Source organism: Callorhinchus milii, unplaced genomic scaffold (assembly GCF_018977255.1).
Source record: "Callorhinchus milii isolate IMCB2004 unplaced genomic scaffold, IMCB_Cmil_1.0 Scaffold4, whole genome shotgun sequence".
NCBI classification, from domain to species: Eukaryota; Metazoa; Chordata; class Chondrichthyes; order Chimaeriformes; family Callorhinchidae; genus Callorhinchus; species Callorhinchus milii.
Genome location: NW_024704745.1, coordinates 62,215,180 through 62,266,012, shown reverse-complemented (window position 1 = coordinate 62,266,012; position 50,833 = coordinate 62,215,180). Strand labels below are relative to the sequence as shown.

Here is a 50,833-nt window from a genome sequence, read left to right as displayed (position 1 = left end):
ATTTCTTCCCAATCATATTGTAACATTTCACCTTGTTCAAAAAAAAATTACTATATTTGTTCAAAGCTATTTTATACAATCCAGACAAAGTAAAACAAAAAGTCCATCTGGAATCTTTAAGCAGTTTTGAAAGCAGGCAACTAAAACTATTGTAGAATTAATGATCAACTGACATCTATTTAAATGTAAACCTGGCATGAGTAACTTATTAATGTTCTAACCTTTAACGTCCTGATGTAGTATGTTAGTGCAGACTCTTGGATTAAGGTTAGTTACAATACTTTCAAATTTTGTTGTTCAATGTAATAGTTAACCAGTGTGTGTTGCTTATTGTTCTGTTTTACTAGGGTTTTAACCTACAGTAATTCCAGCAGGAAACCTTGTGCTTGTTATGCACATTATTTAATCCTTGCATGTATGCAGGATCACACAACCCTGCAAACAATTAAATCACCCTGAACCACTCTGGGAAGGCAGACCTGCAAGTGTAATGTGAGTAATTCTCCTCCCCTGCTAAGTATTATTGACAAATCCATCAAAGGCAGTGATGCATTGGCTTCCACCTACCCCAGCAGGACACTAGGGCAAGTGTGACATGCTGTCACCCTGGTAACTGTTGCTGAAGTGAGCAGCCTGTTGGGAAGATGACCTCTGTTGGCAACATGCCTGGAGGTGTTTTATTCGTGTGGCAACAATGTCACCAGGGCCCAAAGGAGACACCCAGTGCCCTGAAATTGATCTGTTCAGCTTCAAAGTTATTGATCTCTCCAATTTGCAGGGATTTATTATATTGATACAGGGCTGATTAACATTTCATGCCAGAGCTGTTCGATGTGCGTTGTAACAGCTTTTAATGATTAATTGGCTTTTATGATTCCATCTCAGTGCTGTCAGCTGTGAACTGTAGGCAGACTCATTCCAAAACTGCCTCTCCTGTGACATCGAGAGAATGATTGAATACCTGGGAAACTATTGCTTTTACTGTCTTATTTTATAAAAGATAAACACTCAAGAAAAATTGATATTTCGTTCAGAGTTTAATCCGGAAAAGCAAGCAAATCACAGCACTTCAAATGTGTGTCATAAAAATATGTGTAATATGTCATTGGCTATTTTCTAAGAGTCTACACGAAACTCGTGCAAATCTGGAGCTTTCCTTACAGCACAATATACATGCATTCTGAAATGTAATCTCAGGGAGCTATTAAAACATTTTTTATAAGAACTGCCACTAAATTTCAATTTAAAACATCTGTGGATGAACAAAATAAAACTGCAATTCACAATTTTTTTTTGGTCTTGCGAGGCAATGCCAAATGATTCCTTGAAGTTTGGATGATTTATTCTCATGATACAGCTAGGTAGCTGGCTAGCACGAAAAAAAAGAACAACAACTTGCATTTATATAGCACCCTTCACGTGGGGTAGCATCCTGGAGTGCTGAACAGTGGCATAATTTGATGCCGAGGTGGAGAGAAGGGGAGGTGACTGTAGGCATGGTTGAAGAGACGTCCAGAAGACGCAAAAAGTGCTACATCAAATGCAAGAGAAAAGGCTTCAGGTGTGATCTGAAGATGTGTGAAGAGAGGCCAAGTGGAGGGATTGAAGGAAAGAAAAAAAAGGACATTTTTATAGCATAGTTTTTGTGTTGAAATGTCTCAAAACATTTCACAGATAGTTGCTGCGAAGTGTAGTGACTGTTTTATGGCAAACACAGCAGCCTCTTGCAACCTGAAGGACTGTTGACTTGGAAACCAGGAGAAACTCCCTTAAGACAAGAGGGGTGTGAAGGGCAATTTCAGAACAGGCACCACACAATATTTCTTTATATAGAGTGTCAGCCTAGACTACGAGCTCAAAGATCTGATGTTGGATTTGAACCCCAAATCTTCAAGGTGGATGAGTTCAAAGGGCTTTCGTTATCCAAACCTGTCTTGTGATTGTGTGATCTCTTTTTGAATAGTGTCATGGGATACTGACAGTACCAAACAGATCATCTTAGAATAGTCAGTGGACTGGTCCCATGGAGATCAACAACAACAATTACATTTGTATAACACCTTTCATGTTGGGAGGACATCCCAAGATCAGTAACAAAGTGACCAAAAGTTGGAGATCTTTCTGCAATTTAACTACAATCTCTTGTTGTTGCTTAGGCTTTGGAAGGATGATATGGCAGGAAATAGTATACTGTGAACACGACTGAGGTTATGTTAGAATATAGAACAATAGTAAAAGCTAGAACTATTGGAAGTATGACTTTGGCTAAATTTCCTATTTACCGATTATTAGGGAGAAGGTAACCCATTTTGCGTTGAACATGTAATTAAATAATATATTTTTTAACAAATGTCATTTAAATAAATCCACAATTTTTTCTGATAAAGTTATATCACCTTACCAAGGAATAGTTTAGCAACATAGGGTTTACTCACAGATCATTCTCGAGGCCAAAAACAACTCCTAAATCCTGTTCTCCACTACCCAACATCTCTACCACATCCCCTCTCAAGCACCCTCGATCCTCACTTCTGATGCCAAGTGTGAAGAGGTCTTGGACTTCTTTATCTCTAAGATTGATAACATCCGCCTGGCTGTCTCCTCCTCCTCCCCTCCCATGTCACCTACCATCCCCCCAAACCTCCTTCATCACCCTCTCCTCCACCCATAGCTCCTATCACAGCCCTCACCCTATACTCCTTTGCACCCATATCTCACTCCTCTCTTTCACCCATCATTACCCATATGAAGACCACTACCTGCTGCCTTGACCCTCCTCCCCACCCAGCTTCTGGTCACTCAACTTCCCCTCCTCTGCCCACTGTTGACTGGCACAATCAACCAATGCCCTCCTTGCTGATCTCCCCAGATCCACCATACACAAAATTCAATGAATCCAAAACTCCACCGCCCGAATACTCACCTGCACAAAACTCCATACCCTCATCACACCAGTTGTTGGCAGGCTCCATTGTCTCCCAGTTATTGAACAAATTAATTTCAAGATCCTCTCACTTGTTTTCAAATGCCCTCGCACCTCTCTACCTATCTGATCTGCTTACCCCTCACTTCACTCAACGACAGATTCTGCCACTGTCAAGCACTCCAGGACCCTACTCCACATGAAGGGCGCTATCTAATTGCAAGTTGTTGTTACTTCACACATCCTTTTAATGTTTTTCAGGGGAACTGAACACAGCTTCATATAGAAATTTGAGAAATGTACTTATATTTTGCTATCTGATGTAAATTAATGAGTTCCTTTCTGGACTAATGGTAATGATTGTAATCTTACTAATAAACATATAGGAAAGGTGAAGAATAAGGTGTTCTACACATGGAGGACCACATTGTCAGTAGAGGTGGAGATTATAACACTAAGGAGGAAATTCACCCAGTATTTTTCATTCCGCTTTCTTCTTCCACCTTCCACCCTCTGAAACTCCAGCCTGCAGTCCCTCCACCTCACCCCCTCCTTTGCCTCCTTCAAGATCCATCAAAGCCAATGATACATCATTTTAGAATTTCACAGATTCACAGAATGTTACGGCACAGAAGGAGGCCATTTGGCCCATCGAGTCTGTGCCGGCTCTTTGACAGAGTAAGTCACTTTCACTAACTCCAATCACCAGCTTTCTCCCCATGACCCTGCAAACCCGTCTTCCCCAGATACCTATCCAGTTCTCTCTTAAAAGCTGTTATCGAATTGGCACCAATTTGCACCTACTTCAGCACTATTTGAAAGAGAAGGGACATTCATCATGACATTATTGAGACATTCTTAAAGCATTTCCTGGGATACATATAGCAATGTCCATAAACAGTGATGGAGTGAGTAACCTGTTGTATTTGGGGCATTGGTGGCCAGGACACTGGGAGAAACTCCCATCTCTTTTCAAATATGTAATACTATGGGATCTTTAACATTCACCTGCATATGCAGATGGGACCTCAGTTTAACTTCTCATCTGAAGGACAACATCTCTGAGAGGTCAGCATATCCCCAGCCCTGAATGCAGTGTCAGCCTAGACTATGAGATCAAAGTCCAAACATTGCACTTGAGCACACACCTTCAGACCCAGAATATTATCTCCCTCATTTGAGTTCCAAGATTATAATGAAGCCTCTATTGTTTCACAAGCTGAATAATATATTTACAAAGCTGCTTGATGTTCCATTCTCTCTTCTCCTGAAAGCATGATCTGGGGAGTAATTGTATTTTGTTTGGAATAGTTTCTTACATCCCAAACCTTAAAATTAATGGAGCCTTTGAAATCATATTCCTCTTTGTTTTATTCAAGTAATAACCATAGCTGTGAATTTTGAACAGGCATCCTGCTGTTTAAATTAGGTGATAGTAGTAGGTGCTGATTGACTTGACCATGATGCTTATTGACAAGTATCTGTGGGATGCACTGTATTTAATTATTTGTGGTAATAAAATACATGTGATGATTGGTGCATCTTCACTGGACCATATCCTGTTGGTATGGTATAATTTACAATACATGCGAGGTATACAATTTCTTTTCCCAAGTTCATTAAAAACAAACCAGAGCTCATAGCTATGGATACCTGTATGCTATTATTTGAAACGTCTGTTATTCGTTGGTATTATTGATGCACGTACCTTTCCTTGTTACATACAGGTGAGGATCCCTGGAATCAGAGTCATGTATATTTCATTAATTATCTGATGCCTTGAGCAAACTCATAACCCTTAAGGTACAGTAAATTCCTAATAATTCGATCCTGGCTTAACGTGTTACTACCACTCAAGTCAACTTGCTGTCAATATCCTGGTCACACTTATTTATGTATTTATGCATATGCCTAAGTCGCCACTCCTGATAACTTGACACTGAGCCCTTTTTCTTTGGAGCAACGAGTTATAAGGAGTTTACAGTACCTAACGCACTTAAAAAGTTACATTTGACAACATCCAACACACACTGGCTGTGTGCTTTTCAGCTCTAGTTTCTAGGTTTGGTTATTACTCTCTTTTTAGCCTGGACCAGGCTTGGCATCAAATGCTTATACTTACATTATTTTCAGACAGAATGTAATCTTCTCAGCCATCTAACGTAGATAATTAAAATATACAATGGAGTCTAAGGTGTGGTCTAAATTATGATTGCTTAAGAAGTGAATATATATTATAATAATAATCCTTGCACATTAGAAGGAAGGTCAAAGTGTTTTACTGTAAAGCTGAGTGACTGTATTTTGTAGGTAACTGCAGAAGCCAATTTGCCCACAGCCTTCCTACTCAGAAGGGATCATCCAACTGAGTCAGGCTGACACCTACCTGAACATACAGGAAGTGGACTCCCACTCACCCACCTCGATAGCATTCCCAATCACACTGTCCATGAAGGTGGGACATGTAATAATAATAATAATAGTAATAATAATAATAATAATCCTTGCATTTGATATAACGCCTTATCACGTATTTGTCTTTCAACTGGTTGGCAGGTTCTCAGCTTTACTTTGAATTGTAATAATTCCACAATCTCACTAACAAGCACTCAAAAAATAGAAGATACATTTGTGAACTGGATTCAGAACGAAAACATATGAATAGTGTCAGGGGGTTAGGGGATGTGGAGGGGGGGAATATGTCTCCCACACATCTGGTTATGGAATTCTCAGTTTGGTTTGAATACTCTTAAGCACGGTGATGGGTTTCCGCATGTGTCAGACATCTGGCTGACCAAAAAAAAAATCTGACTCATTCTTGTTTTAAATTTAAGAATGCTTTTAATTTCGATCTTCCTTTGGATGAATTGTTAAACTAAAATCCTGTCTGCATGTTCGGGTGGATGTTAACAATCCATTGGCACTGTTTGGAAAGAGAATTGTGTTTCTACTGATGTCCTGGCCAACTATCCACCAGATTAAAAAAATATGGATATTCCTTTCATTGTTGTTTGTGGAACATTGCTGTTTACAAATTGACTGTCACGTTTATCAACAAAGAAATAGTCACTTTACAGTAAAACTTGTGAAGTATTTTCAGATGTTTTGTTGTAATAAGGTGTTCTAGCAAATGCAACGATATTATATAAGGTAGATTTGATTGTTAAAATGTTACTGTATTTGGAATCTCACAGAGAATTTGGAAAGGCAAAGCACATACATAACATTAATCCTCCCACCTACCCTGAGTCCTAATGCACTTGATGATTCTCTATCATAAATAAAATAAACTATTGTTATTTCATCTGCTTATAAGATACTTTGGCGCATGAGAAGAAAATCTAATCAAAGATATGGGAGGAAAGGGCTTACCGACATCACAGTGAAAAAAGATACTCTGCTGCTTTTAATAAGCATGAGTTCTGTCAGCACTGTTACTAATGATGTCCAAACCATTACAGCAAAGTGGATGCTGGAATCTCTCATTTCAACATGAGGTTTATAGGCCTTCTTCCCTAAAGGAGTAGCCACTGAAATTCCCTTCAAGTTGTTTTCAGTCTTGTACTCTGTAATTCAGCGCTACTACAAAGAATACTCACAGATGGTGATAAACCATTTGAAAGTTTAAGTTTCATTTAGCTAACTTTCAAACTCCTTTGTATTTACTGCAGACGTTGCTTTATGTGATTATTAATGAATAATAATCTTAGTTTTATGATCGTTATAGTTGTATATAAGAAAAAAGTGTTGAATAGAATGCGTGATCTTGTAATCTTGTACAGATCCATGATCTGGATCAAAAGATCAATATAAAGCCGAAATAGTGGAATAATCCTGCCACTGTATAAATTATTGGTGAGACCATACCATACTTAGAGTACTGTTTACAGTTCTGGTCGCCGCAGTACCAAAAGGATATTGGAGAAATCGAGAAGATACTGAGGAGGGCAACCAAAATGATTGAGGGAATGGAAGAACTAGACTATGAGGAGCGACTAAGTAAATTGGGCAGGTTCACCCTGGAAAAGAGAAGATTGAGAGGCAACATGATTTCTGTCTTTAAGATTCTAAAGGGGAAGACAACATAGGCCATGACAGGCTGTTTTAGCTTGTCCAGAATAGTAAAACCAGAGGATATGGCCTGCGATTGAAGGGGTGTAAATTCAGAACAAATCTATGCAAACACATTATTAAGCGAATAGTGAACCTGTGGAATAGGATCCCTAAGGAGATGGTTGAAGCAGGAAGTGTTGATTCTTTCAAACACAGATTAGATAGTTTTCTTTTAGGAAACAACATTATGGGATATAGTACATAGGTAATTTGGGACATTTGTGCATGCGACTGCCAGGAAGATGGAAGGCGAACTAGACAGACCTTGGTCTTTTTTCATCTAGCATTTCTTATATTCTTATGCTCTTAATCTGATCACTGCAAGAAATACATTAAAATACATTATAATATTCAGCACAGAAACAGGCCATTCAGCCCAACTGGTCTATGCCGGTGTTTATGCTCCACATGAGCCTCCTCCTGCCCTTTCTCAGCTAAGCCTTCAAGCATAACCTTCTATTCCTTTCTCCTCATGTACCTATCTAACTTTCCCTTAAATACATCTATGCTATAAATGATCAGTTCTTAACCATATAACAGCAAAAAAATCATGATAAAGTGTCAATGCTAAAACTTACCCCCCAACCCAAATATTTTTGTTAGAGTGCAGATAGGCAGTTTAATATCCTGGGTATTTGAGGGAGTCAGTAAATCCATTGAAAGCACAGAATAGGTGCAGTGGTTGTAGATTAAACGTTTTCTATTTGAACAGTTTCTTGCCTTTGACAAAGAATGATGACTTTGGTGCATTCCCAAGACTAGTCACATTAAGTAGCTTGTACTGAGGTCATCAATGCAGTTTTGTGTAACCATCAACTAAAAGTTGATATTATGTGAAGTTTTATTGATACATCAACTACTTTGTACAAAAATTACATTAATCAAATGTTGAAGATTTGTTTCCATAACCCTACCACTATGTACATGTTGCCTTACTTATCATTTAGAATGTATCCAGCCAAATAATAGTAATAATGTTATAATGTGAATCTGTTAACAACAACTTGCGCTTATATAGCGCCCCTCAAGCAGGATAGAGTCCCATATGTCGGAGCATGACAGCAAGCCAGGGGGAGGGGGGAGGTGACTGTAGGCATTTTTGAAGAGAAAGGCCTTCAGGTGTGACTTGAAGCTGGGAAGGAGGGGGCAAGATGGAGGGATAGAGGAAGAGTGTTGCAGAGTTTTGGGGCGTAGTGGCTGAAAGCCTATCACTAATCTGTCCCGTTGTCTTTATTGACAAAATAAAAACATGGGTATTTTTCAGGGTCTATATTTTCTGTAAAAGAACTGGAGAGGAGAGATTAACATAGTAATAAAAGGATAATTTCGATGACAATTAGATTTATTTTGAAATGTCTATTCAATTCTGGCATCGGGAAATGTGCCTGGTTGCCGGCCCAACAAATATGCTTAAAAGCCGGTTCCAGTATTGTGTAAGGACAATGACGAATACCCAAAAAATTGGTGAATTCAGATTTTAAAAATTAAATTCAGGTGAAAATGCATTGAAGCTGGGAAGGAGGGAGCAACATTTTTTTCACTGAAAAAAAATTTATTGGTGAAAATCGGTTTTAAAATCATGAATGGTTCCTACATTTTTTTTAAGCCTTTTTTTGTTTTATATGGTTAATGGCTAATATTGGAAAACATTTAATTTGAAAATTTCACAACACCTGGAATAAACATGCTGCTAAAATTCCACTGTATAATAAAACCTCAGACAACAAATTATGCTGCAATATGATCTTATGGATATATAGACTTTACATATGTGTTTCCATGTGGAATTAAGAACATCTCTGAAGAAAATATGTTTACACATGAAGTATCAAACGAGATGTAGCATTTTAAGACGTCAAATAGATGGTCAAATAATACATATACAGGAACATACATTTTCTGATCACTGACCTAGTTGCCTATTTAGTGCTAGTTTTGCTCAGTTTCACTGGGTATTATCTAATTTTCAAAAGATGGTGAGTGTTTAAAAGCCCAGTCATGCCCAGTTACAGTGTAATACTGTAGTGAAACAGTACATTGGAGTGCAATGTGTAGTGTTACAATGATGGGGGTGGGTGAGGAGGGGTGGTAGGTTCAGTCACACCGTTTTCGATTTTAGACATAATGTTGGGAAGAAAGAAATCTCAGAGGGGAGCTGCTGCTGAGATTGTCGTATTCACCTCAGCAGCTTGGCAGAGGCTGCTTCACAGCAACAGGAGGTACGTGGTCTGGTTACACTTGTACATAGAGAGAGAAAATAGTGGTTAGAGGAATTTTGCATCCACAAGATAAAACTAATGCAAGCTAATGTGTTACAATATCTAGCGTTTGTGATTTAGGTTTTAATCTAGGAAAATTAAGAATTGGTCATATTGCTGCTGAACAAGTCAATCTGTAATATATCCATATATTACATATTTTTTATTTATGATAAGAGTTTTATAAAATTTTAGCAACATTAAGACTTACTGTGATGATTATTCAAAAACTGCGAGGCTTTCTTCATTGCCTGTCACCATTGAGTTGTAATTGAAATTTGAGACAAATAGAAATTTCTGTTTTGAAAACCGATCGCATTACATTTAATTAGAGGTTAATTAGAGGTCACACAGTATGAAAGTTTACTGCTCCTGCTTTTTTGTTGGTATCCACTTATATGTGCCTCGTAGTATTGTTGTGAAATCACTAAGAGCTCTGTGTTGAAACCAGAGATATCTTGAGCAGAAAATGATTGATTATCCAACAACAGCTCATTGCCCCTCTGGTAAATTATGTGCTATGCCAATTTACATGTGCATAGTAAGAGTTTTATAAAAGTGTGTTTCATGTCCATTTTATGGTTTAAACAAACTGTTAAAGTTATGTTACAATAGCTGTCATTCTGTTGAGTCAACAGGTGAGGGGCCTATTTCTTACATTCCCTAAAAAAATGTTAAAAATAAAATATGTAAATTCAATGCATTTTAATATTAAATAATTTATTGCATTTTTAGCTTTGAACTGGATTGTGCATAGCATTGTACCTTTTGTACTGAAATAAGGATCAAAGAAATCATAAAGCAAAACAGTGTTAGCTTTCTGTCCCCATTAAACATACTGAGCCCTTCATTACAGATATTAACTATAAATTCATGAATGGAACAGTTTTAAAATCTGCTCTTACAAAGTAATGCTGAGTGGGCTTATTAACTCATGCACAGTACTGAATTTGATTTGCAATCTCTTGATGATATTTTTAACTTTTCAAATAATCGAGAATTTACACTTAAACGGAAACAATTAATTGATTCAGTGAATCCATCTAATAATATAATATATACTGAGCCATATAATGTCCCAGTAATCATCTGCAACTTATTGCCAATAAGCCTGCAGCCACTTACGTCATGATTCTCTGTTTGGACATCATTACATATCAACAGCCTGCAATGTACTAACAATTGATGCCCAGAATAATAGCACAAAACCAAAACAAAATTTGCATTTTCCAAATCCAGAAAAACACATGATATAAATCAGCCTGTATTAAAATCAAACAAGAAAGTTACCACTGATGGATTTCAAGGTTATAATCAAATCTTGGGGTTCACATGACAGTTATGAACCATACGAGCTTCGGTCTCCGCGGTTTATGACATCATCTGAACCCCTCGATCAGATTACTGCTTTATAATCACTTCCAGGGACCTATTATTTTTGAAACAAAGTTTAGCTTTGGAACAGTTTGAAAAATGCCTGAAACCAAATTTACTGAAATATGTGACCTTGACATCTGACCCAAATCTTTGACCAACCATGCCCAAACTCTAATGGATTCAAGAACTCTGTTTTGAATGATTGGTCTGAAATTGCAGGCTTTGACTTTTAAAGTTGTTTTGTAAATATGCAAACGTGCATGAAGTCCGTGTAATGCTACTGAATACTAAATAACCTTTGCAGTTTTATAATATCTATGTTTACTGTATTTTACTCTTCAGAATTAAAGCGTAGTACTACTAAAGGTAGTACTAAGGAAAATTGAGAAATGAAACGCATTATATTATTTTCTTGAATTGTTAATAATTTGGTGTTAATTTGGGTAAAGTCCTTAGAAATATTAAGCCAGAATATTTCCTATCAATTTGTTGCAATACTTGGTTATATCAATGGACACAAAGATAGATCAAAAGATAATCTGTTGATTTTTACATGTGATTCTAATGTCACGGCTCAATGATCACCTTCATCACATTTATTCCTGATTTGTCTTGTATATGAAATTCCATCTTTTATACTTTGTTTCGATGATGTTTAAGTGCTGATAAGAAAAATCTCTATTGTTCACTTTCACTGAAATGCCGTACATAATCTTAGCTAGACGTCTGTGAATGTTAAGGAAATGTTGTAAAGCGAATGATGCTGTAAAGGTGCACTCATACAGATTGTAAACTACATAGAATATACACAACACAATGGGAAACACCGAGCAGATCAGTCTTGCAAAACCTTCAACCAATCACATGATCAATAATCTGGACAGCATGTACTCATATGAAAATGCTGAGGTACTAATAATACCTACATTTAATATAGTGCTTTATCACGTCAAAAATTCTCAAAGCGCTTCAGAGAGTTTTTTGTAAACTGTAGTGACTGTATTTGTAAGTCTAAATATCAGCAATTTACAGCTGTTTAAGTCAATATACCACCATTAAACAGCGTGTAGGTGGGATGCATGGAAATCTCATTTTGGTTTGGATACTCTTAAGCACGATAATGGGTTTCCGCACGTGTCAGACACCTGGCTGACCAAATAAAACAGATTGAAGATAATCACAGTATGCTTGTGCAGATATAATGTAACATTCTGATTGTTCTTCACGACTACATTTTGTACTGTGTATATTGTACATAGTATATAAAATAAGGAATGTTAATAAGTGAAAGGCAATTATAGAAACCTGAAGGGTTCAAATAATGTAAATACTCAAAACTGTGCTCTCATGACTTAAGACTTTCAATGAGGATATAGCTCTTGACAATTGTCTAATATTCTTATCTTTCCACTTCCTGCTATTCTGTGTAAAATTCTAACTCTAATGACCGGAAATAACTTGGTTATGATCAGTAATTACTGCTATTGCAAAATGATTATTCACGGGGCCTAACAATGGAGAAGCGTGCAATTGCATCATTTGCTAGCAGAATGAAAAGCAAAAGAGATATCTTGGTAACATAAATTGTTAAAATGCTTCTAAAAGCTACGCAGATACCTTCATTCGTACGATAACTCATTTTGGATCAACCTGTCTATGACTGATACATGTAACAATAGTAATGCAATGCATTGAGTGGTAATTGTAATATTAATTTTCTTAAATTCGCTGACCTATCCAAGTTGTTACAGAATGCTGCCCAACAGCAATTTAATAATGCTAGGTTTTGCAATTTAATAGCACCAAATTGCTTCAACTGAAAGGATCTAAGTTTTCAAAAATATTGGGGTCACATTTTTTGTGAATGTTTGCACTTTCATATTAATTCATATTCATGTCTCTTCATGGCTTTTTGGGAGACATTACATTGTCTCCCAAAAGTATAGTACATTGACTGCTGTGGTCACCTACAAATACACAGTCACTACACTTTACAGTAAACCTTATGAAATGCTTTGAAATGTTACAAAGACTTGATAACAATTACACTATTTATTTTTTTCTAGAACAATATTCTTCTGGCAGATTTACAACAACAACTTGTATTTATATAGCGCCCTTCACGCAGAGAAGCATCTTGAAAAGCTTAAGCAATGTAAAACATATCTCAGTAAAGGTATCATTACGAGCCAGGGCCACAAAGATTCTTACCACTGCATATGTACTATTTATCCCATTTTCTTTACCATAAACAAACCTAGAAAGAGAGAACTTGTAGTTTTGTAGCTTCTCGTCATGTTGAAATGCCTCAAAGCAATTATTGTGAAATGTAGTGACCATTTTGCAAATATGGCAATCATTTGTGACAGCAAGGTTTCACATACATCTGTATAATTAATCTGGGAGATTGTTGACCAGGACACTGGAAGAACCTCCCTTCCTTTTTGAATAATGTCGTGGGATCTTTTATATACTCGTGAACATCATGAACGGTTGTGGATATAATTTAATCTCTGCCAAACATTGTCAGTAGGAATTAAACAATCCTAATGTGTGGGGGTGGGCAGGGAGTGGGGGGAAGTAATGTGTCATAGTGATGCAGTACCTTTGAGTTTCAATACAATGTACCATGAACTGGAAAGATGCAGGACTGTGATATGATTTCCCACATGTTAGGTTTCTGATCCGAACCATTTCATTGTGGGGAGGTGCTGGACAGAAATTAGGACTGTTTCAATGAGGAAGAAGAGAAATCAGTGATGTTCATCTCCCAGATACCAGTTAAAGAGCACTATTGATGTTGGTCTGGGAGCAGGCTACTTTTCCATTTTTCATGTGTTGCTGGATTTCAGGAAAACGGGAGAAGGGAAAATGATGAATATCACAGCAAAATAATAAACTGACATCATTCTAAAATACACATGATATATTAAATACATGATTTTAAAAAATCACAATTTCTTTGTGTGTCAGTTGCTATCTAGTAACATAGATAAAAACACTAATGGAAGGGAGGAACTGTTTCTGTGCTGAATGATGATATACCAACATATCAATTTCTATCTAATCAGTTCTAAGTTTATGTATCAAATATTAGGTTTCTTACATCTGGTCAAATTAGGAACAATCACTCACAGAAGAGGATCAGATGAAGAAAGCCTTTGCCCCATTTGATCTCATTCTTGCAGAATACCAGACCATATTCCCATTATTGAATCAAGACATTTCTTAAATGGCTATCGAAGATTTTATTTAACCATATAGTTCAGAATTAATTTCATATACACTTAAAATGTTTGTTCAGCTTTAAATAGAAGATAAATAAATAACCATTGAGGATGTCTATATATTACAATTGTTCTGCAACTACCTACCAACATTGAATTTATTCCCATCTAATATAGTTTGTATTTTTTATGCCTGTTGTTGTTTAAGACCTGTGTTCCCTCCTTACGTGAAACATCGTCCTCTGCCACACCGCCCGGCTCCCCCACTGCCTCTCACCTCAGGCTGCTGAAACCCTCATCCACACATTTATTACTTCTAGGCTCGACTTACTCCAACTCCCTGCTTGTCAGCCTTCCTAACTGTCCCTCCACAAGTGCAGATCATCCAGAACTCTGCAGCTCATGTCCTCTCCGGCACTAGACTCTGCGATCCTATCAACCCCACCTTTGCTCAGCTCCACTGGCTCCCATCCCCCGAGGATAAAGTTCAAAATCCTCGTCCTTGCCTTCAAGACCATGGCCTTGTTCCTTCCTACCTCTGTGACCTGCTAACCCTATATCAACTTATCCGAGCTCTCCTCTCAGCAGGATCCACTCTGCTCCACATCCCCCACCCAGCCCACCCCACCATCAGCAGTCAGGCCTCTAACTTCTCTGCTCCCACCCTTTGGAACTCCATCCCACAGTCCCTTTGTCTTGCTCCCTCCCTTGCCTCCTTCATAGCATGTCTCAAAACCCTCCTCTTTGACCACCAATTTGGTCACCCTCCTACCCTTCCTGCTGTCAACACCCCCCACCCCCGATCCAAATCCCCACTCGGGTCCAAATCCCTGACTGTCCAGCACCGTAGGAAGTCCTCCCAATGTGAAAGGCGCTATACAAATGTAATTTGTTGTGTTTTCGATTCCTGCCTTCCCTGTGATCTATCAATGCTTTTGCTTAAAATATCATATATCACCTACAATTGCCTGCCTATGATGAACGTTAGCCTTTATTTTATGAAAATCCTTAACAATTTTTACTTGCAAACTTGGGAGAAAACCTATCTCTTGAGGACAATACATAAATTGTTCATATCATGGAACAGGTATGTCAATCCTACTACTGAAGATGTGGCCATCCGAATGGAACATAAATGTCATAAAGGTTAATGGAAACAACACAAACCTTTCCTTTTTGAGCCAGATCAGCAGTTTGAAAGCTTATCGCAATTGTTGTTCAGTAAAACTTAAATGCAGTGAGAGCTACCAACATCACTTGATGCAGAAAAACAAACTTTCCTGTAAGTGCCCAGATTGAACTCTCTTTATGATGGAAATAGCATCAATTTCTGGATAGATCCACAGATGTGAAATTATCATATTCATAATTTTTGGGGTTAAAGAATACTTTTGCCAAACAAAATGTAACAGCAAAAGTATAATAACAGGTTTTTAAATAGAATTATTTTCAAAAAAGACAAAAGAGCTGACAAATCTGTCACAGAAAATTCAAGAGTAAGAAAAAATATTAATCTATTAGCTCTCAGTAAAATAATATATTTTTACGTTTCGATAACATGGAAGCCGATTTAATAGCAACTTTTAAGAGAGGAGTAGATAATTATTTTGGGAGGACAAGTTTGCAGGGCTATGGGGAGAGAGTGGGGGAGTGGGATTGATTTGGATAGTTCTTTTCAAAGAGTCGGAACAAACACGAAGGGCCGAATGGCCTCCTTCTGTGCTGTATAATTCTATGATTCTATGAATTGCAGTGTTAAATTCAAATCTGACAATTTAATACAGGTTTTGTTTGTTTCAAAAATACCTATTTGCTTTTTCTGTTTTTTTGGCGTAGAATTATATCTAATGCTATAGATTGTTCATTAAAAGTCGCACTACACACGTTAAACTAATAATGTACGTTTTGGAGAAAGATATGATACATAATTCACCTCTCTTGTACCGCTGGATTAAACTCAGCAGTTAAACCGGAATATGGAGGACGCCCACATTCAAAGAATCAGGGCATCTCTACAAGGTAGGAAATTTCTCAAGTGTCTTCTTTTTATTCCCTACAATTTGTTTTATTTACAACAACTTCAGAGTCATGAGAAGACCGAAATATTTTAAAAATTGCAATATTCTGAAAATGGTATTTGAAAAATTATTTTAAGTGAACTAACAGTGTGTTTATGTAGATAAGGTAATTTTGAAATTGGCCAGCTAAATATAACTATAATTGGGAAGAATCATTTAGGTACCTGCAAACCACCCCATAATGGAATAGTACTCAAATGTAGGGAAGTTCAAATGTCCTAAACTGTATTTAGATTAAGAAAGAAAGTCATTTTAAACAACTTCAGAATTTGGAATAGTAAACTAACTATTGTACAAAATATTAGCATTTATGTTTTCTATGCTAATAAGTTAAATATCACTTCATTTAAGCAAACATAGTGGTTCTCAGATGTTTATCAAAGTTTCTGTCTGCCTTTACAGGTACAAATCCTGCAATACTATTCAGAAAAAAAGGGAATTTCTCCCAGTGTCTTGGTCAAGAATCCTTCAGAATAATTGGACATATTGTATATTTCATGGCTACTTGTGAGAACTTGATGGCCAAAATGCCTCTGCAATTGCTGACAAACCAGTTACTGCACTTGACTGCGAAGCACGTTGAGATATTTTGGCATGATAAAGGTACAAATCCTTTCTTGTGTGTGAATGTTTTCATTCAAATTGAATGGTATTTACCATATTACATACATAGGAATACGCCATTCAGCCCCTTGAGCCTGTTCCGCCATTCTATTAGATCATGGCTGATCGGTACCTCAACTCCAATTACCTGCCTTTGCCCCTTATCGCTTGATACCCTTAACTAAGAAAAATCTATCCACCTCAGTCTTGAAAATTTGAATCAAGCTTTTTCTTGATTATAATAATTCTATTAAATATATTAATATAGCTATATTAATTATTTCTTAAGAATGGTGTTGGGTTTCCATATGTGTCAGGCATCTGGCTGACCAAAAAAACTGAGCTGTTTTCATAAATGGATCGCTCTCCAAAGGTAAATTTTAATTAGGTTCTCACCTGTATGTCCCAGGCGCATTGTTAAGAACACGTAAAAATAAATATCCACTTAGAGTTTTGTGCGCGTCAGATATAAAACAATAACCTTCTTACTTTCACAAGTTGAGAGTGAGAGGTATTTTTACTATTTGATGGTATGATCGAGACTCTAGAGATTTAATCCGAATCAATTTTATTTAGAAAGTTTCAGAAAAAGAACCATCAAAAGTAACATTTGTGTCAACAGAAATCAGGAAGAAATAATAACTGTAGACAACAGCTAAATGAAGACAACACTGATGTCAGAGTATACAGAGAGGAACAAATCTCTGCTAGTTTCTGAGAGAGAAAGAAGACGCCTTAAGACTTATCTGTTCGTCCATTCTTTTGGTCATTTCCCCTCCCCCCCACCTCCCCACAGCTCAGGCTATTTGAAGTGATTTGAAATATAAATGTAAAATTGTTGTTGTTGTGATGAAACAACCATGCAGTCAGTGTTCAAGCTCATGATAAAATTCTTTTTGAAAGAAGATCCAAATTCAGATTTCATAGATCTATCTGAAACTCAATTGAGTCCTGGTACAGGGCTGCTTCTTTCCTGTAAGAGAAAAAAAAGATGGTGGAGGGGGAAGGGAGTCAGGTGAGGTCTAGAATGTACAGGGCATAAAGTGCAAGCTAAGAAACACAAACTATTACATTTAAAAAACATATTCGTTAATTCTTAATTCACGTAATTTATCTTTATAATAATAATACTTGCATTTGATGTAGTCTCTTGTCATAGTAATAATCCTATAATCCTTGTAATTAATCCTTGCAGTTTGCATCATGCCTTTCACATTGGGTGGATTTCTCAACGCGCTTCACAGGATATACTGAAAAGGTTTTTACAAAGAGTTTCTCCTGATTTTCTGGTAAACAAAGGTACAGAATAATTGACCGCTCACCTCATTGCTCACACTTCAATGTGGCGCTGGGGGAGTGTTGCATTGTTGTAGAAGATGATTTAGGATGAGTCATTAAAAAATGAGGTCCTGCCTGCCTGTTCAGGTGGACTTTAAAGATTCTGTGGCACTATTCAAAAAGACAAAGGAGTTTCTCTTGGAGTTCTGGTCAATAATCCCCAAAATAAAATTGGTCATTCACTTAATTGCTGTTTGTGGGACATTGCTGTGCACCAATTGGCTACTACATTCGCCTACAAAATACACAGTAACTACGTTTTACAGTACATCCTGTGTGGTACTTTGAAATAAACCTCCCAACGTTAAGGGGACTATAACACATGGAAGGATTATTTTTTCATTTTATTCTGCTTTCAAAGTCTAAGAAGCTCACATCATCTTCATCATTCAATATTTATAAGATCCTGATTAGTTCCCCTCTCTTAAATATACGTTTTCCATGGCAAACAAGTTAGTGCTGCAAACTTATCCTCATAACTTAAAGCTTTAAGTCCTGCAATCCTTGTTGCTTTTTAAACCCTCTCCAATGTTTTGCCTGTGGCAAGTTTGAATTTGTCAAGAGTATTATGTGACCAGACAAATAAGTACTTTCTTGTCCACACAAGAAAGATCTCAAATAATTCCTGAGTATTCTATGTGTCTTTGCATTATAAAATATTTCTGAGATTTTCATTTATTTTTCAGGGTTCCCAAAAGGTGATTCCTCTGGAGGGTTGGGACATGCTGTTCTCACAGGACCTTGTAACAAATATGTCACCACTAGATGGTGGTAAAGGCTTTAAAAAAATAATCTTTGAACACCACCTCGAATCTGGCTAATGACAATTTGGAGGAAAATACATTCAAAAATTAAAAAAAAACTTCTTATTACATGAAAAAATAGTGACGTTTGCAGCATCTTGTATTAATGCCCTGCCACATATTAATTAATACCTTTCATCAGAATGCTAAACAAATGCAAAGTGCACTTTGACCACTCAAAACTCAGCTTGATGTAGATTTTGAGGACACACAAAATGTTGACATCTGTTAAGTAGAAAATGAAATATATTATTCATACCTAAATGTGTGAGAAGGGTTCATTCGAGAGCAGAACAGCGCGTGTCCTATAAGATGGTTTATTACTTGCAATAAACACATCGAACCAGCAAATCAGCAAAACTGCAATATTTTCAAAATAACATATTCTCTGCTTTTGCTCTCGTTTGTCCGATCGGTGGTCAAAGTGGGGAGTAGTAGTAGTAATAATAATAATATATATATATTTTTAAAAGAACAGCTGACATGTCGATTGTTCGTTAACGTTGTGTAAATGTATTTCCCCTGAAGAGGAATTTTAGCCCATTTTCCAGCAGATCTCTTTTGTAAGCAGTCACTTCGAACAAGGCGACCCCCCCCCTCTATCCCCCTACCACCCCCCCCCCCCCCTCCCCCATCCGTCTCTAGGGATTGGTTTAGTAAGTGAGACCAGACTAGATCGTTAAGGATGATTGATGGGTCTGAATTTACATTTGTATGTATGGAATCAGACAGAGCAGGGAGCAGGGAGGAATTGGTGTGATCAAGAATAAAAAACAGCCAGAAACATTCATACCCAAACTCCCCATGTTCCTGCAATGTCTGGACATATACAGGCACACCTTTCAAGGTGGAAAAAATCTACAGATTTAAGTCCTGCTCCTTTAAGGATTCCTTCCTTTCCCCCCATGAATATTTAAAGCTACGTTCCCTGTGCAGATGACGTTTGCAAAAAAAAAAAATCCCAACAGATGTGGCGTTATCATCGAAATAATAGTCTCATTTGAGAATATTTATCGATCAAATATTTTTTTCTTCCCCCCCCCCCCCCCCTCTCTGTGTGAAAAAAAATGCTATTGGGTTTGGTTCTGAATCTCGAGTTTATTTAGACGGGATCTTTCTTGTGTGTAATGTCTCCTGTGAGTCTGGGTCTATAACCAGTCTTAGCGTTTCCTTACCTTAACAAAGCTGAAAAGATTTCTCTGTGAAGATCTCACAAGACCTGGTGTAGACTTTGAGACCGGTTTAAATAGAACAAGCGGGAATTTTATCCGGATTTAGTATATATATATATATATGTGTGTGTATATATGTATATGCAAGTGTGGTGAGTCTCTGTGTTTAATGGTAGGAATTGTGAAAGCTTTTAGTTGATGTTTTTTTGAAGACTGCATTGCAAAGTCCTCAGATTTACCTCCGACCTCAGAAACCCAGAGAATCGGTGAGTCCGGAGGAGATCAAAGGTATTATACATGTTTATACATGTTTATATATATATATATATATAATCTATATATCTGGTTGATGTGGGATGGCGGGTGTTTAGCAGAGGCAGTGAGGCAGTGAGAGGTTTGCTGCCCTGTGTCTGCTCTGATGTGAGCGATCACTGTGGGGAGAGCAGCAGCAAAGCCGGGAATGCTCGGCTGCAAAATGCCACTGTTCGATTTCCTGTTAGCGAATGAGCAGCGCAAGGACAGGACTCCTGCCGTTCAACAACAACGACGACCACGACGACTTGCATTCACATAGCGCTCCCCAGGCCGGCGGGCGTCCCCGAGCGCTTAGCAATGCGATGCCGCGCCGGGGGGGAGGGGGGGAGGGGGGAAAGGGGATGGACGGAGAGGAAAGTCTTCGGACGCGACCTGAAAATGGGAAAGAGGGGGACAGGGCGAGGGGACTGGGGAGGGAGTCCCACAACTACATTCAGCTGCGTGTACATGTGTATGATTTAGGTTTAACGGTGAACACTTGTGTTACTGCTGTATTCCTCCCTCTCCCTTTGGTGTTGCACCTGATACCACGGGGTGTGTTGGGATCCGCGGGGTTGGTTTGAATGCTTTTGTGTTTGTTTAGATCCTCAGATCCTCAGTAAGGTTTTCTGTCTGTCTGTCTGTCTGTCTGTCTGTCTGTCTCACAGTGAGCTGCAGGTCTCCCATCTCTTACGCAGTCCAGGCGGCAACGAACGTGTTGAGAAACGTGTCACAAGAAGGTAGGTTTAATGATGGACGAATTAGAAGGACCTCCACATCCCACCCCCCACCCCCTCCACCCCCCACCCAGACACACAGACACCCAGACATATTCACATATACAAGGACAGGCAGTTTACAAAAATCCCATTGCAATCAATCAGATTGATCATGAGATCTGAAATCCATTTTGTTTGTTATTGTTAAGAAACCGGATTGAATTGGACATCTTGTGCACATATCCGTGCACTGTAATTGCTCCGTGTACAGTAAATGCAGCGGATTGTACCGCCAGTGTCTGATTCAAAATAAAGGACATCATCTGAAAAACCTATAAAGCTTCCGGGCTGGGATTTCTGATGTGTTATTGGTCGGTTGCATGAATTCCCTCGTATGTAAGAGTATCTAACTGGGAACTACACATTACAGCGAAACATTAGATTAAATGAGACAAGATGCGTTTGTAACCTTTCTTTAAAAGTCAATTTGCATTTTAGCATTAAAGATTCTGGTTGACCAAGTAGCATTTATAGCTGCATTGCAATGATCAGTGTTTTTTCCCCCATAACTAAATTCGCTTCGATTTGATATAATATACTAAACCGACGTTTATTTAAAATAACTCCAGGTTTAAAATAACTCATATGTGACACATATGTACACATAAAATAATCTATAAAAGAGTTGTTGAGACCCGTTATCTCCACTAAAAACTGAAAGGGGAACTTATATCAGGAATCATATTGCACAATAAAAGGGTTTTCATTTTGAAAAAAATAGATTATTTTGCTCATCGGTCGGTTGATAACGCACACTAAACGAAACTTGTTTTCCTCCCCCCCCAAAGTTTTTTTTCCCCTCTCTCCTCCCCAAATGCTGAATGTGTTGTCTTACAGTACATGTGGAAATGAGAGGGAGTGGAACAGAAACATAGAAACAGGGCCATTCAGCCACTCCAACCGAAACGATTGCGTTCGGTTTCATTTGTTGTCATTTTCTCTTAGTAAAACTACATCAATAAGAATGATAAAACTGCAGCAATGAACGCTCCTGTGCTGTCTGACATCTGGGATTCTGATCGCCCACAGACTGTGACTGGAAGATGTGAGGCTCTGAGGTCCACGGCTGCACCAGACACACAGAGAGACAGAGAGGAGGAGAGAGAGAGAGAGAGAGAAAGAGCAATACTAACAGAGGGGAAAGTCGACAAAACATGGCCTCTTTGCAGTGTAATGTAAGCATTTTCAAGCCACATTGAAGGGGTCGGCTGGAGAAAGACGGTCACCATGGCACCGGATAAACAGGACATCTCTGCTGGAATCCCTCAGGATGACCGATAGGTATGGGATCCGACCCCAGAACACACACGAAATCTACTGAACTATCCGTGTGTTCTTAATGGTCATTAAAAGTTACAGATCTCATGAAACATCCACCAAACTGGGATGGGTCGCTCGCTTGGTTGGGGTACGGAGACCAGGAAATTGTTAGTAGAATGTTATACATTTACTGATGGACCAGAATGGATTTAGCAAACTATTAAAATCTATATTGACCAATAATTTGGCTGCAAACCATTAGAAGTGTAACGGTCAAGGATCATTCCAAAAATTCTGCCTTTCCCCTGATTTGCCAAGGCAGACAAAATCACGTTTTTTTTGTTGCATGTGTATTAATATCACCAAAAGTAATATATATTGGATTAATATCACCAAATCTAATATATTACACTGAATCTTTAAACATAAAACTCTAAAGTTGCAATGTTTTGCACGTTTGACTTACAACCCGGTGTTCTGCACTCCCAATTTTTAGAAAGTGCAAAACTCTAGCAATTTAATTCCCGAAATTAGTCAAAAGTCTGACAAAGAACGACTTTCAAACATATTTTTTTTTCTCTAGCCTGATGAGGGATGTTTTATATTTCTGGCCAAATATTTATTTTGGAACCCAATAACTGGATTTACCCAGCGTTTATGTAACCAATTATACGTAGGGAGATCGCACGATATTCTGGCGAGACACAATGAGGACTTGAAGTTTATTATTCTTTTAAAAAATAAAATGTAATTCTAAATCCCTCGTGAATAATTCGCGGATTACTCCGAAGCAGTGAGGGGTGTTGGGACTTGTAGTGTGTGAGATAAAGATAATCAGCTTCTGTTACAGACAACCTTTTATAAATGGACTGGACGTGGTCTGTCTGGTTGCTTTGCTGTCAAATGAGTGATAACTTAAAACTGGAATTTTAAAAACAGATATCAACGCCAAGTGTAATAATGCAATACAGTAAACAACACAACCGACCCAGCCGCAGCTTTGTTATTGCAATTAAACTCAGTTAAGCGACTGGAAACTTATTGCTCGAGTCTGTGACATTGTCAGTCAGTAGGAACATAAAAGACATATGAGAAAGTCGGTTCGCTCACTGATGTTCTACTGTATGTTTGCGTTTGTACGTGTGTGTGCGTGTGTTTTATTGAGAGTTATAGATCTGAGAGAATTGCCATCCATTCATTAGAGATCCACTGAACAGGGACGTGTCCTTTAATCATTAAAGATCTACCGGTAGCCATGTGCGTCTGCTGTCAGAGCAAGCAATCTCCCAACAGATTCATTTATAATCCCAGTTGATCGATTTCTGCTTTCTCATCTCATTCTGCACTGTATCCTTTCAGCTCACAGTCAATCAGTCTTCCGCAGTTTACCCGAAATCTCACACATCATCAGTTCAAAATCGTGACTAACACTAATCTCGTGACACTGGATTTTTGCAGCCTTTTAAATATTTATTCTGATGTGTTCACGTCACGTCAATATGATTCCCCCCCACCACCCCCCCCCCCCCGCCCATACATTTAAGTGTTGTACAAAAATGACGAACAATTGTCAGCTAAAATATACGTAAACGAAACATGTACAGTCGTAAGAGATAATTGTGCATAAAATAAATATACCCTAAACATATATCCACAGCCAATATTCGGAAATCAGATGCCTCTAAAACAATCATTATTGAAATCTATTGAAATCTTCCATACAACATATGAAAGTTAAGCACAAGATGTACTTGTGCTAAGCTTTTATTTTTTTTTTGAAGATTTCAATATATTAAAAGTGTTTGGGTCTAGGATTTGACTTTTGAGTGTTGCATTGTTATTTGAATTGTTGCATTTATGCTTTAAACTGCCTATTCCTCCCATCCCTTGCTCTACAAATATTCTACACATAGGCTCTGCCATCCCAAGTACTGTGGATCCCTCAAACCACTGAGCAATTCATTGCACAAACCCACAAACGCAAAGGAGAGTCGGATACAACAGCATCACGCAGATGAGGCGGCGATATCCGCAAAATAGCAACCTCGGTAATCGTAACAACTTAAATGTAACTGGTAAAACCCAACCAGAATATACATTGGCACAAGAAAAACATCAACATCATTTTCTTTGCCTTTGCACCGAAAGCCTAAGACGGTAAATCTCCCTGAAAGAGAATTGGAGATGTTATTTGCGGGGGTTCCTTGCCACACTCATCAGCATAATGACCAACGGGAGAGTGTAATTGGAGGAGAATTAGTTTTCCCCCCAATTAAAGCGAAACTAACGTGCTCTGTCTGCGGCTGTGGGCTATGTGCTCCTGGTCACCTGAATGTATTTGCTTACTGCTCTGACAGCAGTGCTTGTGCATGTGTGACAGACTTGATGCTGACCTACAATACTGCCTTTCACCTGAACTCTCTGACTGCCCCGTGTGTTCAATGGAGCTGCAGCACTGATGGGCTCAGGTGGCGGGTCATTTGCAATGCAAATATGCAATTCTAATTCTATTTAAAAGACCCACTTACCAATGCCTATATTGCCATCATCCTATAGCGTGAAACCATTCAAATACTATCGGGGAATTTAAATATATATGTTGTGAACTATTTCTTGTCAATATAGAGTGCGCATGATTAGATATACAACTATGCACAACTGCCGGGGGAGTCTGGGGTTTCTACCAAATTAAAACTAAATTTAAGAATTTTCCATAATCCTTCACACTCCTAAATTCAAAACAATACGGGCCTAGAGTCGATTGATTTCCACGCATCACAAGTTGCTGCATATTAAGGAACCAAAGGAACATCGCATAACTCATAACAAACACGCGAACAGTGTAAAATCACAGAGGAAGGCCATTCAGCCCATCCAGCCCGTGGTCCAGTCAGCACCTCAGAACAGATATCTGGTTTATTCCCAACGCCTTTTCCCTGAAAAAAATCCTGGACCAGTGGGAATACCTTGTCCCTATTTACCCCCAAACCGTCCTATTGCATATTTTATATCCAATCATGTGTATTCTCAGCCCACTGCATGCGTGGCAAACTCCGAGAAAGAAAACTGCTGTAGATTTAACAATGATAATAATCCTTGTCATTTGACATAGCGCTTTTCGCGTCTTCCAAACGTCTCAGAGCGCTTCGCAGAATAGACTGTAAAGTGAATTGACGGTACATTTGAGTCAGTGGAGATGTTTGCTACTCCTCATTACGGCCGCTTACTTTCGGAAAGAGACGAAGTCAGCACCAGTCATGTAAAGCAGTGATAACACGGTCTGCACAACCACTGTCCGGAACACATTGCACGCTTTGCCTTGAAACCCTATTCAATATCCTAACTGTATGGCAATGCGACGGTCGCTCCGTTTATTCACACAGCGCTCAATAAATTGCCAAGACTTAACGATTCTTGAGGAAAATCCTCGAGGCTTTGCTGACACACCATTCTCCCGTGTGTTAAACGTGAAAGTAATCCACGTGCGTTAGTAGCCGTGAAACATACGGGCGGAACAGGCACAGCCAAGAGCTTTGTAGCAGAGTGATGCACTGAGCAGTCGTTATATCACTGTGTCAGTGGGCGCCCATCAATCATTCTCTGCATCTAAGGTCACTTTTTTTAATATAAAAAAGAAACCACGTGTATTAGAAACCCGGCGGATTGAAAGGGTGGAAACGGCGGCACATTTAAATGAAAGCATGCGGGGTGGGGGCGGGGGGGGACCTGATGCTTTTGATGTGTTTCTGTGCTGTAAAGCACAGCAGCGAGTGCAGCGATGCCTGTTGCACCTCACAAACACTGGCGATTGATGGCAAAGTGACTGCTGTGAAATGGCAGAAAGAAGCAACGCAGTGAAATCTGCAAATGTCCAGTGAACAGCCCCCGAGCGAGGATGGCACGGCACGGCACGGCACGGCACGGCACTACCCAGAGAGGGACAGAACCTGAAGGATATGCACATTGCATTCGAAACCACATTGAAAACAGGAAAGAGACTGAAACATGATCTCATCGCCATCGGGGTAGTTTTATTATTACAAAGCAAGGGACTGATTTGATTTGCACCTCCTTTGCACAGCACGCGTTTCCTTAACCTCCACTTGAATCTTCTGGTTAAAAAGTCCAACGTCGAATACTTTGAGGGGAGTCAAGTCGGTTAACTAACGGTAGTAATAAGACTATTTGGAAATTAAAACGTTCAACCTTCCACCTGTACTTTCCCGTCAACATTTGCACTGTGCAAATAGACATCTCGGTGAAGCTATATGTTAAAGTGTTGAAGACAGGACACTGTTGCGAGGATTGTAAGTTGCATGGCCACACGTATAGACCTTGTTGGATATGGGTGTCCACACTGACATTAGCAGATTGGGTGCAAAGCGAAGAGGGTGGGATTGACAGCGAATAACAAACAGAAGCACAATTAGATATGATTAATGCGGCAATTTGCAAAGCCGTGGAGCAAGTATAGGAGGGAGTTCAGCGACCAGTATTGCAACACTTACATCATCACTATTCCACAAATCCGCCATACCAAACATTGAAAACACATTTCATTTGGAGTTTTAAAAAAAATCCTCTCTTTCTCTTGCAAACACACGTGTCTCTGCTGCAATTAACGCGTCGAAAGCTACTCTTGAATTCAAATTCAAGTTCAGATTTTGAGCAGTTTATTCCATTTCTGAATTCATGAGAGTTTTTGGAATGTGTGTTTTTCATTAAACAACATGGCAGAGCAATTAAAGAAAACGATTCAGCATTTTTTGCTGTAGGCGGCTGGAAAAAAAAACCGTAAATATAAATACTGTAACCTTTCCGAATTATTAAATATTCGGGATAGTTCCTGGAGTATCATGTACGTTGCTCTTAAGCACGAAGGGCATTTTGAAGATAAATACTGTGGTTCTCAATCACTTAACTCTGGTTAGGATAAATTTGTTTTCTGCCATTTCCGCTCAGTACAGCTGTGGACTGTCTGTATAGTCTGTGCGGACCCAATGGGTCTACATTGGCGAGTGGTAACCCCATGAATGTGACCAACGAAACACAGCGGTAGTGTCCCGAACAGTTGCTGATCCCACAGTAAGCGGTGCTTCATTGGCTTTTTGAGTAAAACCGTGTTAAGCAACGTCGCTTCTCAGCGAAAACTATTCGTCATCCTTACAATTGTCACACTGCAGACTTGTCATTATCCAATAGACTTATGTTAACCATTACTATAAATGTAGTGCGAAATGCATAGAGGCATAAGCAGTGTTGTGCATTTACTACAATATTCCGTGTTAATGGCTAAATTTGACAAATAACCAATTTAAATACTTTAGCAAATGAATATTTTGTATCTCTAAACTCAACAGCAGGGGGCAGCAGTGTATACATAATACGTGAATTTAATGTTTTCCAATATTTGTCCACTTTAGATTTAGGGCAATAAACAACAAGTGACATCGCGGGCACAGGGATGTGCGGCACATTACTGTTTAGCTCTTTAACTCTGAAACCCGAGTTTAAATCCCATCTTTCACTGGAGAAATCAAATCGCCCCTTTGTTCCTGGGGGGCTCCATCTCCGAGTAGCCTTGGATGCACAACACAAACCTTTCCACATTTCAGAACAGATTGACACTAACTTAACTTGGCGATCTCGCTGAGAGGTCATGAGGATGCAACATGCGGGGAGTAGGAAAACAAAATACTGCTGAAATGGTGCACTTCTGAGGTTGGGAGGCTGCATGTGGCTTCCACTATAACTGACCTGCGAATGTTTCATGCTGAATGTCAAAGGCATTCAGAGAGTGAAAAGCATTCCTTTCCCCAACACCGACAACCTCACCCCGTTGAAAACAAAAGTTTCGCCAGAAATATAACGTTTGTGTAAAAAAAATGCAATGGTGCTAAAAGATTTACCTTCTTTCAGAATGATGCGATTGTCCTTTTGTAAAATACAGCCTCAGACATTACATCATACTGTGGATACTTCTGTAACATTTAGATAAATTGCACAATTATACCTTTCGGTTACAAATCATAAATGTCACATGATAAAGTGCAATCAATTAACATGAAACATTTTAATCACTGTTGAAGGCTACAGTGCTAAAATATTGATAAAAAAAAGAAGTGAGAGGAGAGCCAACTACAGTGTGCACAATTTCCCTGTAATCTGCTTCCAATTATTTCCAGATAAAGCTGCAGTAATGTCAAATTAACATAATATCCTTCCGAGTCTCTGCAGCTTACACACACACACACACACACACAAACTAACACTACTCTTTACATCTCAGGTAGGGTTGCGGATGGTGCTTTATCTTGTCCTCTCTGTATCACCCCGAGCATTCCCAGAATGGCAAGATATCCACTCCCTTTCGCACAAAGAAAAAAAAATCACTAAGAACACAAGAATGCCCAAGACTAGAAAATACCGTTACAGTCCATCTGGCCTATCCTATTTTGCGAGTATCATTTCTCACTACCTCTTAAAGATCACACGTTTTGCAAAAAACAAAACGCAAATAAAAAATTCCACGGTAGAATTGATTTAAATTAAATTAGTAGGACGCTTGGAAGCTGCTAACATTGTTGTAACCTAATACCTGGCATCCTGCTTCATGTAATGTGGCTAACGTGTTGTGGAATGTCAGTGAGCACAATTACCCAGTGTGTAGGTATACAGTACCACAGAGTCACAAGTAATCCCAAGATACACTGGAATACCATTGAGCAGCTCATTTGAGTGGCACGACCAGAGCACTGGGCGAAGTCACTTGTCTATACTCTCAGTCGGAAATTCTGCATTGACCGAGATTCCTGGAGAGTGGGATCAAACTTTTTTTTTATATAGAAAAACAACGAATACAATGTAACATAAATAATAAACTAATATCACTTCACTCTCAAGTTGTGTGACATCAGCTGAACGTTTTGCACTAATCACAGCCGTATAATAATACTCCACACTATTTACTATTCTGAATATAATACCCAAGCCACTCGGCTTCAGTCACACTCTATGGGCATGGTGGTAAATAGTTTGCATTATTTAACAGAACTATCCTCCTGCTTGTTGTAATATCGTAGCTTGTATAGACAACAAATAATGTAAGCAAGAGATCATAGTTAGCGGTGAACACACACCCACAACAGTGGGGGTGCAAGTTCAGTTTTCCACGCCACAGATTTGCTGACCTTAGTTGAGCTGCTATGGCGAGGTGTCGAGCAGAGGCCAGGCACCTCCCACACAGAGAGGAGATTCATTCTTCCGGGTGTTTCCTATTGCCGAGCTCAGAGCAGCCAGAGAGCTGCGAAGACCTGGAAACAGCTCCCCCAGCTGCTCTTTTAGCTTGGTAATAGATGGTCTGGGGAGACAAGGAGTTTGGGGAAAGATAATAGAGGCGTTAACACCTTCACATGAAAATGACAGCAATGGTGCACAATGAACTGCATACATGTTGAGCATTGCTTCGTGTTCACGCAAATGAGCACAAAAAACACGCACTGGGTTTTAAACAAATGTATGTTAGTAATGCAGGGCTCGCAGAGAAAGTAATCATGTAATTGCAATGAAAGTTTCATATTTCTTCGTGCTTTGATTGCTATAAATCGAGTCTACGACTGCAATATTATAAACTTTTCCCAATGCCATAACACGTTCGTGTGCTTACGCGTTTGTGTGTATTTATATCAATGTCATATCACCACCAGGACCACACACAGTAACACGATCAGTTTCAGTGCAGCTTTCGTAGTGGTTGGAAATCAGGTCCTCTCTCGGCCGCCTTCTTAGCACGATCAATGTGAGACCAGGGAAGAGGAGGAAAATACTCAGGGGACTTCTTCACAAACGAAAAGTACATGAATTTGGTTGTATGTATGTTAGCAATGCACAATCTTCCATTCAACATGTACCCTTGGTCTGAGATGTTAAGTTGAATCTGTGACATCTCTCGTTTTCATTAGTTTCAATTATTTGATATCCAGGCTATTGGCTACTTACATCACAAAAACATTGGCCTTCTTAACACAAGTGAAACTTATCTTCTATTTAAAACGACAAGTTGGATTCAGATATATCAAATGCATCATATGTAATCTGTAAATTATACTCTCGTCCATTCAGATCAATATTTTTAAAAATATAAATGTCCACAAAACTGCACTTCAGTGTTTACCTACTGAAGTATGGGAATGACCAACCTGATCTAATAATGACATTTCAGCGTATATTTCCCTTTGAGTCTATTCTCGATCACAACATAATATTCTTTGAAAAACTAGTTATGCATTTACTACGTCTCAGTACTCTACCAGTTGGCTATCTGAACTCGTCAAAAGAATTGGTTGCTCCCTGAAATGAACTTGCAGCGATGGTGAGAGCAAGTTATGCCTTGGAACTGCCGTGAAGATTGCGATGCAGTATTAACGAGTGCAGTTTGATTATCACGAGTCCTTTTAAGAGTACAAAACTGGAATGTTCTGTGAGAAAGGCACTGATAAAGTACTGTATTTGCTATTACTCTCCAACGTCACTGAACAAGTTGATGCCCACCTGTCGCATTACTCAAGTCCTGTATCTATGAAAGCGCGTGTAAACACGTTAATGTTGTAGATCTGTCATCATTTGAAAATCGTGTCCTGCTGCACTGTGCTATCATCCAAGAGCAAATCGTATGATTGTACACACAAGCTTAGATATAAATAAATATTCAGTAAAAGTTTTATACATTTGAGTCTCATACAGGATGTGTAATAAAGTGATATATATTTCAATAGACCGGTCTACATAAATACCGTCTAAAGCAATGACAGGAATGGCAATGGATAATTCAGGGGGTGAAATTTAACTCTTTTTAAACAAGCAAATACATAGCTAAGCTTTGGTTCCCGTAAAACATGGCAAGCTTTCTAGTGATGATACTAGGGTATTTCACTTCAGGCTATCGGGGTGACCTCTATAATAAACCATAATGTGCTCCGCATGTGGTCACGGTTCTTATAACAGACTATCTGTAAGACTTATAACCATTGGAATTGAACACAATTAATTGCAGCAGTCCTTATTTGTATGCCAGTGTACCACACACCAGAAGCCATTTATATAATGAAGCTGACTTTCCATATTTTTCCAATAAAACATTGTTTAAATGTTCTCAAAGCACTCAGAATCCAATTTAACACAAAGCGAACAAGAGGTTGAACAGGAGTTGTTGATTGCTATCGCTGCCTGCTTACATTGAACTATGAGAACAGTATTTGTCAGCATAGTGGAACGAAAGAGGGTTTATTCTCCATCTGCTTGGAAATATAGTCTTTAATAATGTACATAAAACATTTTTGGTCAAAGGGGTGTCTGTCACAAGCAGAAATCCATCACCAAGCTTAAGCGTATCCAAAGCAAATGGAGAGTGCGACACATGTATGCTACCTACACATGGTGATGGCCTTATGTGAGGAATGGAATAGCCGCGCTCTCCCTGGAGGGAGACACCCTGTTTACCTAATTGTGGACAGTATTAGAGATGGATTGGCAGGAGCCAACGATGGGGACCCCAGCATGTGCGTTGGTTTGCTGTTGGAGTTTAACCAGCTAAAACCTTATAATTTGCATTTGAAAGCAGGGCTGGAAAGCTTCCCATTGCTTGTCCAGCTAGAACTGCCTTAACTGTTAAGGTTTTGGCTACCAGTGTTAACATGAGCCGAATGGGACGAATCGCTGCTCCCAGTAGCTGGTCTGCCCCTCCAAGTCCTGCTGATGTGTCAGTCTGGCTGGACTGTCATCAGCAGTGCCCTGGTATACTGCTGACCCACCGAGCTCAGAAGGTTGATTCAATTGCTTCATTCTGTTTTTATGTGCGCCACCTTGGAGCCTCCAATAACCATACAACAACAGCAACCACTTGCGTTTATATAACGCCTTTCAGGTGGGGTAGCATCTGTGCTAATCGTAAATTGGTTACAATAAACAACTAGAACAGTATTTCTTTTTGGTGAGATTTTTTTAAGAATAACTTTCAAGAGTATATATGTTTCCACTGCAGTTATGCGAGGCGTTCAAGGAAATAACTTACTTTGAAGATACTCTTTGTTATTGAATGTTATGTCTTTGATAGTGTATGGATTAGGATGCACAGCAAAGATCCTACAACTTGGTCATTTTAAACAAATTACTCAGAATTAGACTCCCATCTGCACTGGTTTACACTTTGAATTAAAAGCCTGAGGAAAAGACTTCAATCCAATGGTGTGGAATATTGTTATCTTGGCGGCATATTTATAAGAATCCTTGTAATTGCATTTGACATAGTGCCTTTCACCTCTGGGGTATGTCTCAAAGTGCTTCAGAACATTTTCTGTAAAGTGTAGTGACTGCATATTTTGCAGTCCAAAGCTGGCTGATTGATTCTGTTGTTTTTTTTGTTTAAAGTACTCTATAATAAAACCTAGGAAGTGGGTTTAAGTCCTAGTTATTAGCAAAGAATAAACGCCGATATTTCATTCACACAAGTGCTTCATCTTTGAAGACTACAAGGTTTCTTCCGCTGTCAAAAATGACACATAATTTCTCCCAAACAGCGCCTCCACAAGTAGTTCTGTAAATTGTTAATGCTAATTACACAGCATAATTAGGGGAAAGTTCAGCACGGGAGAACCTGCCTTAATTCCAGTATTGACTTGGATAATAACAACATGTTAAAGTGATCTTCGAGATTTGTTGAAACACTATTGCAGTTATACAAAGAGGTCCAGTATTAAACTCCCATTTTAGTGTGTGCAGCGAACCGGAGACAAACCTCACTGAGTTTAGTAGCGTGTCACATTGTTATGAAACTTCATTTTAAATTGAAAAGGATATACCCTAAACAAAGCAGCAATAAATAAATGAGTTGGGTTAATGCTGACATCATATTCAGATTTCCCCCCCAACACTCCCCCCCCCCCTCCACCCACCCCCCACACACACCACAAAAGCTCACTATAAGATTATTGCTGTTGTCTTATTTTGGGGAAAAAAACTGCATTCATTCCACCCCATTTTCCAAATGGCTTCAACAAAACAATAGTTATTGCAAATTCGAAATTCATCTGCTCTAATTTCGTTTTCAAACCATGTTATCATATTTAAGACCCATGTACTTAACTCAAATCAACCCCCTTTACTGTTTTATGTGAGTCTGTTCACCTCATAGGACATAATTTAGAGTAAATTCCGAGATACACGTCGAAAATGAATATACCTGTTCTGATCATCTTAGACTTGATCAACCATATCGTACCATCTGAAATAGTGGAACTACAGCAAAGGGCATGTGCTATTCATTGTGGTGAGCAATCTATCAAAGATAAAACTGTGATGTGAGGCTCTGATCAAACATTTTAAATTCTGTTACACTCAGTATCACACAAAGCTTCGATAAACAAGTGCACTTTTAAGTATAATGCATATATGTTTCTATACGTATGCATTTTGCACTGTTTGAGTATTTATGTATGTATCTATATGTATGTCTTAAACATGTTTATAGTTTGTATATTTCAATTATTCCATGCTGCCTGTGTGCTTCTACGGGAATGCATAAGCTGTCATATAATCGTTTATGTGTATTAATCCCACGTTGTGTATGTTGATATGCATTTATATGGTCATTCATAGTGGGGTGTAATTTAATAATAATAATCCTTGCATTTGATATTGCGCCTTATCACGTTTTCGAGACATCTCAAAGCACTTCACAGAATATACTGTAAAGTGAATTGACTGTATATTAACTCAAGTATTGTCTTTTCAAGAGAAGTTAAATATGTTGTTCATAAATTGTTACTGGCTCGTCAATGTATTTCCACTTCCAGATTGCATTTTGCATGTTGCCACAAGTCTATTCATCAAGCCTCAGTATACAGAACACAAAAACCATCATCATCCGAACCGTACACAGCTCAGCACCACCTCCCCGATCAACTAAAGTACCTTACTCTGACGAGTTAATGAATTCCACAAACTTCACTCTGATAATTATTATCAGGGTTTAATTATCATGATTAATAATATTTATTTTTAAACAGTACAAATATGATGGAAGATTATTGTTTGGGCTTCCTTCATTCCATGACTGAATTTATAATTCATTTTTTCACAGTTTCGCGTGTACCAATCGCATCAGTTTTGATTAAAACACAATGAATAAATACGAAACGCTAAGTTATGTCGTGGCGACAACTTACTTTTCAAGTGGAATCGGTCAGTGGCACATGGATGTTGCCTGAATAACTTTACTGGTCAACATGAAGAAACAGTAGAGAGGTTTTCCTATTTTATTGCAGTTTGTTGTTGCACTAAAATACTTTTCAGTTCAACGACACCTGTGGCCGGTATCACTTTTGGAGGCGCGTAATGACATCGTCTGATCTGCAGACGGTGGTTTGCATTCAAAGGGTATGCGAACCATCCGCCCAAGTCTTGTTTTATATCTCAAATATTTCCTTCCCTTTTGATCTGTCACTGTCCTCTTTTGCATCAGAATTGCTCAAACAGCCTTGTCCTCTGGGTTCCAGTTCTTCATAATCAGTCACATAATGCATTTTAAAAACGCATTTTCTAACACAACGAGGGCGAACCGTTTAACCTATTGAATGTAACCCCCACCTACCGACTTGTAGTAATAAACTTTGGATTAGGAAAATTAGCGGGGTTTTAATATTTCGAGAAATAGTTAGATAAAGTCCTCAGAAGCAAATTAAGTGAAATCATTAAAGGAAACTCTTTATTGTTTTAAATGTTATGCTTATATAAAACAATCGTTCACCTTTTTCGATAATCATTTGGTGCCAATTCGGGTAATCGCACGTTGGTCGTGTTTGAAAGGGAACCGTTGTAACAGATTTGTGATGTGTAGACTTCAACAGTTCAGTGCTACTTTAACATTTAGCTTTTTGTTTTTAGAAAACATAAAACAATGCCAAACCAAACAGGCTGCAATGCGTTTCTTTTTCTCTCGTTTTTCAGGTGACGACTGTCCTGTTGCGGATATATGCGTGGATTTTAGTGTTGCCTTGAAGTTGGCGAAAACTTTCCTTACTGTTATAAGACACATTCGGTTGAAGGAGCAGAGTCTGGAGCTATTTTCAAGTCCCCCCTTCACAACGCTGTAGCGCATTAAAGGATCCCCTCACCAGATGAAATAAGGCAATATTGAACAGACTTCTCCACCTTTGTGAAACTGTGCGGGAATCTTTTGAGACAGCGCTGATCCCACATGGGTCACCGCACTAATTCACTAATAACCGCCGTGTTTTTCTATAACTTACTCTGTATGACTGTAATTGGACTGTATCACTTCAGGCCTGGATCAGCTGCACTGCATTATTAGTATTTGCTCTGGAAGGAGAGGAAAGCCCCGGAAACTGACATACACAATTTGACTCTTCAGAAACAGCCAGTTTTGCTAACCACAATACAAAGGGTCCAACCAACATTGATCTAAATCTAACTCCATTTGCGCACTGTACAAATGCTACTAAAACGAAACAATATGAGCTGTTATGGTCATAGCTGACCGTGTTTGGGTTTTAATTTTAACTCACTACCAAATCTCTACCGACTCACGCTTTCTCACATAGTCCAGTTATCAACCAGAAATCCTACCCACTCCAATAAAAATTCCATCTTAAACGCTCTCTTGGACGCTGCAAGGTTGGAAGGGAGAATCTGCAGGATGTATGTTATTCCTATGCTTTTCCCCAGTAGATGGAGTGACCTGTTCAGTTCTTATCGGATCAGGTCAGGCATTTGCTTCTCATTCACCAGCTATTGCCCTAACATTCCGCATAGGGAACCGTCTATAAAGAGCCAAGGAATAGTCAGGGAACCACACTGATATTTCGACTTGCGAAGTATTGTGCAAAGCACTGTCTTAAAAATACAGAATACCGTGAACAACATTTTACAAGGGTAATCTATAATCAGATTCACAACAAATATACTCAGGAGTTGTGCCCAAACTTGACGATAACAATCAATTACTGGTACTGCATTTCCCCAGTTTTTTTTTATAGTTTAAAGACATTGATTTCCAATTATTTACTAAAGTTTGATCAGATGTTCCTTTGAAATGAAATGGTCTGATGGTGCGATGTCACATATCTTTATCGATGATAATTAAAACTTAATTCTCTTACGTTTTCAACTTCTCTCTCCGCCTCGTATTTTTTTAATATGAAAATCAACCCAGCTGCCTATCGTCAAAGTAATCCATGTTCCTAATCTGGCAACGTGTCACTTTGACCATTGGTAAAATTAATTAAATAATTGTATAAAATCGGACGTTATTTGAAACGCGTTGCATTTAGTTACTGAGCAACCAGTGTTTGCTCATTGATCTGAGAAACGTGAATCTTTTTGAGGGGCTGTTGTGCTCTAATGTTCGCCACCAGAAAAAAATAACTTGTAAGATGGTCAACACCTGCCTTGTGTATTGGCAGTCCGGGCTTCCAGCAATCCGCCTGCATAATCCCCAGCACATAACCAGACACCAAACTGCAGCACCCCCTCCCACTTCCATGAAGCAAGCATGTTACTTGAAACTGTGCAAAGCCCAAGTCACTGAGCTGACAAGATCGCAAGATTTTACCACTGGCATTTGGGACGAGGCCTGTATTTGGGAGTTTTACAAGCGTAATAAAATCAGTTGATCGTGCAAGTGTGTTCAGTGTCGCTGTTTTTATTTGGGAGGGGAAGGCTGTGGCGGTTAAAAATGTACTCGTTACTGCATTGAGGGATTATTACAATGAAAGAAAGCCGGATCAGAAAACTGGAAGTACTTTGATTCAAGTCTAGCACGATTTGTAAATTAAATGCAAACTAACCCCACGCAGTTCCCAATAACGCAGAAACCTGTGGCGCCCTGCTTACTGCATGTCGTTATCAGTACAATCGTACTAGTTTTTTTTAATCTGGAAAAGTAAGACAACTGTAAAATAATCTCATTGCCATGAACGTTTACTTTCCAGGTCTTAAAAAAGTTATTTTTAAAAAAAATGAAATTCACTTAATCTCAATATGTAAGAAATAAACCCATTATGTTACTATGTATATGAGCGGTATACTATGTAAGAAGTTGATAATTAAGACAAATTATCCTTTCATATTGGTGGTCAATCTCGCCTGTTCAAGCTTTCAAAATGATTGTTTGCCAATGCATTCTACCACTGACATGGAACAAACTCTCGGAGTGCTCTGTATATCAACCAACTCTGCTCCTCGTCAAGGCAGTAAATACATTGTTATATCCTGACTATATTCTGCTTCTCTCCTTCACCCCTTTCAAACGCCAAGAGTCTGTTTAATGTCACCAACAATATTTGGTTTTGGCGCCCTGACGTAGCGTCATATATTCTAATAAATGTTTGACTGGTGTGGAAGAAAAGGTGCAAAACGTGGCCTGGCAATAAGTTCAAACGACAGGTCAAATGCAATTTTTTTTCAAAACTTGGCAAATTTAAATTTTATGACAACAATTTGTTTTAAAAAATCTACACATGTCAAGGGCTTACAATATAATTTGGAAAGTTTGCCTAATTATTGCACAACGGTGCTGAGAAAGCACGATTACACCTGTTGCAACAGTGAGCGAAATGTGGCTCATCAGCATTTAAGTTGGTAGCAACGCTTCAACCTTAACTGAGGACTCGTGCGATAACTTCTGAATGTTTTCCTAACTTAATGCTCATTGCAGTCACTCCAAATAGAAACCCAAAGACCGTCATGGAAAGCATTTTGAGGGAGCAATCGATAGATATGTCTAAATACACCTTGCTACCTCTCAATGCATTTAGCAATTCTTCGCTCGCTTTTATTGTACTGCTGCCGAACACGCAATCCTCATCCGTTTAAATGGATGCAAAAGGCAGAACAATAATCTCAGAAAGAAATGGCACGATCACAAGGACTCTCGCTGGATTAAAGGTACAACCACCGAAATACAAACGAAAAACCCACAGACATCTAAAATATTTCAGCTTTGGAATTTTACACCTGCAAGACCAAGCGTATGTGAATATGTTTAGTATATCATAAATGATATGCACATTTTGGTAAATGGTAAGGATGTGCCATTTAAAATGAAGTTCATCTGTGAGTGAGAGAGAGAGAGAGAGAGAGGGGGAGAGAGAGCGAAAGCGAGGTGAAAATAAAAGGATGAGACGTGAAACATATTGGGAACCGTTGGCAGTTAAAAGTGGCCGAAATATACCGAGAAAAAAACAACATTTAATGCAGGGTGTTATCCGCGCAGCAGGAATCTGTCTGCATGCACATGGGGATTTAATTTAAACATATATGACACATGATTAACATAAGCAAAACGCAGAGAAGCAAAAAAATTAAGTGAATCGCTAAAGCGAGTGAGATAATAAAACGCAAATGCGATAAATATTTAAAGCGGAATATCTGAATGCTTTGCATCAAGTCTATTAAATGTTGTGCAATTCAAGACTCATCACCTCAACATACATTTGAAATTCTAGATGGGCTTTGCCTTTTGTTCTGAGTTACTTCCACTTTCCTGTGCCTATTTTATCAAGATCTTTGCGGATATTCTATGCGTGAAGGATTTTGATTTAGGGATCAAACGGCAGCTATAACTAAATACAAGTTCTTTCGAACAAGCTGAACTATTATGAAAAACCTCCATAGCAATATTTCATATTTTCACGCAATTCTCCAGTGACTCTCCTGTTATGATGGAGCACTTACATGGAATCTGGCTTCAACGCTTCATTTCCCTACAAACATCAAACTTATAAAATCGGAGATCAGATTCAGTTTCATACTTTTAATCACCAGGGACTGACACAACCACTCCAGACTCCCAACTGCAGCTCTAGAGACACAAATCAACATCTTCCAGGACAGTTTAAACACCTCGTATCGCTTCCTAAAAAGCAACACGCTTCATGTGTGTGTGTGTGTAAAAAAACATTTTCAGAATCACGTGTTATTATTTGCTAACAGTGTTCTGTCTTCCTGACAACACCAATGGCCCCACAGTCCATACTATGCATTTGACTCGAAATGCTTCCTTATCGGCCAGGTTATTAGTGACGATAGATGCCAAAAAATGCATCGATTTGGCCAAACTATAGCTTCCTTTAACCCCCGCCCCCATACAGTGGCAGGGAATTACCGTCCCAGTGCTAACGTTGAAGCATAACCTCCCATGGATACACTGCACACACACACAGAACCGCAGCGTTGCTTAAAAGCCAACACAAGGGGAAATAAATAACAATGACAGAATGATCAGATTTTCGACATCTAATTGTAGGATAAGACTTAATTGACATCACATACCAAGCTATTCAGAGAAAGAAGAAAAGCCAGAACGTGTCAACAATTTAACGAGCCTTGTGGTTATTTTACAATGGCAAACCATCACAAGTCTACGCACTAAAAAAAATCTCACGATAATCCTTGTATTTCCACCCTCTGGGCGTCTCGGGAGCAGCTCACAAGTACTGCACCTGAACACACAGAATAGATCGGCATCACAACAATACCGCATACTTCAAATGACAAGGCCACACTAACCAGACATTTCTGAAGAAGTCATACTGTCAATAGCTCAGAAATCATCTGAAGGTAACTATTCGTCTGCGTATCATTTCAAAACAGACCAATACTCATTGTATATTGTCCAACAATTAACAAAAAATACTCGACGGAATAAACGCAGCACCATATTTGGCTTCAATGACTGGATTTTAATTTGGGTACCATTGATATAATGCATGCAAATATACCTGTGAAAAAAGCGGAAAAGAAGTGAACTTTGGTGCAAATGGAATACCCGATTTTACTAACGGCAGCAAACATTAATTTTAATAAACGATTTAACGATGGTCTAATCTTTCGATTGTTTAATATTCCCTGAATAAGTAACGCATTTACAAGCAGAATTGTGCAGATAGATAATACACAAGGCATCTTTGATTAAAAAATATATATCCAGACGCCCTATCCCACTGGGTCTCGTTTTTTTTAAAAAAATACAGAGTAAACCGGTCTAAACTATATAAACACAACCCGCTCAATGAAGCGGTGACCTGCAGCTGAACCTTATTTTTGAGAGTTTCTTTTTCTCCCCTCCCTGTAAACAGTTAGAAAATCATTTCCCGATAAATAACCGCATATTCAAACTGACTAATTAAACACCAGGACCTTCTGGCTATGGTTAATTTGTGTTCTCAAAACATTACAAATCAATGACTTGAAAAAAAATCATGTAAATCTATTCAGACACAGGCACACGTTTGCTGTATCTCGTGGAGACCCGTTAAAATACAAAGAACAAGAGTGAGGGCAAATATGCCTCCTAAAGAATCGCACAACACGCGACATAAGCATGATTAAAAGCTTTCCTATTTCTAGCACACAAATCAGAAAGCAATTGGATTTGATTTATAAATTCATAACATAATTTAACCTGCACGTTACTTTCAGAATAAAAAAAATCCAAACGGTGAATACTTAAGCCTACAGACGCATTAAATATTAAAACATCATTTAATTTAATTGTATGGCAATGAAGTTCTGGTTCATAAATAAATGCTCGAAACACGTAAAACAGACTAACGTTTTTTTTTCCTGAAAAAATGTTTCTTTTGAGGTACTGTCATTGTATATAGACACATGAGCCACAAAAATCGTTTGACTCTAACAAATTTATTTCTTCAATCATCTCTTACGGAATCACTACTGAAATTAAATTACAATCAAATGATCACATCAAAAGATACCCTTATTACCTAATAACTGTCCGTTTTTTTCGTCGCATTTGCTTGTGCTCGTTTTGAAAACATCTAATACAAGATCTGGGGGAAAAATAAATTACCGATTTTTTTGCAGCAGTTCATAGGTATTCTGAATAAAATATTAAAAGAAGTCAATTTTGATGAAAATATAAAGTAAATATTTTTTNAGATCAGTAACTGATCTACTGACTCTATATTGCCGTCTTTGAAAAGTCTATATTGAAACCTACCAAGAACACTGCTTGGAAATGGCAGTTTTATACAGTCGCATCCACAGCACCCAGTCATTCAAACTTGGCAATGGTTTTAGAAGAGGATAAGTTCAGTAAGTGCAGCTGCAGATGGTCAGTGTTTTTTTTTCTCTCTTTTTTTTAATTAAAAAATCCTTCTATTCCAATCGGCTCGAGATGAAATTAGAAAACATTCAGGCGATGATTTTTTGTTGGTTGTTTGTTTTTTCGTGAAGGGGGGAACGAGAGGGAAGGAGAGTGGTGGTGAGGTGGGGGTGGGGGGGGAATACACAACATAATGAACCAATCATCAGAGACACATCTGGGGCGATTTCTCACGAAAATCCTCCAGTCTTTCTTTTGTCTTTCCTTTTCCGACATTGCCTCGCCGCTGAAAGTTCCATCTGTCATTATTTTTGGATCAACCCATTTTATTTTGTGGGTTCTTCTCCCCCCCCTCCCCCCACCATCACCCCCCCCTTTTTTTTTTGCCTTGCAAGCTTCGCTTTAATGTTGTTCTGAAGTGATTCTTAAGACCGACCCCCTTCCCTTTACCAGTCTCCTCTATTCAGTGCGAATACCTCCTTTTTTTTTCTCTCTGGCAGATTTGTTAAAATTGTTCTACAGCGCGAATCGCCTCGGTATTCAAAATAGCAGGAAAAAAAAAGATTTGTTGTTCGGTGTTTTCTGTGCACCTGATAGAGCCAAGAAAAACAAGGCGCTGCAAAGCACCACACACCTTCTGATCACCCAGCCTGCAAGGACGATCTCACCGGACCAAATCTGAAATGATTTATTTTATAAACCAGTCTTTTCCTTTGAACAGCAGGGAAATGTAGGCATACTTATCTGGAGGTATCAGGGGGGGTCCTGCTGTCGATCGCCACAAACCAGGGGATTAGGTTTTGTTTTAATATATTAAAAAAAAACAGAAGACATCTGCAGTTTTTGGTGCACTCATTCTATGCAATCGCCAACCTCACAATCACAGTATAAAAACCGCTATCGTCATGATAGTCCTAATCTTGTTGATTTCGTTTAGTCTCTCTCTCTCTCTTTCTCTCTTTCTCTCTCTCTCGTTTTAAAAATGCAGTCAAAACAGTCCGTGTTCCTGTGCTGCGCTCTCACTGCACGGCAGTTTGTAGTGCGTGGTGAGAGGGCGGTGTGTCGGCACTTACATTGCCGACCTGTGAGTACATATCGTCCGTCTGCTGCACTCCTCCCGGCGGCGTCATGCGTTTCTCTTTCTGCCTCCGATTGCAAAACCAAACCCGGACCACTTCCTTCTCCAGCTGCAGGCTGTCGGCCAGGCTGGTGATCTCTTGCGCCGAGGGCTTGGGACACTTCAAAAAATGACTCTCCAGCGCTCCTTTGACGCTCACCTCGATGGAGGTGCGCTTCTTCCTCTTCCTCCCCTGAGCCGCGATTTTGTCGATGCTGGTGGGGCTGCCGGTGGACGAGTCGGCCTCCTCCAGCCACTTGTTCAGCAGAGGCTTGAGTTTGCACATGTTCTTGAAGCTCAGCTGCAACGCCTCGAACCTGCAGATGGTGGTCTGGGAGAAGACGTTGCCGTAGAGGGTGCCCAGCGCCAGCCCCACGTCAGCCTGAGTGAACCCCAGCTTGATCCGTCTCTGCTTGAACTGCTTCGCGAACTGCTCCAGGTCATCGGAGGTCGGCGTGTCCTCGTCCGAGTGATCGTGGCTGTGGTGCTGCTGCCCGTGGTCGCTCAGCTCCGGCGTGTCCCGCAAGCCCGAGTGCAGGCTCTGAGCCCCGGCTTGGCTCAGCATGCCGTTCACGGTGAAGCCGGGCTGCGAGTAGATGAGAGGCTGACCGGCCGAGCCCATGGACTGGATGTGCGCCGCGGTGGTGGCTCCCCAGGCGGCCGGGTGGCCGGCGTGAGGCGGCTGATGGGGAGCCAGGTGAGGAGGGCGGTGGTGATGGAGAGGAGCGGACCCCGTGCGCATGTCGTCCCGACCCACCACCTGCACCGACGGCTTCACGTCCTGCTGTTGCTGCTGTTGCTGCTGTTGGCTCAGGGGGCTGCCGGACATGGCCGAAGACCAGGGCGAGCCGGCATCGCCGTGCGGCAGCGCCGTCACCCACTGGTGTGCATGGCTGAGCATGTGCCCGTTGCTGGCGAGGGCCCCCTGCATGAAGTCGCTTTGCACCATTTTGCTGGGATCCCGGTACGAGTTGGTCTGCTGCATCCCGCCCGAGTCGCCGTGCACGATGGAGTTGGACGACAAGATGCTGTTATTCGGTATGTAAGGGTTGGATGTCGCTGTCGCCATGGTGTGTTCTCGCTCTCTCTCCCTCTCCCTCTCTCTCTCTCTCTCTCTCCCCCGACTCCCTCCCTCCCTCTCTCTCCCTCTCTCTCGCTCTGTCTCTCACACACACACACACTCACTCACTCAATCACTCACTCACTCCGTGTCTCTCTCTTGTTTTCTCCTCGCGGTTGTCGGTGGCACACAGGCGAATTGAATTAAAAGAGAGAGAGAGGGGGGGGGGGGGGGGAAAGTGGCAAGTTGTTCCTTTTTTTTTCGAAGCAAAAAGTTCCTTTTCTGGCGGCGTTGAGAGGTGGTGGTGGTGGTGGCGGCGGTGGTTGTTGTTGTTGTTATTGTTGCTGAGAGTTTGCGGTGTGTGGGGACGCTGCTGCTGGTGCTGCTGCTGGTGCTGCTGGTGCTGGGAGTGGGGAGAGCTGCTGTTTGACAGTCCCTCCTCACTGAGGTACTGTTTACCTCTCGGGCCGCCGCGCGCCTCTCCCTCTCTCCCCCTCTCTCTCTCTCTCTCGCCCGCCCGCGCACCGCACACCGCACACCGCACACACGGGCGCGCGCCCGCGCGGGGGCAGGAGCTCGGGCGGGCGCTCCCGCTGATTGGATACCCGCTGTGTGATTGACGGGTCCGCACCGCCAGACTCCGGCGCGGGGCTTCCTTCCGGCGGTTCCGATTGGCTGCTTTTTAATTAGGCGAATGCCTTTGGCCGCTTTATTATTGTGTGTGTGTGTGTGTGGGGGGGGGGGGGGGGGGAGGGGGGGTGAAAGGGGGGTGGAGATAGAGAGAGTGACAGGGAGAGAGAGAGAGAGAGAGTGAGTGACACAGAGAGTGTGACACAGAGAGAGAGAGGGCTAGAGATAGAGAGAGTGACAGGGAGAGAGAGAGAGCTAGAGATAGAGAGAGTGAAAGAGAGAGAGTGACACAGAAAGTGAGTGACACAGAGAGAGAGGGCTCGAGATAGAGAGAGTGACAGGGAGAGAGAGAGTGACACAGAGAGTGAGTGGCACAGAGAGAGGGCTAGAGATAGAGCGTGACAGGGAGAGAGAGAGTGACACAGAGAGTGAGTGACACAGAGAGAGGGGGCTAGAGATAGAGAGCGTGACAGGGAGAGAGAGAGAGAGAGTGACACAGAGAGAGGGCTAGAGATAGTGAGAGAGAAAGAGAGAGTGACACAGAGCGTCAGTGACAGAGAGAGAGAGGGCTAGAGATAGAGAGAGTGATACAGGTAGAGATAGTGACGGATTGGCTGGAGATAGACATAGTGATAGAGTAGTGGTGGTTGGATGTAGAGAGAGTGATAGAAATAGAGAGAATGATAGGGAGAGGGCTGGAGATAGAGAGAGTGTGAGAGAGAGGGATGGGGATAGAGAGCGAAAGTGATGGAGAGAGAGATAAAGTTAGTGATAGAAATAGAGAGAGTGATAGAGAGAGGGCTAGAGATGGAATGATAGAGAGCTAGAGATGGAAAGATAGAGGGCTAGAGAGGGGATAGAACAAGGGGGATAGAGAGAGAGAGTTACAGAGATAAAAGGTGATAGCGATACAGAGAGGGAGGGATGGGTAGAGAGTAGTATAGAAAGAGAAGAGATGAAGACGAAGGAGAGAGAGGGGTGTGGAGAGAAAGAAACAAAGTGCAGGGAGAGAGGCATAGAGAGCAAGTGAAGGGGAATGGGAGGGATATAGATAAAGTGCAGAGGGAAAGAGGACTAGACAGAGTGATAGAGAGAAAGTGTACGAGGAAGAGAGATTGGGATAGGGAGAAGAGAGGGATAGAAAGTGCGCGAGGAGGAAGAAGAGAGAAGGGTAGAGAGAAAACGCAGGAGGAGGGGAGAGAGGGATAAAGATAAAATGCAGAGTGAGGAGAGAGGGATAGATAGAAAGTACACGAGAAGGATTGGAAAATAGAGAGGAGAGCGAAAATGGAGGAAGAGATAGAGAAGATAGTAAGTGCAGGAGGGGAGAGAGAGAGGGAGGGACAGAACGAAAGTGGAAAAGGTGGGAGAAGTTAGGAAGTGCAGGAGGGGGAGAGGCTGCAGCGGTAGAAGGGAGAGAGTGGAGGAGAGAGGGAGGATGGGGACAACGTGCAGGAAGAGGTGGAGGAAAGAGAGGAGAAAGTGGAGGGGGAGAGGAGTTGTGAGGGGGAGAAAGGGAAAGTGGAGGAGGGGAGAGGGGTATAGAAGAGGAGAAAGTGGAGAAGGAGGATGCAGAGGAGAGAAGGAGAAAGTGGAGGGGGTACAGAGGGAGAGAGAGGGAGACAGTGGAGGAGGGGGTTCGCAGAGGGGGAGAGAGAGAAGGTGACAGTGTGGTGGTGGGGGGGAATTACAGAGGGAGAGAGAGGAGAAGGTGGAGGAGGGGGAGGAGAGGAAGACGCAACCAAGCGGAAATGCTGCAAATAGCCAGCGTCAGTCAACCAAGAGATTACATTATACACATAAAAAGTGGTAACCCAAACAAGGGCAAGTTGACCATTCCCGAGGGAGTGAAAAAATCAACTTAATCCCGAAGTAAAATGTGCAAAAACAGCAAAGATGGTGAGACTGCTCAGTAATATGAGTTTGTGTGTGTGTGTGTGAGAGAGAGAGACACAGAAAAAAAAATGCCACCGACTCATTGCAGATTGGGATTGTAGCATTCGGATGCGTCAGTTTCCTTAGATTTGCAAATAAAAAAACACATTTCTCTCAGAGCAGGATTTTAAGAGAGAAGGGTTTTGCGTGAGGTCCAGATCTTGATTTGGAGCAATTCCAGATGCTATTGGATACCCAAATTCTTTTATTTTTAGTCGTAGTGGCCAAGTTAATTGCGGAACTGATCTGAAGCCGAAGAGAGAGTCTTCACTCTCTCGGACTGTACGATTTTCTTCTCTTCTTGGTTCCGAAAGAGCTTTATAGATGTTAACACAGAGATCATTTAAATCTCTGATCTCCAGGTGCAGACGCTGAATAGTCAGTGCCAGTGCCCCAACAGCATGTTTTCCTTTCCAGCAGATTTTCCTTGGATCGCTCTCAAACCGAGTCTCGTGGTTTTGTTTACACTGAATGGGGAGTATAGGAGTGGTGCCATGGGGCCGTCTTTCATTAATATACAGTGAGGATTTTGTCTAAATTACTGCTACGAATTTCACAGTACACGCATTTAAAGGCGTCTCATGTGGGCTGATGAAACGTGAGAGCTCCACTTTAAAAAAAAAGCACTGCACCTCTCTCTCTCCCTTGTGTTTGTATACACACACACACATATATATATATATAAACACTAAGGTTAACGTTATGAAAAAAATACGAAAACATGTATTTGTCTTTATAAGAAATAAAAAAAAACAGTTTTCTATAGATTCCTTCCCTGAACAAAATCACAGCAAGTAAAACAGGAGAACAGTTTGTACTGATTTACATTTGCATAAATTTTCATATATTTTGGTGAAAATAATAGACTAGTGAGTGCTGGGCTCAGTAGAGCCAGTACAAGGGTGCAACTTATCACCGAGGAGGAAGGTGCAGCGTAGGGGCGAGAAACAAAGCGAATATCCAAAAATATAAGAAAGTTTCCGGGTTCGTCTTTCGGTTTCAACAGCGAACATTGCACCGGTAAGTCTTTTCTACTGTTGTACATCAATGGGCTTTTCAATAGGTGCGTGAACCGGGCGAGGGCTCCAGTTGCGGGTGTGAAGCGTTGCGCTCGATTTGTTCCAGTGTGTGTGTGTGTGTGTGTGTGAAGTAACGCTAACATCGATCCGCTGTTCTGTCATGTGCTGCACGGATTTAGGATCACTCGCCAGGCACCGCACTCAGGCCGGGGGGCTCGGGGCCGGGGGACATTCATAGAATTACTTTAGAGATTGGAAACGTGGGGCTCACAAAAATTGTGACTGAGACACACGCTCACATTGGAGCAGATTGTTCAATGATGCGCCGGACACACCGGACACACCGGACACACTGGACAAGTGCTGTGGCTCTTGGAAATCGGTGCGCAGTATCAATCACCACTAACGAGAACTTGGCTGAGTTCTCCGGAGAGCTGGGCTGCAAGCGCCCTGACCAGCCGCACGCTGACAGGCAGGCAGGGCAGGGCAGGGCAGGCAGGCAGGCAGGGCAGGGCAGCCTTCTCCAGTCTCCCAACATTAAGGCATCTTCTGCAACTCTCCTTCCATTGATTGCAAAAGGTAAAAGACCGTGCACACCGGAAGCACTTTGGTTGTCAAGGTCAAGTGTAAAACAAATCCACAAAATATGACATTCCCCACAGAAGTGTCCTTTGCAGCAGCCTTCAAATGCAGACGTGTTAGACGTATTACAGATTCAACACAAATATTGGCCAAGTGACGAACAGAATTCATTTGAGTGCCAGGTTTAGTTACACATGCAGCCGTCAATTTCATAATCGTGCAATCCTACGTATTGCATATACATGTAGCACATCCACCCACATTTCACAACTGTGCAACATGCACATTTTATATATCTGCAGCACACACACACACACACACACACACTGCATTTCATAAATGTGTGTCACATATTTTTTTTTAGATATGATTCCAGTACTTTGTCAATGAGTATCACCATTTCATCGCGATTTGTCACCCATAACGTTTGGATGGTCTTACAGTGGCGTATCATGCAAATACCACGAGCTGCCATCATTTCTTTTATTTTTTTTTAGCGACTTCTGCACCGTTCTGTCAACCGTGCCACCGCAAAATGAAAACGGGCAAAGTTTAACCTGAAATAAGTGTTCGCTGATCAGGGGGGGGGGGGGGGGGGGAGAAAAAAATCATATTGTAAACGGAAAGTGTTTTTTTTTCCCAATTAGCCTAGATTTCTTTCTTTTGTTACATTTTTTTCCTGGCCGTCTCACACAGCTACAGTCTTTTATTTTTCTCACATACACACATAATGCCTTCACTCTCTCTCTCTCTCTCTCTCTCATACATGCTCCTTTCTCTCTTTCACACACATACACACACTCGCACTTCCTTTCTCTGTCACACACACACACACACACACGTTCTCTCCGCCTGTCTTTCTCTCTCCCTCTCCTCTCACACACATTTTCACTGTTAGTTTCTTTTTTTTTCTCTTCCCCCCCTTTGTGGCCCTTTGGAACAGATGCCATGTAGCGCTGCTCCCCCAAGATCATTTGTTTTCTTGACGGGGTGCATTTCTGCGCACAGCATTTTCGTTGCCATAGAGAACGAAATAAAAGGAAAGAACACTAGTCACATTAACCTATATGTTTGTGCACTCGGGTTTGGATAAAGAGCTCGATTTCAGCCAGGAAGCAACCCTTGGGATGCCAAGTCAGTGTATAGAGCTCTCTATGGTCTCAATAAAGATAGCCGTTTCCTACTCCGGGTTCTGACATTTTTTAACGTATAGCCTATATTTATCTGCGTGTTGTTAATTTTGTGAAGACATGAGTTCTGAGGCAAACAATGCCAACTTAGCGGAATTTATAAGTCGCCGCACTGTGCCACATGGGCAGTAGGGAGCGCTGTCGGGCGAGGAAATGAACACCAGAACACAGAGGAATGAAATGGTCTCCCAAGAGTTCAATACTGAGTGAAGTTAAAGAAAGGCAAAAAAAAAGTACACAGAATCGTAATGTATTATATTAAAAAAAAGGCCAATGCACGATACGTTAAACGAGATGCTCTTAAATCACGATGATATATCAGAAGGAAAGAGGGTAACGGTATGAAATGTATTTGTATATAATGCACCCAAAGACTGGCAGATCTTTCTGCATTAAAGTTGTACTTCGAAACTCTTGGTTTACAATGTGCTACACGGACGACCCTATCTCTAAATGCAATAGCAGGGCACTCGTTTAAAGCAGGAAAGCAGAAATTAGTTTTGCACTGCACAACGAGGTTACAAAATAGCCTCGCGGAGCTTAATATTTGCCGATTTATCACATAATAACATTAAAGCAATCAGCCTCGCATTGGTATTTGTTAAGATGCGCTTCCTGAATGCAGAGTGTGAAGTTACAAACTGGAAAGGGTATTGATCATCCTGACAACTGTGTATCGGGACAGTGCTAAAGACTTGCTGCTTTCCTGGCTATCTGAGTGCACCACTATATGGTAATGAAGGACAATAGTTCACCAATAATCTCTCACCTTTGACCCTTTTGCCTTTGGTTGTTAAACTACAAAATACATTTATTGAACTATTGCTAACTAGATCGGTTTGCCTTGAAGTTCCAAATGTTAAACGCAGGACAGCATAAAAGTTGGTATTATTACGTGGACTTTTTTTTTGAAAACTCCACGCCGGACAAAACAGGATACTTTTCTTTGGGAAAGGGGTAATACGTTGCATTAAAAATCCCATTTTCGACCTGAGAATCAAGCCTTCTCGACAAGGAGCTCACGCTTTGCCAGATGAAAGCCAGGTACAGGACTTTCAAGTTTGCAGACCTGGGAGGAGTTTGAGAGATTAGCAGGGGTTTAGCGAGAATATAAATCGCAATGAATTAAATATTGTAGTCATAAAACACTGCCTGGGCATGAGGAATCGAAGAGAAAGGACACGGGAAGTGCAATGTTTGTGAGGACAAATATGGGGATAATCTTGTGTTTGCAAATGAAAAAAACGACAATGTTATCAGAGGCGAGTTCTGTCTGTAATAAATCGGAACGGTTGTACATGGCGAAGTTCATTATTTAAACGAACTATATTATTCAGAATGTAACACTGCATGTCTTTGTGAGTATGTGACTATTTATTTTCTGTTTCCTTCAAAGAAAACTAACTGATATTTCCCATTCTGCTAACACTTAAGACTTTAAGCTTTTTCTCTGTACTTTTATAAACGTTAAGCAGTTTATTTTTTTGCTTCAAGAAGGAGTCTCCAAGATAAGTTTTTCAGCTTTTAATCGGCTATAAGTACAAAACTTGTGTAATACACTTCACATAAATCAAACTATACAGTGCTAGTGATATGTATTTTAGGTTCTTGTTTATGAAGGATCAAACAAAGAAGATCTAAACCTATTCGAAAATAAACATTCCCAAATACTATACTTCCTTGGCAGGAAGTTTCCTGTTTGGTTTCGCTCGCTACTGTTCTTATTTAGCAAGTTACAAAGCAGAAAACCTTTCAACCAGTTTACTAAGTCAATCTTATGGATGCAAGTCCACAGTGTGAACCGTTTGGCTTCTTTATACCAGAATCGTCGATTATTGTTCTAGTTTGGGAGTAGATCTAAAAGGAATTGCACTTTGCACTTCAATGCACTCATTGGAGTGAGAAATAACACAGCAGGCTGTAAGGACGCCCTA

The 50,833-nt window shown here is 40.3% G+C and overlaps 1 protein-coding gene and 1 long non-coding RNA gene across 5 annotated transcripts; one reads left to right on the top strand and one right to left on the bottom strand.

The window, feature by feature from the left end:
- Positions 1–17,462: 17,462 nt before the first annotated feature.
- On the bottom strand, positions 17,463–43,587 carry pou3f3b (POU class 3 homeobox 3b). 3 transcript variants are annotated; one of them, XM_007885157.2, is made up of 2 exons: positions 42,440–43,587; positions 17,463–17,552 (listed from the first exon to the last, which is right to left on the bottom strand). In XM_007885157.2, exons 1-2 carry the CDS (start codon positions 43,550–43,552, stop codon positions 17,520–17,522), a joined length of 1,146 nt encoding a protein of 381 aa, XP_007883348.1. In that variant the 5' UTR covers positions 43,553–43,587; the 3' UTR covers positions 17,463–17,519. The 3 variants fall into 3 exon arrangements, 2 of the variants coding, with proteins under 2 accessions (XP_007883348.1, XP_007883353.1); XR_006085003.1 differs by lacking the exons at positions 17,463–17,552; positions 42,440–43,587 and adding exons at positions 40,927–41,091; positions 41,262–41,736; XM_007885162.2 differs by lacking the exon at positions 17,463–17,552 and adding an exon at positions 40,927–41,091.
- On the top strand, positions 19,945–22,077 carry LOC103172392. Of its 2 annotated transcripts, none has more exons than XR_486946.1 (3): positions 19,945–20,180; positions 20,855–20,926; positions 21,995–22,077. It is a non-coding gene; the product is annotated as an uncharacterized LOC103172392 (long non-coding RNA). The 2 variants fall into 2 exon arrangements; XR_486949.1 differs by lacking the exon at positions 21,995–22,077 and adding an exon at positions 21,911–21,951.
- Positions 43,588–50,833: the final 7,246 nt, after the last annotated feature.

Coding starts and splice junctions, on each gene's coding strand:
- pou3f3b (XM_007885157.2), bottom strand. CDS start 43,552: ATGGCGACAGCGACATCCAACCCTTACATACCGAATAACAGCATCTTG. Junction 17,553..42,439: donor TGTACTCACAGGTCGGCAAT/GTAAGTGCCGAC, acceptor TTTCTCTTACAG/GAAAGAAGCAGCCCTGTACC.